General features: G+C 45.8%; 1 long non-coding RNA gene across 4 annotated transcripts; it reads left to right on the top strand.

Moving 5' to 3' along the window:
* The first annotated feature begins 18558 nt into the window (after nt 1-18558).
* LOC117186375 lies at nt 18559-30686 on the top strand. Of its 4 annotated transcripts, none has more exons than XR_004471474.1 (6): nt 18559-20735; nt 20804-21087; nt 21401-21584; nt 22676-22783; nt 30401-30538; nt 30597-30686. It is a non-coding gene; the product is annotated as an uncharacterized LOC117186375 (long non-coding RNA). The 4 variants fall into 4 exon arrangements; XR_004471477.1 differs by lacking the exon at nt 30597-30686 and having other exon boundaries at nt 18559-20575; nt 20636-20735; nt 30401-30485; XR_004471475.1 differs by lacking the exons at nt 30401-30538; nt 30597-30686 and adding exons at nt 22854-22877; nt 22941-24088.
* The last annotated feature ends 33115 nt before the right edge of the window (nt 30687-63801 follow it).

The following is a 63801-nucleotide window of genomic DNA, read 5'->3' as shown; positions in this document are numbered from 1 at the left end:
AGGCAGAGGGCGATGTAACTGGCTGTTAACTGAGCCCGGTACCCAGCAGCGATAACAGGCTGTTAGCCTGGGGTGCTAACAGCGCGGTTGCCCTGTTACAGCTGCTGCTCTGAACATATGTGATTTAATGCTCTTTTCGTTTTCTTTGTGATTTCTGTTTTATGTTATTACTCCAGCATATTTGAATGTATGGGTGCACATGCATTCTCACGTACTTTGCGTGTGTATTATTGTATTGCTGGCCGCTAGAACCAAAATTTGAGTTTGGTTTTTGAGCTGTCTCGCTCGGGCGTGGGATATAAAATAAAAGCTGCTATTTAAATACTAGGTGACATGGCAAACGTTGTTTTGCCATGTATATTAACAGCGCAATGGCATATCACAAGTGAAAATATTCTTCTTCTTCTTGATTATATCGCAAGAATCGTAGTCGTTCACTCTCTAACTTCACATACATGTCCACTATAAATTGTTGGCAAAGCTCACGACATCGTAAAATGATGTTGACTCCGCCGCGACTAATCATCAAACTATACGAATAAAAATCCTTCGAACTAACGTTCCTATTTGTTTCGGCTCCTATAATAGGAGCGGTGGGTCCAACGGCCGGTTTCAGCATTATCCCATCTGAGTTGCCAGCTCTCGAGACATTCAGCCCTCGCCCTGGTCTTAACCGTTCTAGCGTCTGCCTGTGTGTTGGCGGCCTTTCTTCCCTTGTGGATTTCGCTGGCTTCCCTCGCTGCGAGCTCTACTGGTGGTATGCCGCTTATTACCATTATTGCCTCTGTGGAGACAGTACGGAACGCCGAGGTCACCCGCAGGGCTCCGAGTCTGAAGTCCGACTCAATGCCCCTAGTGTAGCTCCTGGTCCTCGTGGCCTGGGCCCATATTGGCGCTGCGTATAGTATGGATGACTTAGCCACGTTAAATAACAGTCTCCTACTCGTTGACTTTGGGCCTCTGTGGTTCAGCATCATGCGTGAAACCGCCATGACTACGCCAGGTATCTAATCGCTCGTTTTGAGGTAATTGAGGCTCCTCCGACGGTTATCCTCGCCGTCTCCACCTGTTTCCTGCTGCTGATGAGAACCGCTTCCGTCTTGTGCTCGGCTAGCTTGAGCCCTGCCAGGTCTAGCCAGTCGCTTATGGTTCCGATTGCCTCGTTCATACAGCTCTCGGTCTCCGCCAGGGTTTTCTTCGTGACCGTCACCGCGACATCGTCTGCGAATCCCACGATTTCGACTCCTTGTTGGAAGTTGAGGCGAAGAATTCCATCATACATGGTATTCCACAGTAGAGGTCCCAGTACGGATCCTTGTGGGACCCCTCCCGTGATGGAGTATGACCGAGGGCCATCTTCCGTGTCGTAAATCAGCCATCTGTTATCCAGGTAGTCACTGACCATCGCCTGTAGATATCCGGGGATTTCGAGTGTGCGCAGGGAGGACATTATCCTGCTCCAGGATGCCGAGTTAAATGCGTTTTTCACGTCCAGTGTTGCCACCAGACAGTATTTTTTGGCCCCGCCGAGCCATCGTGTGCCTTCCAAGGCCTTTCTGGCAGTGCCGCACACCTTGTCTAGCGCATCCAAGGTTGAGCGAGCCTTCCTAAAGCCGTACTGGCTGTCGGAGAGTCCACCAGCGGCCTCGATTGCCTCCGTTAACCTTGCGCTGATTACGCTTTCCAGCATCTTACCTGCGCCGTCCAGGAGGCAGATAGGCCTGTATGCCGATGGGTCCTCCGTGTCTTTCCCAGGTTTTGGTATCAGCACCAGCTTTTGCTTCTTCCATCTTCCAGGAAAGCACCCATCGGTGAGGCATTTGGTATAGGTCTGCGCAAAGATCGTCGGGTGCAGGCTAATAGCCAGCTTGAGGGCCCGATTTGGGATGCCGTCTGGTCCTGGTGCCTTGCAGTTTGGCACTCTCTTTACTAGTTCTGCCAACTCATGCGGGGTCACTGGGGGTACTTGGTGTCCCGTACTCGTGATCCTGTCTACCTGCGTGTCCTGCGCTGGGAATAGGTGCTTGACGATTGCCTCTATTTTTTCCGCTCCCGTTGGTGCCGCGTGCTTGAATGCGCCGGTCTTCTTCATGACCACCTTGTAGGCCTTACCCCAGAGATCGTTTTCGGCTTCGTCACAGAGATCTAGGAAACTTCGTTTTTTACTGTTTTTGATTTCCTTCTTCAGTGCCTTCCTTCTTCGGGTGTAGATTTCCTTGAGAGCCTGAAAGTCTGCTGTTCCGCGGGATCTGTGGTATGCTCTTCTGGCGCCTATGCATGTGTGGCGGGCCTCCTCAATTGCCTGGTTCCACCAGTATACCGGCCTATGGCCTTTAAATGGTTTGCTGCGCTCCATGCTAGCTTTGCACGCCCTTTCGAGTTTTCCCATGACTTGTGCCACTAGATCGTCTTCGCCTTCCACCTCGGCTAGTCCTGCTAGGGCTGCCCTGAAGGCTGGTGTGTTCAGCGTGTTTTCTTTGTAGTGCCCCCTCGTAGCGATACTCTGGGTGGCTCTTCTGGTCTGGATACTGCAGAGGATAGCGTTGTACTGTTCGCTGATCTGCCATAACGTGCTCGCTGCAAGTCGAGTACTTATGTAGGTGAGGTCTATGATGGATGTGGTACCTGCTCTGCTAAATGTTGGGTTGGAACCAGCGTTTTTTAGGACTATGTCCAGGGAGGCAAAAGCCTCCACTAGGACACGGCCCCTAGCATTCGTTGTTGCTGACTCCCATTCCGTTGCCCAGGCGTTGAAGTCCCCAGCTTCTAGCGACGGCGAGTGTGCTCTGATGTCATCTGCCCAGTTATCGATTGTGTCGCTGAACTCTTCGAGTGACCAGCTGGGTGGTAGGTAACAGCTGTATACCCATAGGTCTTTCAGCCTCCCTCGTACGTATCCTTTGGATCTTTTAACTTCGTCTAGATGCTGTTTTGCTGTGCTGCCGCACATCCAGATTGCCGCTTTCCCCGATTGATCCATAACCCACGTGTTGGATCTCACGGTCTTGTAGGGCTCGCTCAGCAGTGCCAGGTCCGTGTTGAGCTCTGTAACGGATTGGGTGAGAAGGTCTTGGGCCACCCTGCAATGGTTAAGGTTCAGTTGGATGATCCTTAACATTTGAGGTTTCTAACTGCCTCGCGGTACGCTGGACACTTAAAACTTCCTGAGGCATGGTCCGTGCGGCTACCCGTTTTTTGAGCGCAGAGTATGCAGTGTGGGTCCTTGCTGCAATTTCTGGCCTCATGGTCTCTGCCTCCACATCTAAAGCACGCTCCTCTGTGGTCCTTTTCTCCGGTGCAGCTTACCGAGATGTGCCCGAACTCCAAACACTTGTAGCATCGTTTTGGCGACACCATTTGTTTGATACGGCAGTTTACCCAGCCGACCCTTATCTTCCCCATTGCAGCGAGTTTGTTGGCGGCGACTGCATGGAGGGATAGGGTGGCTATCTGCATCCCGCTTCTGGTGGCTCTTAAGGACCTTACCGCTTCCTCGGGGATTTCGGTTTCCCCTGTGGCACGCTTCAATGCTTCCAATATCTCTGCCTTCGTTGTTATCTCGTCTAGATCCATTAACTCGAGCCTTGTTTGTTCGGTCAGAGCCCGTACCACTGCCTTGGCCCCCAGTGCATTTCCGACCGCCGATTTGACCTCCTCCGCGCTGTGACTCGGGGCTTTTTTGAGGCGCAGCAGCAGATCTCCCTTAGCTGTCTTCCTGATGCTTTCCACATCACCGCTCACATGGCTCAGCGTTGCATCTCCTTTCACTGATTTTAATAATTCCGCGTAAGTGATGTTTCCTACGCTCGCTATCACTACAGCGTCTGGTCGCGTTTTTTTCGTGGTCTGTTTTTTTCTAGTTCCTACCGAACTGCTGCCAATTGGGGACCGTTGGGTTTCAAGTTCGCGGTCCGTTCGCTCCCGTGGCCTAAACTTCTTCGGCGGTGTCTGCCTCTGTCCTGCTGTTGGTTCCCTTGCACGTTTTGGTGTCGCTTGACTCCTCTCCAGGGTGCCGAGCCCTCTGCCGTTCCTACTTGCCGCTATTGGCGACGTCTGCGTGTCTGCCTCTTTGCGCTCGGGGACCTTACCATTATCTTGGCTGGTGAGGTCGGCTGCCATCTCCTGCAGGTGCCACAAGCTGTGTTAGGCTGTCTCTCATCCGCTGGTTGATGTGCCTCTGGCCGGTGAACAGGGTCGAGAGGTGCTTCAAGATCAACCCTATTTGGCGTACCGCGTCCGCCAGGGACTTTGGTGCCGTGGTAGGGCTGCTAAGCGATTAGGCCAGCTGCTGTGCCAATGGCGTGGCTTTTGGCTGAGGGGGCGATCTTGCCATCGCTGCGCTTTTTCCAAAGGGGTTTCCTACCTCCATGCCGCTTGCTTTAACAGGCCAGGCGATAGGGGATCCCGCGCTGGCCACAGGTTTCCCTTGGCTTCTGGTCGATGGTGGATATACCGCCCCTTTTTCGGTCCCCAGAGCCCCTTTTTCCGGGGCGCCGCCTAGGCGGAGGGGTTGGAAAATAGTCGGATCCGCGACCTTCAGCCCTTTCCCCTACCTAGACTTGTGCTAGCTAATTTTGGCCTAGATGTAGGCAGGTATCGCTTACTCCTTACCAGAACAAATAATTTCCGCCTGGAAGTATGCACCTTTCCGACTTTTTTGTTTTTTCCCTCTTCTTCTTTGTTTTTGGTTTTATGCTTGTCGGCGGCTGGTTGCTACAAGATTTGTGTAGCCGATAGTACAGCTGATAGTTTGCGCACTATCTAACACTGCTACTATATCGATCAGCTGCTCGAGTCGCCGAGAATGGAAGAACGATGTGGAGTGAAGTTCGCGCGAAAAAACTTTGTTTTTGTGGTCCCAGTGGGGAGAGAGCGAGAGATAGCGGGACTGGATTTCCCCTCAGCCCCTCAGCCCTGGCTGGAGCACCCGATTTCACCTGGTTTCTGCGCTGTGGGATTGCCCTTCACGCTTGGGCCAGGCTCGGTACGTACCCCTTCCTAATGTAATCCACGCGCTTACTTGTTTACCTTTTTCAGGAGGGTCTAAGGCTTGTTTTTTCCTGATGATCACTGGAGGTACACTAGAAACACGTCTGTTCACTTTCCGTTCACATACACCTATATTTTCGTGTATACGTGTGTGTGTGTGTGTGTGTGTGTAGGGTTTCAGGGTTTTTTCGTGATGCACGAGATCAAACGTGTGGCACGCACTGGAAGGCGCTGCAACGAACGTGCAATTTGGTTACGATCACACTGGCACCAACGTCGTCCTCTTTCTCGCCCCCTTCTCACGTCACGCGCTTTTCGGCTCACACACACGACACTTGGAACGAACTCACTCAGGTTCCTCCGGAGGCTTCTTCTCTGCAGCCGACTCTCGACCTCCCGTGTTCCTATCCAGGAAACCTTCTGGCCCGGTTCTGGTGGCTATATTCCGTGACGGCTATGTGTAAAATTTCCTGCATTAACATCTATTTGCTCACCCGCCTTTTTTCTTTACTCACTTCAAACTTTATATTTAACGCAAAAAATTTCAACGGTGCTGATTCGACGTTTCTCTTCCGTCCACGCTCTACGAATTCCATAATCCACTCCACGTTTTCTAATTCTTTTCACTCCTATTTATTTCTTTTTATCTTTACTAATACATATAACTAATCCTATTTTCTTTCTTACATCCACAGTACCGGCTCCAGCTTCCCCCGATGCCGCTATACACCATCGAGCCTCCCTGGACTTCTGCTAGATGGCGCGTCGCCCTCGGCCCTGGCCGCCTATCGTTCAGGTGGGACTGGAACAAATAGTGGTGCAATTCTGTTTAGGTAGTTATCCACCAAGCTACAGCGACCCGTTGAAAAATGTTCTGTGCTTTCCGAATAGGATTAGCACCACTAGTACCTACGTATTGAAACGCTGGTCTAGAAGTTACGGATTGGGTATTCCCGGAGACCTGTATTAGTCACGTGCGCGTACTAACGTACCCCCGGTTGAACCCCACCGTTCGACGCGGGGCTGAGGCGGTAGCCGAGGGTATGGAATTGCTCCTCCAATAAACCAGATCGGTGTGATCTGTACACTTCACCTGGACAAGTTTGGCCCATGGCGATGAGCTGAGTGACTCTTCAAATCCACCAGTCGCCCCACGATCGATCCCTGCGTACCAGGGTACATAACCTCACGCAGTAGATGGACCGTGGTCATTGACCACTGGCAGCTGATGTTAGCTGACAGCTGATGTTACCTGCGCCCGGTATAATCTTGTGCCACATACAGACCTCGAGTTGGAACCCCGCCTCGGATTTAGTCTTATGTTAAATCACACACATCATCATCCTCATCCACCCATCAAATCACCTCATCCAACACACAACGAAAGATCTTTCTGCGTGGGAGGCAAAGTCTCGTAAGTGATTATCATGAAACAAGTAAGCCATCTGAAAAAGAAATGAATGTGCGTTAACTATTCCTTGGCCTTCAACCATGATCATGGTTTTTATAGACGTATTACTCATGCCTTTGAGCGACTTTCCATATACCGTGGTTTTGAACTGACCAAGTTAAAGTAATGAAGTTTAAAGTTTTCTTGTTCCTATGATGAATACGTAACCTAACTCTTGCACCTATATATGCATTCTCATAATCATTTTTATAGAATTGAGATCATTATACCCTTCCTCGCCCATATGATACTCTTTTCCCCCCGCATATAGGCAATTAAAAAATAATTATGGATTGCTTAAATAAACTTAGTTTCGAAATTAAACAAGGCTAAATAGATTATTTCGGAACCATGCGGCCCCGTTTGACCCACCGAAATCTTTGTTGGAGGGATCCTGACGATGATTAGGTGGCCCTAAAGGATCATGGTAGGGTGGGCGTTCTCGCCAATGGGCGATACCGCAGCCAACAAAGATCTGACTGGTGATCTTCTTCGTGTACGTATATATGCTGATCTGTCCCGTTTCGTAGTATCCTTTCCCTACTCGTACGCGATTTTGTTTATAAATTCTTATCTCGACAATTTGCCAGAGCTCTAAATTGGTAGTAAAATGGCCTCCATGCCCACACCGCGCCGACCAGATACAAAAGTTTACATCGTTTAGTTTACATCGGCTCCTAGAACCTGTACGTTGTATGCTACTGTTTTTCCAATAAATATGTTCCATGAATTTTCGGTTTTATGTATAATTTTATACGAATATGTGTGAAACGCAGCAGCTTGTAGCGGGGGTGGAATCGCAACTGGTTCTAGACTAAGACATGCTAAGACTACGGTGAGCGACGTGCGGATCGTAAGAGAACACAGCACCGGCAGAGCGAGAGCGAGGCAGAGGGCGATGTAACTGGCTGTTAACTGAGCCCGGTACCCAGCAGCGATAACAGGCTGTTAGCCTGGGGTGCTAACAGCGCGGTTGCCCTGTTACAGCTGCTGCTCTGAACATATGTGATTTAATGCTCTTTTCGTTTTCTTTGTGATTTCTGTTTTATGTTATTACTCCAGCATATTTGAATGTATGGGTGCACATGCATTCTCACGTACTTTGCGTGTGCATTATTGTATTGCTGGCCGCTAGAACCAAAATTTGAGTTTGGTTTTTGAGCTGTCTCGCTCGGGCGTGGGATATAAAATAAAAGCTGTTATTTAAATACTAGGTGACATGGCAAACGTTGTTTTGCCATGTATATTAACAGCGCAATGGCATATCACAAGTGAAAATATTCTTCTTCTTCTTGATTATATCGCAAGAATCGTAGTCGTTCACTCTCTAACTTCACATACATGTCCACTATAAATTGTTGGCAAAGCTCACGACATCGTAAAATGATGTTGACTCCGCCGCGACTAATCATCAAACTATACGAATAAAAATCCTTCGAACTAACGTTCCTATTTGTTTCGGCTCCTATAATAATAATTGAAGATTTATTCTTTAATAACAAATTAACTATGTTCTTAATAATGAATAAATTACCTGTTACGGGCTTTCGTTGTTTAATGTTTACACAATATCCGTCTTGTCCCTTCCAGAAAATTAGTGGTTATTGGAGAGCGTCATATGAACGATATGGGTATCACTAATAATCTGAAGATCATTATTTCTTCTTCGAATCACGATTTGTCGCGTAGCTGTAGGGTCGCCAACCATGATTCCAGCAACGTCGTCAACAACAGGTGCATTGAATCTACATACGTATATGCTCTCCAGCTGGTTTTCTATCAGGATTGATGACAATAGCATGATTGTCACTGTGCAGTTGCAGTAGGTTGCTATTTATATTTCGGGAATAGGAAATAGGAACAAACATTTTTAAACGAAAATGGTTTTATTGTTTTTCAATTTGACCACGTTGACCACGCAGTTTTTTTTTTTGATGTGAGAAATAACGAGGGGGAACGTTGTGAGTTGCTGCGGACACCGCAACTCTACAGTTATACCCGAAACTAAGTCAGTATGGCTCTCCTCCGGCAGACGCCGCTAATATTAAACGACAAAAATGATCTGATCTGATCCAGATTCAGCAATCTGATAGATATGGTCATAATCTATGATTCTGCGTTTTTAGTGTTCTCGTTTCCTCAGTATTGTGGATGCAACAGATTTTCGTCCTTTGCGGGGGCGGAAGGGGGTGTGGCGAAATTTTGACACAAAACGGTCAAGGTCCGATATCACAGGAGTGTGGATACCAAATTTGGTTGCTCTAGCTCTTATGGGTTCTGAGATCCTTGAACTCATATTTTGCAATTGGCAAAACCGACCATGAAACCTGTGTGTTAGAGAGAGAGAGAGAGCGAGAAAGAATGAAATTGTTTTCTTGATTCTGGCTATAATAATTATACGATCTGGTTCAGATTTTGCACTCTAGAAGATATAGTCGTCTTCTACGATTCTGCGTTTTTAATTTTCTCGTATCGTCGAAATTGTGGATGCCACAGATTTTCGCCCTTTTGGGGGCGGAAGTGAGCGGGGCAAAGTTTTGAAATATTCTTGTAGCAGTAACATATCACAGAGGCCGTCAGCCATCGGGTGCTACAGGGGGACAAACGGATGACGGGTCGGCTCGCACAACTGTGAACTCGGAACTGAGGCGCAGCCGCTCCGGTTAGTAATACCCGGCGCGGTCTGCGTCTCACACCCCCCCTAGGACACAGAGGGTTGCGAGCGAACCGTCACCCGCCGTAACTGTGCACACCGGTGGAAGTGCGACTATACTCTCCCCGTGAGGGCGGCTGGAAACAGGTCCTAGCACGGTCATGTCTCTGCTAGGATGCTGGCGAATGATAGTCGGGCGGAGAGAAGAAAACTCTCAGTGAAATTACCCCAATCCAAGGTGACACTGTTATATGCCGAGGGATGCATGGCCGGGGGGTGCCCGGTCGCTAATATGCGGACTCTGGATACCTGCCGACCTCCAGTTTAAATCAGGCTTCCCGGGGCAAGCGGGCTATGCCTCGGGTGACCAGCCCCTTCCCGCCTACTCGTGGGAACAAAAATGCCAAACACATCAAAAATACCAAATAAAAACACCGCAAAGGAGCTCGGTACTCCTCTTAAAGTACCGGAGGGACAAGCCAATCCCTCTGCACCAGCGCCTGGGAAACCGGGTCCAAAGAAGACGGGGAAGGAGACTGAGTCGGTCCACCGTCTTCAGGCAGCAGCCGCAGCGAGGGGGGGCCCGAAAAGCCAATCGGGTCCTTCCAAGTCGGGTAGCTCCAAGGGCGAAGCGGATACCGGGGCGGCTGCCAAGCAGAGCGTAATCGCGGCTGGTAGGCGCACCGGGACCGAAGAACCCATGGGAGCCCCGGCGGGCAGCGTCTCTGCACCACGGGGTGGAAAGCCGTCGTACCAGGACAGGAGACGAGCGGCTTTCATCCTGTCCAACGAAGACCCGAACTTCAAGGCGTCAGCCGAAGGAAAGGAGCAGAGGCTGTGGGCCTGCTCAATCCTTCCACTGTTCCAGCCAGCCAAAGCCGGAAAGGGCGCAGCCAAGGCCGCCAACAAGCGGCAACGCTCAGCGGAGGACCCCGCAAATCAGCCAGGCCAAGCCCAGCAAGCCAAGCGGGTGAAGACCCACCCCACGAACCGGTCGTTCGCTGAGGTGGCGAGGGGCAAGACCCTGATCGGTGTCCTGGACAGGGGCGCCGAGGACGGCCATGTCCCTCGCGATAAGTGGCACCTGGTGGAGAACGAGCTCCAGGACCGGTTCCTACTGGAACTGGAGGAGAACGGCGGACCACCGCCAAAGTGTGAGGACGCAGGGTGGCATCAAGGCAAGGTGAAAGCCATCGCCTGCCAAGACGCTCGCTCTGCGGCTCTTTACATGAAGGCGGTGGCGGCCCTAAAAGAGGTCTATCCAGGGGCGAAACTGGAGGCCGTGAAGTGGGAAGATGTCCCTAGTCGCCCGAGAGCCAGAGCGTGGGTCTCGGCTAAGCCTGCAGAGCCTGAGAAGATCCTCAGGTTACTGCAGGTCTGCAACCCCCACCTTCCTACAGCCGATTGGAAGGTGGCAAAGGTGGAGGATATCCAAGGGCAGAGGCGCCAGATTATCCTCGTCCTAAATGAGGAATCCATTGATCTCCTCGCAAAGTCGGACGGTGTAGTGGATTATGGCTACAAGAAGGTCACCATATCCACTTACAAGTCCGATCGCAAGGGCAGGCAAGCGGAGGTCGAGCCAGACCCGGAGCTGCCGGAGATCCCAAAAGAGGGGGCCTCGTGCGAGGAAGACAACCCGGCGTCGGATGCGGCGTCCATGATGTCGGACGATATCTTGGACGACTACGCGTTCGACGAGAGCGACCTAGCCAGAGGTCTCAGCCACATCGTTGTCGGGGAGGAGCCGGAGTCCCCTGACAGCGATCTAGAAGTAACAATGGTGGAGGCGAGCCTCAGGAATGTCGTTGACGCTCCTGCAGATAAACCTCCACCATTGTAAGGCAGCATGCGCTGCTCTACTGCTCCACCTGGCCAAGGGTGGAGCCGACATAGTCCTCATTCAGGAGCCCTGGATCCTCGGAAACAGGGTCTCCGGTCTGAGGACTTCTGACTACAAGCTATATGTAGCTGAAACCGCAGGTAAAATTCGTACCTGCATTCTTGCAAAAAGAGAGTTGCACCTATTTTTGCTCCCAAATTTCAGCAATGAAGACCACACCGCAGTGAGCCTCGAAGGCCAGGAGCGCTCACTGAGGATCTGCTCCGCATACATGGGGCATGAACAACCAGACCCCCCTCCACACGCGCCTCTCCGGGCTCTAATCGCAGACTGCTCGGCCAAGGACATCGGCCTAATTGTGGGGTGCGATGCCAATGCACATCACTGTCAGTGGGGAAGCACTGACACAAACGAAAGGGGTGAGTACCTTTTCAGTTACTTACTGACCACTCAGATGGTCTTACTAAACCGGGGTAGTGATCCCACCTTTATCATTAAAAACCGCAAGGAGGTCCTGGACCTCACGCTTGCCTCTCATGAGATACAGCGTAACATTGTATCCTGGAGGGTCCTGGAAGAGCACTCCTTCTCGGACCACAGGTACGTGGAAACTGTCTTCTCCTTCTCAGTACCGAAGCCAGTCCGATTCCGAAACATCAGGCGGACAAACTGGACTCGGTACTCTGATTACCTCTGTCGTGTTCTCCCTGAGCCCCCATCTGAGGAGGAGTTCTCCACGGAGGCCACGACTCGTCTTCTTAAGATCTTTACCGACGCCTGCAATAAGGCGCTCGACAAAGCATGCCCCTCTGGCAAGAACAGAGGCCGGAAGAAACCTGAATGGTGGAATCCGAAACTGGGTGAACTCCGGAAAGCCTCCCGGAGACTCTTCAATAAAGCTAAGGCTGAAAACGTTGAGCAAAACTGGGCCGAATACAAGGCCAGTCTGTCAACCTACAACAAAGAACTTAGAAAAGCCAAACGCGCCTCCTGGCGTAAGTTCTGCAGCGAAATCGAGAGTAACTCAGAAGCCTCACGCTTGCGCAGAGTTCTCTCGAAGACAACACCCACCCTGGGCTACTTGAAGAACACCGACCAGTCGTGGACTACGTCCAGCGAGGAGTCGCTAAATCTTCTCCTAAATACCCACTTCCCTGGCTGCGATGAAAACAGACCCAACTACCTCGCGCCTCCTTCTGTCGCCTCAAATGCCATCTTGGGACTGCTAAGCCAGGAGAACATTTCCTGGGCGATCAGAAGCTTTAAACCCTACAAGTCCGCGGGGCCAGACGGCATTTTCCCTGCCCAACTGATTCACGCGGGACATAAAGCCATTAACTGGCTCAAAATAATTTACGAGGGAATCTTCTCCCACGGGTGCATTCCTGACACCTGGCTTCAGACCAAAGTCGTATTCATACCCAAGGCAGGCAAGCCCTCGCACACTGCCCCAAAGGATTTCAGACCCATAAGTCTATCGTCTTTTCTTCTAAAGGCGATGGAGCGGCTCCTGGGGCTGCATCTAACGGCGTGCATTCCGTCCAGTCTGATCTCAGACTCCCAGCATGCCTATCGGAAGGGAAGATCCACCGAAACGGCCCTACACTCGATCACATCGATCATCGAAGCATCCCTTAATTTTAAGGAGTACACCCTAGTAGCCTTCCTCGACATAGAAGGCGCCTTTAACAACATCCTTCCGACCGCCATCACGGGCGCACTGACGGATCTGGGCATTGACTCCAGGACGGTGAGCCTGATCGATCAGATGCTACAATGCAGGACGGTTGAGGCATCACTGGGGACGTCAACGTGTACCAGATTTGTCAGCAGAGGCACACCGCAGGGCGGAGTCCTCTCGCCCCTCCTATGGAACGTGGCAGTGAACACACTGCTGCGGGAGATAGAGGGGGGTGGCTGCCGTGTGGTGGCGTACGCGGACGATGTTGCCATAGCATTCTCCGGAAAATTTCCGCAGACATTGTGTGAGTGCATGACAAGTACTCTCACGAAAATGTCGAAATGGGCAGACAAATGCGGGTTAGGCGTCAACCCGTCTAAAACGGAACTGGTGCTTTTCACTAGGAAGTACAAAGTTCCGGTACTGATTCCCCAAGACTATGTGGGGAAGCGCTAGTCTTCAGCAACAACGCCAAGTATCTTGGCCTAATCCTCGATAGAAAGCTCGATTGGAAATTGAGCATAGAGGATAGAGTAAAGAAGGCCACAGTGGCCCTCTATACTTGCAGGAAAGCCATCGGACTAAAATGGGGAATGACCCCCTATATAGTTCGGTGGCTCTACACCGCCATCATACGACCAATCATGCTCTATGGAGTGGTGGTATGGTGGCCAGCCTTGGACAGAAGGACATGCCTCAATAAACTCAGCAGAGTTCAACGCATGGCAGAGCTATGCATAACTGGCGGGCTACGCACTACTCCAGGGGAAGCCCTGGATACTGTGCTGGACCTCCTCCCTGTGGATCTCATGGGAAAGAAGGTGGCAACACTTTCCGCCCTCAGAATGAGAGAAGCCAGACTGTGGAAAGCATCCGCGGCTGGGCACTCGGGAATCCTGATGAGACTCCCGCAATTACCAGAGAGGACAGATTACTGTATCCCCAGTGATCACCTCTCGACGCCCTTCCAGGTATCAATCCCATCTAGGGAGGACTGGGAGAAGGGCGAACCAGGACCTGCAAATGCGGTCCACTTCTACACTGATGGCTCAAAGCTAGACGGCCGCGTGGGAGGCGGAGTCTACTGCAGCGAGCTGAACATCAGTCATTGCTTCAGGCTCCCGGATCACTGTAGTGTGTTCCAAGCGGAGGTTGAAGCCATCAAGGAGGCCATTTCCATCGTCTCCAAACTACTTCTAGACACGCACTTAGTGTGCGTCTTCTCGGACAGCCAAGCAGCTATCAAAGCTCTAGGCTCAATATCGTCGAACTCAGCGACTGTAAATGACTGCCGCAGGTCTCTGCACGAGATCGCAGATCAGTTAGATCTCTTCCTTATATGGGTCCCCGGCCACAGGGACATCGAGGGGAATGACGCCGCCGACGAGCTAGCCAGGCAGGGTACTACGATTCCCCTCCTACCGGAGAGGGAGCAAGTAGCGATGCCCTTGGCTACGTGCAGGCTCCTAACGCACGAATTGTTCGAGCAAAATGCCAATAGGAGATGGCAGCAAACCGTTTCCTGTAAAGTCACAAGATTGATATGGCCATATCGATCGAAGAAGCGCTCAGCAGAGCTGTATAAACTCAGCAGAGCACAGTGCTCTGCAGTTACTAGAGCCATTACGGGACACTGGCAGATCGGCACTCACGCCTCTAGACTGTCAATCCCTCATAACGACTTCTGCAGGAGTTGTCGCGACGAGGAGGAGGAGGAATCGGTCCCCCACTTCTTCTGCCACTGCCCAGCCCTTGGAAATCGTCGTCTTCGAATTCTCGGGGCCGCTTTCCTCACGGACATTTCGGACCTGTCCGTAATCAAACCAGGGACCTTGTCCAAATACATCCAAGCCACCGGATGGGACTGCCCTTAACCTGCAGTAGTATGCTCTCACGGTTCGGGCAACGCGAAGGGGCACATGCCCATGCGGCAACACAACGGACCTTTTATAGGTCCAAGTGAGCTTGGGGGCGGGAGGCTCTTATCCCCCCCTCCCGGCTGCCGCCTTAACCTAACCTAACCTAACATATCACAGAAGTCTGGATCCAAAACATCGTTGCACTAGCTCTTATAGTCTTTGAGCACTAGGCGCTGAAGGGGACGGACAGACGGACGGACGGACGGACAGACGGACAGACAGACATGGCTCAATCGACTCGGCTATTGATGCTGATCAAGAATATATATACTTTATGGGGTCGGAAACGATTCCTTCTGGACGTTACACACATCCACTTTTACCACAAATCTGATATACCCCAATACTCATTTTGAGTATCGGGTATAAAAAGAAGTCATTGGGTTCCAAGTCAGGACTGAAGGGCGGATGAGTTATCATTTCGATGTTTTGACTGTTTAAAAATTTACCTGATTGTCGAGTTGTGTGAGAGCTCGCCTTGTCTTGATGGAGAATGATTCGTGTTCGGCAGTTGGTTTTGCGAATTTCTCCGAAGACCTCCGGCAAAAAAATGGTCGTGTACCACTCAGAATTGACAGTCCTACGTTGCTCTAGCAAAACAATCGCCACATGACCCATTCTCCCGAAGAAACAGGCGACCATTTGCTTCAAAGTGCTTCGTGCTCGAACAACTTCTTTTGGATTTGGCTCATCTTGGAACACCCACACGGTTGATTGCTGTTTAGTTTCCGGCTCATACGCCGGAATTCATATCCATGATTCATCATATCACGACTTTAAAAACTACTTTTGAAGCTCCACGGTCGAACTTTTTAAGGATTTCCTTACTCCAATCGACGCGAGCCTTTTTTTGAGCGATTGATAAGTTATAGGGTATCCAACGAGAACAAAGCTTTTGTACATCTAAGTGTTCATGGAAAATGGAATGTATTGCAGTGGAATCAATGTGCAAGGATGCCTCTATCTCATGATATGTCAAATGTCACATGCACTATCAGTTCACGCACACCATCGACACAAGGGCCGACTAACCAGGCAGTGCTCGTTCTCATTAACGAGTCGCTGGCCCCGATAAAGGCAGAAAAGGGCGAGCTTAGCTTCGGCTTCAGCTCGGTCATCATCAAGGTGTATAAAGCGGACGCGGCGGCCGCGGCGCTTCCTGTCGTCAACCCAGACGTGCAGGATGTCGCTGCGGAGCTCGAAGCGCCTAACGACGAGCTATAGCCAAACCAGGAAGGCTTCTCTTCGGAGACGGAGCTGATGCTCGAGTTTAAGTCAATGTGCCGAGAGAGAGTCTCAGACGACTCCGACACAGAGATCACGGTGGTGGAGAATCTTGAAGATGGTCCTAAGGATCCGTCAAATAAATCTCCACCACTGTAAAGCAGCATCGGCTGCTCTTATACTCCGCTTAGACGCAAGCGGAGCCGACGTAGTCCTGATCCAGGAGCCTTGGGTGGTAGGAAGCAAGGTCTGTGGATTGGGGACGATGGAATACAAGATCATTGTATACCAAAATGAAGGTAAAATCCGTACTTGCGAGCACACCTGCGAAAAAGCATTTAAATATCTTTCTGCTCCATAATTATAGCGATGGCGATAACACGGCGGCAAGCCTAGAGCTAAACGGGAATCATCTCAGGCAGGTGGCGTCCTATAAGGCCCACGAGGAAGATGATCCTCCCAACGACCTTGTTCGCAAAATAGCCAGCGACAGCGAAAGGACGGACAAAGACCTACTTATAGGTTGCGATGCCAACGCCCACCACACCCAATGGGGGAGCACGGACACGAATGTAAGGGGTGAGTCACTGTTCAGCTTCATCCTGAAATCAAATTTATTCATTTGCAATCGGGGCAACGACCCCACTTTTATAATTAAAAATCGGCAGGAGGTCATTGACCTCACGCTAGTATCAAACAAACTGCTAGACACAATCAAGAGCTGGAAAGTCCTAGGAGACCTAGGGATATAAAATAAAAGCTGTTATTTAAATACTAGGTGACATGGAAAACGTTGTTTTGCCATGTATATTAACAGCGCAATGGCATATCACAAGTGAAAATATTCTTCCACACGCAGCTTCTGTTGATTATATCGCAAGAATCGTAGTCGTTCACTCTCTAACTTCACATACATGTCCACTATAAATTGTTGCAGCCGAGTTAGGATTACATGGACCCACAGAAAGTCTGACATTGCAATGGTTTGGAGAAAAGACATCAACGGAATTGGTCAGCCGATTTAATATTGGAATATCTGATGAACGTGGAGGCAAGGTCTATGCACTAAACGGAGTAAGGACTATTAAGGATTTACGGCTGCCGAAGCAATCCGTAAACATGTCTGAGCTAAGTTCGCAATACCCACACATAAAGAGTATTCCTGTGAAAGGCTATAGAAATGGTAGACCTGAAATACTAATCGGACTAGATAACCTACATTTGATAGCTCCAAAGCAAATGAGATCTATGAGATACGTTGGGCCAGCCATTGCATTAACCAATCTGGGATGGGTTGCGTATGGAAAATGTCGCGGAGAATCAGGACCCATGAGTAATGTAAAGGCCGTACATCTGGTTAAACACGATGACGAGCACATTGAACAGTTGGTGCGAGACTACATCACGAATTCGGAAATGGATGTGCGGATTGTGAAGAACCACGTAGAAGGTCGAGAAACTGAGAGATTGAACCGATTGCTATCAACCACGACAAAACGTATTGGTGACCGTTTTGAAACGGGATTACTATGGAAAGTGGATGACGTCGTCTTGCCTGACAGCAAGAAAATGGCAATAAAGAGACAATTGTCTTTGGAAAGAAAATTTATACATGATCCAGAGTATTACAAAAAATACTGCGACCTGATGGAAGCATACGAAGAAAAGTCATACATTCGGCATCTCACAAGCAATGAACTGGAAGTGGACAAGAAAAAAGAATGGTTCCTGCCTCATTTTGGGGTCTTAAATCCTAACAAGCCCGGCAAGTTGAGAATTGTTTTCGACGCGGCTGCAGAAGTCGATGGAGTGTCGTTAAACTCCATGCTCATGACTGGCCCCGACGGGTATCAATCCTTAACGGACATTCTTATGAGGTTCAGACAGAAACCGATTGGAGTCTGTGCTGACATAGCAGAAATGTTCCACCAAGTCATAATACGAAAGGAGGATCGATGTGCCCAACGCATACTATGGAGGAAGAATCCAGGCGACGAGATGAAGGAGTATGAAATGCAGGTCATGACCTTTGGAGCCAAATGTTCACCGGCCTCTGCTCAATACGTGAAAAATAGAAACGCACTTGAATTTAAGGAATCGTATCCAGATGCGGTGAATGCCATTATTAAAAACCATTATGTGGACGATTTGGTGCATTGTTTTTCATCCGAAGAATCGGCTGTGAGAGTCGTGAAGGAGATAGTTGACATTCACAAAAAGGGAGAATTCGAACTGAGAAAGTTTGTGTCCAATTCGAAATTCTTCAACAAGGTTTTTGGTAACGAACAAGTAGCTGAACCCATAACTCTTGATAGGGATGAATCTTCGCATTATCAAAAGGTCCTGGGAATGTACTGGTGTACACGCAGCGACGAATTTGGGTTCTCACTTTCGTTTAACAAAATTGACGCATCAATCTTTTCAGAATCAAGAATACCGTCTAAGCGAGAAGTATTGCAAGTGGTTATGTCTGTGTTTGACCCATTTGGAATTCTAGCTGAATATTCCCTGATCGCTAAACTGCTTCTGCAGTCAATATGGCAAAAGCGAACAGAGTGGGACCAGCCAATTGAGGGCGACGATATAAAGCAATGGAATTGTTGGTTGCGCAGCCTAAGCCAAGCATGCAAGATAAGGATACACCGATGTTACGCTGAAGAGTTCTTTGGGGAACCAATTGAACTACACATATTTTGCGATGCGAGTGAGTCATCTTATGCAGCAGTTGGATACTGGCGCATACGTACGAAATCTGTATGGAAGTCCGCATTTATAATGGGAAAGACCAAGTGCGCCCCAATGAAACTATCGACCATACCCAGGCTCGAGCTACAGGCGGCAGTGCTAGGAACTCGTCTCAGGAAATGTATTCTTGAGGGTCACGACGTCAACCCAAAATGTGTCCACATGTGGTCCGACTCCAAGACTGTCTTAGCATGGATTAAATCAGATCACAGAAAATATAAGCCATATGTAGGACACAGAATTGACGAGATACTTGAAGCCACAAGGTTGGAAGATTGGCATTGGGTGCCTACTGAGGATAACCCGGCAGACTTTGGCACCAAACTCAGATCTGGAGCTCGAGAAACCTCCTGGTTGAGAGGCCCTCAATTCCTTCAAGAGGACGCAAGTCAATGGAATCTAGGAACTTCAGACGTTGGTGACACGGAACTGGAACTAAGAAGCAAGTTTACGTTATCAATCAATGAGATGGCTTCAGATGGATCTGTCAATATCGTATTCAGGGAGTTGCTGGAAAGGTTCTCCTCATTTACAAGGCTGATGCGAGTTGTCGCTTGCGTCTACAGGATGTGTGATCGTAAGAACAAACGAAAAGTTTACCTTGATGTAGCTGAAATTGAAGAAGCTGTACTCATAGTGATCCGCAATGTACAGGATGTTGCATTTCATGATGAGCGGGTGGCGCTATTGACTGGACAGTCCATCGAAAGGAACAGCAAGCTGTGGAAGTTGTCTCCGATCATACACGGAAGAGGAGTGATTCGCATGAATGGGCGTATTAATAACGCATGTTCGGTTGGAGAAGAAACCAGGCGTCCAATATAAATGCCCCAAGGGCATCACGTTACAAAGTTGATCGTGCGACATTATCACGAGCTATGGAAACACCAGAATGAAAACACAATTATAGCAGCTTCACCAAAAACGCCATTAACGGGAGAACTTCCTAAGGACAGACTCTCTCTGTACGTACGCCCATTCTCATATGTTGGAATCGACTATATGGGACCGTTTCTGGTTGTAAGAGGAAGGAGTACCGAGAAACGCTGGATATGCATATTTACATGCCTTACAATAAGAGCAATTCATTTGGAAATGGCCAGGGGCCTGACAACAGATACGTGTCTTCGAGTATTGCATAACTTCGTGGCGCGGCGCGGAAGACCAGTAAGAATCCGATCTGACAATGGTACTAATTTGGTGGGAGCTGAGCGTGAATTGAAAAGAGAATTACAGGACCTCGATCACATTAGAATAGCGAACGAGTTGTCAACCAAGCAGATCGAATGGCTGTTTAATTACCGGCTAAACCCCCATGCAGGTGGGTGCTGGGAAAGATTGGTACGAAGTGTGAAGAGGGCCATAGGACACGCACAGCATGACAAAAACCTGAAAGAAGACATACTGTATAGCCTTATGTGTAACGCTGAAAACATAGTAATTTCCAGACCGCTTACACACATTGCTCTGGATAACCCCACAGACGATCCGATAACCCCTAATCACTTTCTTTTAGGTTCTCCCAATTCTAGTCAGACACCACATCCACAAGAGGAGAAGTACCAGCCAACTCGAAAGGAACTCACACTCATTTTGGAATAAGTGGCTCAATGAGTACCTACCAGACCTATGCAGACGGACAAAGTGGCATCACCCAGTGCCACCACTCGCTGAAATGGACATTGTTCTTATCTGTGATAAGAATCTTCATCGATCTCAATGGAAAAAGGGAGTTATTCTAGCAGTCACGCCTGGACGCGACGGACAGGTTCGCTCAGCCACTGTAAAGACGACGGCTGGAGTTCTACACCGCCCAACCTGTATGCTGGCAAAGCTAGACATATTGTGAATCACGTGCTTGATTCACGGTGGTGGGGATGTTGTTGAGAAAAATTAGCTTATATATACTTAGTTTTAAGCAAGGGCACAGATACCCTACATAAAGAAAAAAGAGAGAAGAAAAATGGCCACACTATGAAAAGACAAGAAGAAAAATGGTCACAATATGAAAAGACAAGAAGGTCACATTAGTTTGAGCAGTCGAAAAAAGAGCGGGGAGAAAAGACGAAGTGTGCGTAGATATATTACCTACATATAAGAATAAAATGTATTAACCTCCTTTTGCAAATAGGAAATAAAACGCAACCAACGCCCAAGTACCTATGAAGATTAGCGATTGTGTTTTATCCGCAATTCTCACGTTCCTGGACTCAACAAGGAGTATTTCCTATGTATACATTCTCGAGTTTTTTTGTATCAATCAGTTATTTGGCAATAACAATACATTTTGATTTTTTAGGTTTTAGATTTTCCTCTTTTGCCCATTTCTCGATTAGGGAAAGCATTTTGTTAGACATATTGCCACAAAGATTTATTTCATTAACAGGACTAAATTTGGACGTCATCAGCATATAAATGTACTTCACAGTCAAGCAAGAAACAATAAGGGGCCTAGAACTGTTCCCTGAGGGACTCCCCGTATAAGAACCCTAAAAGTGGAAGGATATGTGCCGGATACTACTGCCTGCAATCTATTTGTTAGGTACGATTTCACAGAATTGACTGCAGTCCCTGAGAAGTTGGGTAAGTTGGTCAGTTTTGCACAAAGAATATTATGAATAACTGAGTCGAACGCCTTACTGTGGTCGAGTGTTAAAAGTGTTAAATACGTAAACGAGTTCTTATCAAGTTGCTGTCGAATATCTTCGACAATATCCGTTACAGCGCTTATAAAACTTAATTTTTTTTGAAAACCTGACTGCTTATGATTTAATAGCGAGTAGTTAGTCAGGTAGTTTTCAAGAGATTGTCTAGAACTTTTGAGAGGAACGGAAGTATTGAAATGGGCTTAAAGTTATTGTTAAGTTTTCGGATCGGTAAAATTTTTTCTATACAGTTGGAAACGAGGACGTGAAAGATATAAGTGAAAAAATCTTAGGAAGTACAATGTTCACAAATTTCGGGCTGATGTTATCGAGACTTTCAGCATTGGACGTCACATTAAGTATACATGCAAGGACATCACATTGATGGACACAAACAAAGCTAAAACTATTATCACCAAGTGGAATGCTATTCAGGTACGTGTTACTTGTCGCTTCAGGTACATCAATTATTGAGAACTTTTTTTTAAGTTCTTCTACATTTATAATCAGCTCAGTCGTCTGTTTGCATTTGCCTAATCCTATACTATTAATTTCATTCCATCTTTTCTTAATGGTAGAGAAATTTTCGAACTTAGATTTATAGTTACTACGCTTAGCAGATCTTATACTTTTTTTACATTTGCTCTTAAGTCTTTTTACCTTAAACGGAAGTAGTCCGTTTCATATCGCTTCCATTTCCTGTAGGCAACATCTCGCTGATACGCTATTATACCCGATACTCAAAATGAGTATTGGGGTATATTAGATTTGTGGTAAAAGTGGATGTGTGTAACGTCCAGAAGGAATCGTTTCCGACCCCATAAAGTATATATATTCTTGATCAGCATCAATAGCCGAGTCCATTGAGCCCTGTCTGTCTGTCCGTCCGTCCGTCTGTCCGTCCCTATCAGCGCCTAGTGCTCAAAGACTAGAGCAACGACATTCTATATCCGGACCTCTGTGATATGTCACTGCAACAAGTATATTTCAAAACTATGCCCCGCCCACTTCCACCCCCACAAAGAGCGAAAATCTGTGGCATCCACAATTTCAAAGATACGAGAAAACAGAAAACGCAGAGGATGACTACATCTTCTAGAGTGCAAAATCTGAACCAGTTCGTACAATTATTATAGCCAGAATCAAGAAAACAATTTCATTCTTTCTCGCTCTGTCTCTCTCTAACACACAGGTTTCATGGTCAGTTTTGCCTATTGCAAAATATGAGTTCCTACATTTTAGAGACTATAAAAGCTAGAGCAACCAAATTTTTTATCCACACTCGTGTGATATCCTCCCAATCTTGATTGAAAATCGTTCCGGGCGCTTCTCCTACCTGGTTCACTTTTTCGTTTACGCGTGATCGCGTATGATACGGTCGACTACCCCCTTGTGGCATCTGTGCCGAGCAACACTAATATACAAAACAAAAAAATCTCTCTTAAACTAATATAAATATATAGACATATATATATATATGATTTACTCGTGTCATCCATCATACCGACCTGCCATGACGACAACAGATGCATCGCGGGTTGTCTTTACGACTCCCGGGCCACCTATTCCTCACCACATGTCGGCAGACCGACCACAGGTCCAAAACACGAAAGCGGCTTTTTTTCAACAAACAGGTGAGAAACTACAATGAACATTTACCAACATGACTTACTCTAACTTACGTTCACTTGCGACATCGAATAGTGACAAAATGCTCAACTGTTATTCGTAAGTCCCTATCACATATTTCATCTTCTATTACGTTAACTGCCACCGTCTATCATTCCCTAGCATCAATCACTCCGCGCCATTAAGGACCAGCTTTACGGTCACCTTAAGCCTGCAGCAGCGACTTCTGCCGGGACAGCTGAACTGCACTTTGCAAGCTGTCGTCTTCTCTTTTTTTTTTCTTTCTACTCATCTGCCTTTACTATTCCGAGTGACATTTGTTAAAATACCACCCGAACCTGCGTCAGTCCAGATGCATGTGAATTCGGAAAATGATTGTGCGCCATTTGTTACATTTTGCTTGTTTCCCAGAGGGCAACGCCGGCTAGCTGTCGAACCCCAGGGCTGGGTGGTGCCCCTTGCCCGCCAAATGTAGACAAAGATGGAGACTTATTACCTCTCAGGACATCGAACCTAACAACAAATTCAAAGTCAAAGAAAACAATAAACAGACGGCTGTCAAGTGGGTGAAGTTTGGGTGTTATCACTTCGCGCGCCCGCCCTACCTGTGCCCAAACACAACGTTTATTTGGGCCACCCTCTTCAGGAACGGCTTCGGCTGGCCTAATCCATAGCTTACGCCACGCGTCCTCCCTCTATTTTAATTTACTGCATCATTTTTCAATGTATAGCTTCAATAATAATCGATTGACAACTTCATCTTTCTCATAAATAACTATATATACGCAAAATTATCACTAACAACAAAAACACCACAACGTTCGACACCAAGGTAAATAGAGAAATATCTGCTGAAATTTTGTTCAACCGCCAGGGATTCCCTCACCCATAGGTAGTGGATCATGTGTAGATGAGTGGATCCACCTTTTCTTGATTTAATTTAGGCCGCTATGGAGACTAACCTACCAAGAGCTCTTGTTAAGGGTCCCCGGGACATAAGCAATAGACAATAATTAGATTACCACAAATCGCCCGACCAAATACGGTGGACTAACGGAACCCCGTGTCACCCACTAAGGGTTAATCTTCTGCAACTGCAACAGCTGATTGCAGTTTTCGGTTCGTGAATGGTAGAGGGCCAAGATGTTACATTAAACTGCATAAGCTAAGAATAAATACTAAATACCATGTAAAGGACAACACAAGGAACAAAATAACATTTAATGTGGAAGGTGTTGGCGTGTGGATTATGTTATTTTTGTGTGCGTTCAAGCGACGGGGGCGATCGCTGTCCGTGGCCGGTCAGCCCTAAATTTATAGATGTTCGTGTATTTTTTTTATTTGTTTTTTTTTTTTTTTTTTTTTATTCATAGTAAAAATATGATATATATATATAAAAAGTAAAGAATATAAATGTTAAAAATAACACGACACGGACATATAGTTAAATATCCGCAACTCGATTTTAAGTTTTTTAAAAAAGACTTATTTTACAACTTAAATATCTTTATGTCACAAGATTTAAATGAATTCCCCGACTTGACTTTGGGTCTGCTTGTCTCAAACGGAACTGATCTCTCTGCTGCTGGCTAGTTTCCATGAGCCCTTCTCTTGGAACTCCCGACTCTGGCTTCGGGCGTTGCTTTCCTCGGCTGCATCTTCGTGTCGGTGGCGTACGTGCCTGGATCGATATTTGGGGATGCGTCGGCTTTGATGAAAGGCATCCACTGCTGGCGATCGGTGTTGCATTACATGACGGAGCTAGGAAAGTGATACTCCTTGGTTTTATGTCTAGCTTTGATTGGTCCTCATGAGTGGCGTGATTCTAAAGAATCGATTTGTCGAGAGTGGCGTGATTCTGAAACAATGTGATGAAACAATGTGGTCCATTGTTTATATTATGGGGGCCCTAGCTTGGAGTATGGGAAGAAACAGTTATTGATTCTTGAGTGGGGTCTTGTTACTTGTGTGGATGGGGTGGATGAATGGTACATAAACATAATGTGTATGGGATGTGGGGAATTATGGATATGTCACTATATATATGGACCAGACTTGCGGGACTGCCGTGAAGCATTGCTTCGCAAGGCTGGCTAGCCTATTACGGCCGCTCGTTTCGTGTGCGTTCAAGCCGCCACAATTCCGAAGCGATTTCTGATGCAAGACTGCATATCGCCGTCCAATTTGCTTGGTTTTCCAGCATCCTAGGTACCAAACTTTCCACTGTAATGGGCACCCCTAGGGTGCCTTCTGCTCGCCTGCGGGCCTCTGAGAATCTGGCGCATGCGGTCAGGACATGCTCAGCGTTTTCTATTTTTCCGCAGCAGCTGCACAGCCCGTCTTCCTCGTGGCCAAAGCGGTGGAGGTACTCTTTAAAGCACCCGTGGCCGCTGAGACCTTGTGTCAGCGAGAACGTAAGTTCTCCATGCCGCCGATTCATCCATGCTGCAATGTTGGGGATTAGTCGGTGGGTCCAACGGCCGGTTTCAGCATTATCCCATCTGAGTTGCCAGCTCTCGAGACATTCAGCCCTCGCCCTGGTCTTAACCGTTCTAGCGTCTGCCTGTGTGTTGGCGGCCTTTCTTCCCTTGTGGATTTCGCTGGCTTCCCTCGCTGCGAGCTCTACTGGTGGTATGCCGCTTATTACCATTATTGCCTCTGTGGAGACAGTACGGAACGCCGAGGTCACCCGCAGGGCTCCGAGTCTGAAGTCCGACTCAATGCCCCTAGTGTAGCTCCTGGTCCTCGTGGCCTGGGCCCATATTGGCGCTGCGTATAGTATGGATGACTTGGCCACGTTAAATAACAGTCTCCTACTCGTTGACTTTGGGCCTCTGTGGTTCAGCATCATGCGTGAAACCGCCATGACTACGCCGCGTGCCTTCTGGTGTGTCTGCTGCAGGTGCTCTCTAAACGACAGCCTGGTGTCCAGCATAACTCCCAGGTATCTAATCGCTCGTTTTGAGGTAATTGAGGCTCCTCCGACGGTTATCCTCGCCGTCTCCACCTGTTTCCTGCTGCTGATGAGAACCGCTTCCGTCTTGTGCTCGGCTAGCTTGAGCCCTGCCAGGTCTAGCCAGTCGCTTATGGTTCCGATTGCCTCGTTCATACAGCTCTCGGTCTCCGCCAGGGTTTTCTTCGTGACCGTCACCGCGAAATCGTCTGCGAATCCCACGATTTCGACTCCTTGTTGGAAGTTGAGGCGAAGAATTCCATCATACATGGTATTCCACAGTAGAGGTCCCAGTACGGATCCTTGTGGGACCCCTCCCGTGATGGAGTATGACCGAGGGCCATCTTCCGTGTCGTAAATCAGCCATCTGTTATCCAGGTAGTCACTGACCATCGCCTGTAGATATCCGGGGATTTCGAGTGTGCGCAGGGAGGACATTATCCTGCTCCAGGATGCCGAGTTAAATGCGTTTTTCACGTCCAGTGTTGCCACCAGACAGTATTTTTTGGCCCCGCCGAGCCATCGTGTGCCTTCCAAGGCCTTTCTGGCAGTGCCGCACACCTTGTCTAGCGCATCCAAGGTTGAGCGAGCCTTCCTAAAGCCGTACTGGCTGTCGGAGAGTCCACCAGCGGCCTCGATTGCCTCCGTTAACCTTGCGCTGATTACGCTTTCCAGCATCTTACCTGCGCCGTCCAGGAGGCAGATAGGCCTGTATGCCGATGGGTCCTCCGTGTCTTTCCCAGGTTTTGGTATCAGCACCAGCTTTTGCTTCTTCCATCTTCCAGGAAAGCACCCACCGGTGAGGCATTTGGTATAGGTCTGCGCAAAGATCGTCGGGTGCAGGCTAATAGCCAGCTTGAGGGCCCGATTTGGGATGCCGTCTGGTCCTGGTGCCTTGCAGTTTGGCACTCTCTTTACTAGTTCTGCCAACTCATGCGGGGTGACTGGGGGTACTTGGTGTCCCGTACTCGTGATCCTGTCTACCTGCGTGTCCTGCGCTGGGAATAGGTGCTTGACGATTGCCTCCATTTTTTCCGCTCCCGATGGTGCCGCGTGCTTGAATGCGCCGGTCTTTTTCATGACCACCTTGTAGGCCTTACCCCAGAGATCGTTTTCGGCTTCGTCACAGAGATCTAGGAAACTTCGTTTTTTACTGTTTTTGATTTCCTTCTTCAGTGCCTTCCTTCTTCGGGTGTAGATTTCCTTGAGAGCCTGAAAGTCTGCTGTTCCGCGGGATCTGTGGTATGCTCTTCTGGCGCCTATGCATGTGTGGCGGGCCTCCTCAATTGCCTGGTTCCACCAGTATACCGGCCTATGGCCTTTAAATGGTTTGCTGCGCTCCATGCTAGCTTTGCACGCCCTTTCGAGTTTTCCCATGACTTGTGCCACTAGATCGTCTTCGCCTTCCACCTCGGCTAGTCCTGCTAGGGCTGCCCTGAAGGCTGGTGTGTTCAGCGTGTTTTCTTTGTAGTGCCCCCTCGTAGCGATACTCTGGGTGGCTCTTCTGGTCTGGATACTGCAGAGGATAGCGTTGTACTGTTCGCTGATCTGCCATAACGTGCTCGCTGCAAGTCGAGTACTTATGTAGGTGAGGTCTATGATGGATGTGGTACCTACTCTGCTGAATGTTGGGTTGGAACCAGCGTTTTTTAGGACTATGTCCAGGGAGGCAAAAGCCTCCACTAGGACACGGCCCCTAGCATTCGTTGTTGCTGACTCCCATTCCGTTGCCCAGGCGTTGAAGTCCCCAGCTTCTAGCGACGGCGAGTGTGCTCTGATGTTATCTGCCAAGTTATCGATTGTGTCGCTGAACTCTTCGAGTGACCAGCTGGGTGGTAGGTAACAGCTGTATACCCATAGGTCTTTCAGCCTCCCTCGTACGTATCCTTTGGATCTTTTAACTTCGTCTAGATGCTGTTTTGCCGGTTTGCCGCACATCCAGATTGCCGCTTTCCCCGATTGATCCATGACCCACGTGTTGGATCTCACGGTCTTGTAGGGCTCGCTCAGCAGTGCCAGGTCCGTGTTGAGCTCTGTAACGGATTGGGTGAGAAGGTCTTGGGCCACCCTGCAATGGTTAAGGTTCAGTTGGATGATCCTTAACATTTGAGTTTTCTAACTGCCTCGCGGTACGCTGGACACTTAAAACTTCCTGAGGCATGGTCCGTGCGGCTACCCGTTTTTTGAGCGCAGAGTATGCAGTGTGGGTCCTTGCTGCAATTTCTGGCCTCATGGTCTCTGCCTCCACATCTAAAGCACGCTCCTCTGTGGTCCTTTTCTCCGGTGCAGTTTACCGAGATGTGCCCGAACTCCAAACACTTGTAGCATCGTTTTGGCGACACCATTTGTTTGATACGGCAGTTTACCCAGCCGACCCTTATCTTCCCCATTGCAGCGAGTTTGTTGGCGGCGACTGCATGGAGGGATAGGGTGGCTATCTGCATCCCGCTTCTGGTGGCTCTTAAGGACCTTACCGCTTCCTCGGGGATTTCGGTTTCCCCTGTGGCACGCTTCAATGCTTCCAATATCTCTGCCTTCGTTGTTATCTCGTCTAGATCCATTAACTCGAGCCTTGTTTTTTCGGTCAGAGCCCGTACCACTGCCTTGGCCCCCAGTGCATTTCCGACCGCCGATTTGACCTCCTCCGCGCTGTGACTCGGGGCTTTTTTGAGGCGCAGCAGCAGATCTCCCTTAGCTGTCTTCCTGATGCTTTCCACATCACCGCTCACATGGCTCAGCGTTGCATCTCCTTTCACCGATTTTAATAATTCCGCGTAAGTGATGTTTCCTACGCTCGCTATCACTACAGCGTCTGGTCGCGTTTTTTTCGTGGTCTGTTTTTTTCTAGTTCCTACCGAACTGCTGCCAATTGGGGACCGTTGGGTTTCAAGTTCGCGGTCCGTTCGCTCCCGTGGCCTGAACTTCTTCGGCGGTGTCTGCCTCTGTCCTGCTGTTGGTTCCCTTGCACGTTTTGGTGTCGCTTGACTCCTCTCCAGGGTGCCGAGCCCTCTGCCGTTCCTACTTGCCGCTATTGGCGACGTCTGCGTGTCTGCCTCTTTGCGCTCGGGGACCTTACCATTATCTTGGCTGGTGAGGTCGGCTGCCATCTCCTGCAGGTGCCACAAGCTGTGTTAGGCTGTCTCTCATCCGCTGGTTGATGTGCCTCTGGCCGGTGAACAGGGTCGAGAGGTCCTTCAAGATCAACCCTATTTGGCGTACCGCGTCCGCCAGGGACTTTGGTGCCGTGGTAGGGCTGCTAAGCGATTAGGCCAGCTGCTGTGCCAATGGCGTGGCTTTTGGCTGAGGGGGCGATCTTGCCATCGCTGCGCTTTTTCCAAAGGGGTTTCCTACCTCCATGCCGCTTGCTTTAACAGGCCAGGCGATAGGGGATCCCGCGCTGGCCACAGGTTTCCCTTGGCTTCTGGTCGATGGGGGATATACCGCCCCTTTTTCGGTCCCCAGAGCCCCTTTTTCCGGGGCGCCGCCTAGGCGGAGGGGTTGGAAAATAGTCGGATCCGCGACCTTCAGCCCTTTCCCCTACCTAGACTTGTGCTAGCTAATTTTGGCCTAGATGTAGGCAGGTATCGCTTACTCCTTACCAGAACAAATAATTTCCGCCTGGAAGTATGCACCTTTCCGACTTTTTTGTTTTTTCCCTCTTCTTCTTTGTTTTTGGTTTTATGCTTGTCGGCGGCTGGTTGCTACAAGATTTGTGTAGCCGATAGTACAGCTGATAGTTTGCGCACTATCTAACACTGCTACTATATCGATCAGCTGCTCGAGTCGCCGAGAATGGAAGAACGATGTGGAGTGAAGTTCGCGCGAAAAAACTTTGTTTTTGTGGTCCCAGTGGGGAGAGAGCGAGAGATAGCGGGACTGGATTTCCCCTCCGCCCCTCAGCCCTGGCTGGAGCACCCGATTTCACCTGGTTTCTGCGCTGTGGGATTGCCCTTCACGCTTGGGCCAGGCTCGGTACGTACCCCTTCCTAATGGAATCCACGCGCTTACTTGTTTACCTTTTTCAGGAGGGTCTAAGGCTTGTTTTTTCCTGATGATCACTGGAGGTACACTAGAAACACGTCTGTTCACTTTCCGTTCACATACACCTATATGTTCGTATATACGTGTGTGTGTGTGTGTGTGTGTAGGGTTTCGGGGTTTTTTCGTGATGCACGAGATCAAACGTGTGGCACGCACTGGAAGGCGCTGCAACGAACGTGCAATTTGGTTACGATCGCACTGGCACCAACGTCGTCCTCTTTCTCGCCCCCTTCTCACGTCCCGCGCTTTTCGGCTCACACACACGACACTTGGAACGAACTCACTCAGGTTCCTCCGGAGGCTTCTTCTCTGCAGCCGACTCTCGACCTCCCGTGTTCCTATCCAGGAAACCTTCTGGCCCGGTTCTGGTGGCTATATTCCGTGACGGCTATGAGTAAAATTTCCTGCATTAACATCTATTTGCTCACCCGCCTTTTTTCTTTACTCACTTCAAACTTTATATTTAACGCAAAAAATTTCAACGGTGCTATTTCGACGTCTCCTTCCGTCCACGCTCTACGAATTCCATAATCCACTCCACGTTTTCTAATTCTTTTCACTCCTATTTATTTCTTTTTATCTTTACTAATACATATAACTAATCCTATTTTCTTTCTTACATCCACAGTACCGGCTCCAGCTTCCCCCGATGCCGCTATACACCATCGAGCCTCCCTGGACTTCCGCTAGATGGCGCGTCGCCCTCGGCCCTGGCCGCCTATCGTTCAGGTGGGACTGGAACAAATAGTGGTGCAATTCTGTTTAGGTAGTTATCCACCAAGCTACAGCGACCCGTTGAAAAATGTTCTGTGCTTTCCGAATAGGATTAGCACCACTAGTACCTACGTATTGAAACGCTGGTCTAGAAGTTACGGATTGGGTATTCCCGGAGACCTGTATTAGTCACGTGCGCGTACTAACGTACCCCCGGTTGAACCCCACCGTTCGACGCGGGGCTGAGGCGGTAGCCGAGGGTATGGAATTGCTCCTCCAATAAACCAGATCGGTGTGATCTGTACACTTCACCTGGACAAGTTTGGCCCATGGCGATGAGCTGAGTGACTCTTCAAATCCACCAGTCGCCCCACGATCGATCCCTGCGTACCAGGGTACATAACCTCACGCAGTAGATGGACCGTGGTCATTGACCACTGGCAGCTGATGTTAGCTGACAGCTGATGTTACCTGCGCCCGGTATAATCTTGTGCCACACACAGACCTCGAGTTGGAACCCCGCCTCGGATTTAGTCTTATGTTAAATCACACACATCATCATCCTCATCCACCCATCAAATCACCTCATCCAACACACAACGAAAGATCTTTCTGCGTGGGAGGCAAAGTCTCGTAAGTGATTATCATGAAACAAGTAAGCCATCTGAAAAAGAAATGAATGTGCGTTAACTATTCCTTGGCCTTCAACCATGATCATGGTTTTTATAGACGTATTACTCATGCCTTTGAGCGACTTTCCATATACCGTGGTTTTGAACTGACCAAGTTAAAGTAATGAAGTTTAAAGTTTTCTTGTTCCTATGATGAATACGTAACCTAACTCTTGCACCTATATATGCATTCTCATAATCATTTTTATAGAATTGAGATCATTATACCCTTCCTCGCCCATATGATACTCTTTTCCCCCCGCATATAGGCAATTAAAAAATAATTATGGATTGCTTAAATAAACTTAGTTTCGAAATTAAACAAGGCTAAATAGATTATTTCGGAACCATGCGGCCCCGTTTGACCCACCGAAATCTTTGTTGGAGGGATCCTGACGATGATTAGGTGGCCCTGAAGGATCATGGTAGGGTGGGCGTTCTCGCCAATGGGCGATACCGCAGCCAACAAAGATCTGACTGGTGATCTTCTTCGTGTACGTATATATGCTGATCTGTCCCGTTTCGTAGTATCCTTTCCCTACTCGTACGCGATTTTGTTTATAAATTCTTATCTCGACAATTTGCCAGAGCTCTAAATTGGTAGTAAAATGGCCTCCATGCCCACACCGCGCCGACCAGATACAAAAGTTTACATCGTTTAGTTTACATCGGCTCCTAGAACCTGTACGTTGTATGCTACTGTTTTTCCAATAAATATGTTCCATGAATTTTCGGTTTTATGTATAATTTTATACGAATATGTGTGCAACGCAGCAGCTTGTAGCGGGGGTGGAATCGTAACTGGTTCTAGACTAAGACATGCTAAGACTACGGTGAGCGACGTGCGGATCGTAAGAGAACACAGCACCGGCAGAGCGAGAGCGAGGCAGAGGGCGATGTAACTGGCTGTTAACTGAGCGCGGTACCCAGCAGCGATAACAGGCTGTTAGCCTGGGGTGCTAACAGCGCGGTTGCCCTGTTACAGCTGCTGCTCTGAACATATGTGATTTAATGCTCTTTTCGTTTTCTTTGTGATTTCTGTTTTATGTTATTACTCCAGCATATTTGAATGTATGGGTGCACATGCATTCTCACGTACTTTGCGTGTGTATTATTGTATTGCTGGCCGCTAGAACCAAAATTTGAGTTTGGTTTTTGAGCTGTCTCGCTTGGGCGTGGGATATAAAATAAAAGCTGTTATTTAAATACTAGGTGACATGGCAAACGTTGTTTTGCCATGTATATTAACAGCGCAATGGCATATCACAAGTGAAAATATTCTTCTTCTTCTTGATTATATCGCAAGAATCGTAGTCGTTCACTCTCTAACTTCACATACATGTCCACTATAAATTGTTGGCAAAGCTCACGACATCGTAAAATGATGTTGTCTCCGCCGCGACTAATCATCAAACTATACGAATAAAAATCCTTCGAACTAACGTTCCTATTTGTTTCGGCTCCTATAATAATAATTGAAGATTTATTCTTTAATAACAAATTAACTATGTTCTTAATAATGAATAAATTACCTGTTACGGGCTTTCGTTGTTTAATGTTTACACAATATCCGTCTTGTCCCTTCCAGAAAATTAGTGGTTATTGGAGAGCGTCATATGAACGATATGGGTATCACTAATAATCTGAAGATCATTATTTCTTCTTCGAATCACGATTTGTCGCGTAGCTGTAGGGTCGCCAACCACGATTCCAGCAACGTCGTCAACAACAGGTGCATTGAATCTACATACGTATATGCTCTCCAGCTGGTTTTCTATCAGGATTGATGACAATAGCATGATTGTCACTGTGCAGTTGCAGTAGGTTGCTATTTATATTTCGGGAATAGGAAATAGGAACAACAATTTTTAAACGAAAATGGTTTTATTGTTTTTCAATTTGACCACGTTGACCACGCAGTTTTTTTTTTTTTGATGTGAGAAATAACGAGGGGGAACGTTGTGAGTTGCTGCGGACACCGCAACTCTACAGTTATACCCGAAACTAAGTCAGTCAGTCTCAGAGAGAGACAGAAAATCAGTCTAAGCGTGACGTCGGGCGCTGCGTAGCCACTGTAAATTGATTTGTTCCTTTTGGCTACAAAAATGATCTGATCTGATCCAGATTCAGCAATCTGATAGATATGGTCATAATCTATGATTCTGCGTTTTTAGTGTTCTCGTATCCTCAATATTGTGGATGCAACAGATTTTCGTCCTTTGTCGGCGGAAGGGGGTGGGGCGAAATTTTGAGATATACGTTTTATAGTGAGATCTAACAGGAGTGCGGATATTAAATTTGGTTACTCTAGCTTTAATAGTCTCTGAGATTTTTGGATGCCCCAAATTTTCGTCCTTTGCGGGGGCGGAAGGGGGTGTGGCGAAATTTTGACACAAAACGGTCAAGGTCCGATATCACAGGAGTGTGGATACCAAATTTGGTTGCTCTAGCTCTTATGGGTTCTGAGATCCTTGAACTCATATTTTGCAATTGGCAAAACCGACCATGAAACCTGTGTGTTAGAGAGAGAGAGAGCGAGAAAGAATGAAATTGTTTTCTTGATTCTGGCTATAATAATTATACGATCTGGTTCAGATTTTGCACTCTAGAAGATATAGTCGTCTTCTACGATTCTGCGTTTTTAATTTTCTCGTATCGTCGAAATTGTGGATGCCACAGATTTTCGCCCTTTTGGGGGCGGAAGTGAGCGGGGCAAAGTTTTGAAATATTCTTGTAGCAGTAACATATCACAGAAGTCTGGATCCAAAACATCGTTGCACTAGCTCTTATAGTCTTTGAGCACTAGGCGCTGAAGGGGACGGACAGACGGACGGACGGTCGGACAGACGGACAGACAGACATGGCTCAATCGACTCGGCTATTGATGCTGATCAAGAATATATATACTTTATGGGGTCGGAAACGATTCCTTCTGGACGTTACACACATCCACTTTTACCACAAATCTGATATACCCCAATACTCATTTTGAGTATCGGGTATAAAATGAAGTCATTGGGTTCCAAGTCAGGACTGAAGGGCGGATGAGTTATCATTTCGATTTTTTGACTGTTTAAAAATTTACCTGATTGTCGAGTTGTGTGAGAGCTCGCCTTGTCTTGATGGAGAATGATTCGTGTTCGGCAGTTGGTTTTGCGAATTTCTCCGAAGACCTCCGGCAAAAAAATGGTCGTGTACCACTCAGAATTGACAGTCCTACGTTGCTCTAGCAAAACAATCGCCACATGACCCATTCTCCCGAAGAAACAGGCGACCATTTGCTTCAAAGTGCTTCGTGCTCGAATAACTTCTTTTGGATTTGGCTCATCTTGGAACACCCACACGGTTGATTGCTGTTTAGTTTCCGGCTCATACGCATATATCCATGATTCATCATATCACGACTTTAAAAACTACCTTTGAAGCTCCACGGTCGAACTTTTTAAGGATTTCCTTACTCCAATCGACGCGAGCCTTTTTTTGAGCGATTGATAAGTTATAGGGTATCCAACGAGAACAAAGCTTTTGTACATCTAAGTGTTCATGGAAAATGGAATGTATTGCAGTGGAATCAATGTGCAAGGATGCCTCTATCTCATGATATGTCAAATGTCACATGCACTATCAGTTCACGCACACCATCGACACAAGGGCCGACTAACCAGGCAGTGCTCGTTCTCATTAACGAGTCGCTGGCCCCGATAAAGGCAGAAAAGGGCGAGCTTAGCTTCGGCTTCAGCTCGGTCATCATCAAGGTGTATAAAGCGGACGCGGCGGCCGCGGCGCTTCCTGTCGTCAACCCAGACGTGCAGGATGTCGCTGCGGAGCTCGAAGCGCCTAACGACGAGCTATAGCCAAACCAGGAAGGCTTCTCTTCGGAGACGGAGCTGATGCTCGAGTTTAAGTCAATGTGCCGAGAGAGAGTCTCAGACGACTCCGACACAGAGATCACGGTGGTGGAGAATCTTGAAGATGGTCCTAAGGATCCGTCAAATAAATCTCCACCACTGTAAAGCAGCATCGGCTGCTCTTATACTCCGCTTAGACGCAAGCGGAGCCGACGTAGTCCTGATCCAGGAGCCTTGGGTGGTAGGAAGCAAGGTCTGTGGATTGGGGACGATGGAATACAAGATCATTGTATACCAAAATGAAGGTAAAATCCGTACTTGCGAGCACACCTGCGAAAAAGCATTTAAATATCTTTCTGCTCCATAATTATAGCGATGGCGATAACACGGCGGCAAGCCTAGAGCTAAACGGGAATCATCTCAGGCAGGTGGCGTCCTATAAGGCCCACGAGGAAGATGATCCTCCCAACGACCTTGTTCGCAAAATAGCCAGCGACAGCGAAAGGACGGACAAAGACCTACTTATAGGTTGCGATGCCAACGCCCACCACACCCAATGGGGGAGCACGGACACGAATGTAAGGGGTGAGTCACTGTTCAGCTTCATCCTGAAATCAAATTTATTCATTTGCAATCGGGGCAACGACCCCACTTTTATAATTAAAAATCGGCAGGAGGTCATTGACCTCACGCTAGTATCAAACAAACTGCTAGACACAATCAAGAGCTGGAAAGTCCTAGGAGACACTCCTTCTCGGACCACAGGTATATCGAGACGATATTATCCTTCGAGATCCCCAAACCCACCGACTATATCAACCCCAGAAAAGCCAACTGGGAAAATTATAGCACAACCCTGGAAAAACTACTCCCTCCTAACGCCCCTAATTGCCCGAACACGGAAGACAGCCTAAGCCGTCTTGTGAACAGGTTTACGGATGCGTGCAAAAAAACCTTCAAGGCAGCATGCCCTTCTACCAGACCAAGGGGGAAAAAGAGATCTAAGCAACTAGACAACCTTCCTAGAACTTGTAGGACTCTATTCAATAGAGCCACAAGAGCTAAGGAGGATACTCACTGGGCAGACTATAAAACCAGTCTAGCACTATACAAAAAGGAAACGAGGAAGGCTAAAAGAGCCTCCTGGCAAAAATTTTGCTCCGAAATCAAGGAAACCGGAGGCCGCAAGACTCCGGAAAGCTCTCTCAAAAACTACCCCTTCGGTAGGTTACCTCAAAAAGAATGATGGTACGTGGACCAACTCCAGTGACGAGTCCCTACACATTCTGCTCGACACGCATTTCCCCGGATGCACAACCACCGAGCCGACATACCTCCCAGGAGAGGGATCGGTAGAATCGATGGACCATATCCTTACAAAACGGAACATAAGTTGGGCAGTAAACAGCTTCAACCCGTTTAAATCGCCAGGTCCGGACCAGTTAATCCCGGCCCACCTTCAGAAGGCCGGGGATACGGCCATAAACTGGCTACATAGTATCTTCAGGAAGATACTGGCGGTATGCACAATACCGCAAGCATGGCTTAAGGCTAGGATAGTTTTCATCCCTAAAGCAGGCAAAGCCTCACACTCAACCCCGAAAGACTTTAGATCAATCAGTTTATCGTCTTTCCTACTCAAAACCTTTAAGAGACTTATCGGGTTACAATTACGGACAACCATAAGTCCCCAGCTGTACTCAAGTGCGCAGCATGCCTACCGGAAAGGAATATCCACGGAAACGGCACTTCATGAAGTGATCTCGAGTGTAGAAAAATCGCTGCATCTCAAAGAATACTCATTAATAGCTTTTCTCGATATCGAGGGAGCCTTCAACAACGTCACACCGGGCGCCATTACAGAAGCCCTGACTGACCTGGGGGTGAACCGTCACTTGGTGCTGCTCATTGATCAATTGCTCATACGCAGGACGGTGACATCATCGATGGGATCGTCCGCACAGTCAAGGTATGTCAACAGAGGAATGCCGCAAGGGGGAGTTCTGTCTCCTCTTCTGTGGAACATGGCAGTCAATAAGATTCTATGCAACATGGAAGAGGGGGGCTGTAAGGTAGTGGCATACGCGGACGACGTTGCAATTATCTTCGCGGGGAAATACCCCCAAACACTATGCGACCTAATGACCGCAAAGCTTGCTCGATTGTCCGGATGGACAGAATCGCGCGGATTGGGACTAAATCCCTCGAAAACGGAACTCGTGTTACTCACAAAAAAATACAAGGTCCCGCCCCTCCACCACCCAATACTAAATGGATACAGGCTCTCCTTCAGCGACAGTGCCAGTTACTTAGGGTTGGTAATTGACAAAAAGCTTAACTGGAACCTGAATGTCAAGGATAGGGTGAAGAAGGCAACGACAGCACTCTACACTTGCAAAAAAGCTATCGGCCTAAAGTGGGGCATGAACCCAAGCATAGTCCTATGGATATATCTGTCTGGTGGCCTGCCCTAACAAAAAGGACGATCACCAATCAGCTGGGAAAGGTTCAGCGAACGGCCGCCCTCTGCATCAGTGGAGCTCTTCGAACTACACCAAATGATGCGCTAAACGCCATGCTATGCCTCCAGAGCCTTGACCTTGCAGGAAAGGAGCGGGCAGAAATGGCAGCAATACGTCTTAGGAACTCTAAACAATGGGTACCTCAACACATAGGTCACTCATTTATACTAAATAAAAACAACATGGTCCCAGCAAGAACGGACTATCAAGCTCCAATGGAGCACACGGAGACTCCATTCAGCACAATCATCACTCATAGAGACGAATGGCTCGAGGGACTCCCCGGCCCAGAAGGGGCCATAAGCATCTTCACGGATGGCTCGAAGCTGGACGGCAGGGTTGGAGGAGGAATCTACTCTGAACAACTTAACATAAGGCAATCTTTCAGGCTTCCGGATCACTGTAGCGTCTTCCAAGCGGAAGTTACAGCAATCAGGGAGGCTCTGTACTGCCTTCACACGGTTACCACCACGGCAACCAATCTAAACATCTACAGCGATAGCCAAGCTGCGATCAGATCACTTAACGCGATCTCCTCGAACTCGGCTACTGTGGCGAAGTGCCGCAGATCTCTTCACGAGATGGCTCAGCAATTTGCTATCAGCCTTATATGGGTCCCGGGCCACCGGGATATCGAGGGCAACTGCATAGCGGACGAGCTGGCCAGATCTGGCACTACAACCCCCCTTCTCCAAGATAAGGAGGATATTTGTATGCCTATGGCCACCTGCAAGCTCATCATAAAGGAGCAGTACACGCGACTGATAGACAACAAGTGGCAAATAGGCCACGTTGTCGCACAGCTCGGCAAACATGGCCGACCATAGATAAGAAGCGCACCTCAGAGCTCTGCAAACTAGGCAGGGAAAGGTGCAGCGCAGTCATACGTTCCCTCACAGGACACTGGCTAGTAGGCACCCACGCAAACAGGCTGGATGCCCCATACAATGATTTCTGCCGCAGCTGCAGAGACGAGGACGAGGAGGAAACAGTGGAACACCTGTTCTGTTCCTGTCCAGCTCTCAGCAGAAGGAGGCTACAACACTTAGGCTCTGGCTTTCTGAACGACATCTCGGAGATGTCTACGTTATGTCCCAGAAAGATCGCAAACTTTATAAGAGCATCTGGATGTGACAACTGTTGACATGAAATCTCACTGCAGGGAGGGAATGATCCCAAGCGGTATCACAACGGGCCGAAACCGGCCTAAGTCTGCCGGGCTCCGAGCGAGCTTGGCAGCCGCCTCTACCTAACCTAACCTAATCTAACAATAAGTTCTGGCTGGCAAAAATCCTCTAGCTGAACCCTCCGCGAGGGTGCCGGCTGGGCAATGGACACTGCATTATCCTGGGCGAGGGTAATGTACTGTCGCTTGACCTGTCCGGGATAATGCAGTGTCTAGCTAAGACAATGGTCCATCGTCTTCCCGATCTAAAGTCGGGGGAACTGAACCAGGGCCATGGCTAAAAGTGCCTGGCGGCCAGGCATAAGACGCTAGGGGGTGGTCCCCCCGAAAAATATTAACCAGTAGGGACCTTCGGGCCAAACATGGAGGCTGGAAAGGAGCAAACACGAGTTGGGATGTCAACCCAAACGTCGGTGGAAAGCGTGACTGCTACCACCGACGGGCACGGGGAGGAGCAATCCTCTCTGCGTGTCGCCAGCGGTCACACCTCGGGCTTGGCGGGAGCAGGCCATGTCAGTTGTAATACTACTGCCACAAAAACGACGCGTTGCAGGGTGAGCCGCGCGGGTGCCGCTGTCGACACAGACTCGGACCCGGAGAGCGTGCTATCCATTAGCAAAACAGAAGAAGAAAGCCTTCTCCGCTCGCCGGAACCGGGTACCAGCTCCCTGCGTAGGGAAGGGCCGAAGCGTTCCAGGGAGGGGATGAAGGCAAAAGCTCTGTATAAGGCGGCCCTCAAGTTACTGAGCCGGCTCCATGGCAAGGCGGATATCTCCCAAGAGGAGAAGTCTAAGCTAGCCTGGGCTGAGCAACGGGTACAGGAGGGTCGCGAACACTACGCGCAGCTACCCCAGATGAAGGCAACAAACGGTGGATTTGCCAACAAGGGGGAGGAGATGTTGGCCACCAAGAGGCAACGCTCGATCGAGAGTGCTGCTAAAGACACTCCGGCGAGCAAGGGGCAACGCGGGCCCAAGGTGGCCATCCCCCAGCCGAGGGCAAGGAAGCCAAGACAGAAGGCCATGAGCGAAGTGTCCAAGAGACATCTCTATGTGGCCTTGATCGACCGCATCGACGAGAATGGGAAGATGACGGCGGCGCAGTGGAAGTTAATCCACGCGCAGCTCGTTGAATCACTGTTCACGCGAATGGAGGAGGACCCCAGCGCTCCCATGCCCACGTTCGATGGAGCGGGATGGCTGAACGGGGTCAAGATCCTCAAATGTAACGGCGACCCAACGTGGCAGTGGCTGGTGCAGAAGGTGCCCCTACTGGAAGCTCTGTGGGAGGGGGCCAAGCTGGAGGTGGTAGACAGGGAGCTGATCCCGTCCATACCAAAGGCGAAGGTGCTCTTCCCCATTGCTGTCCAGGGGGAGCGAGCACTGAAGCTGCTGCAAAGGCAAAATCCGGACGTGTCAACGGCTGACTGGAAGGTGCTGTATGCGAGTAGCCCACTACCCAACGAGGGGGGCCAGCATGTTATCCTCCAGATCAGCAAGGAGGCAGAGGATATCTTGTATCCCAAATTCGCGAAGATGGCGTGGGGCGTAGGTAGCGTATACCTACGATTGAAAAAGCGCCACCCCGAGGACAAAGATGAGCACACCCTCCAGGCAGGCGAGGTCGAAAAAGACCTAGGTCTCGAGACCATAGTGGAGGCCGCCCAGGGTCTTGCGCTGGACGACTCGGAGGAAGAGGAGGACGGTGACCTGACGATCACAGTCAACCCGTCGTGTGAGGTTGAGTTAGCCACCCATGACGCTAAGGGTGCTGCAGCTCAACCTCCATAAGAGCAAAATAGCGTCGGTGGAGCTCCTCATTGCCATGGAGCAAGGGCCCGCCGACATAGCTTTAGTCCAGGAGCCGTGGATTGCGTCAGGCAACTCCGTGGCCGGGCTAAAGTCCTCAAATTACAACCTTCTCTACTCAACATCGGTAAGCAGGCACAGAACCGCCGTACTCGTACGGAAGGGAATCCATGCTCATCTTATGTCTCATTACAGCACGGACGACCTGACGGTAGTGATGCTGGAGAGCGAGGAAAAGCGCCTTATGACAGCTTCCTGCTACATGGCACACGACAGGCCCACTCCACCGGAAGAACTTAGGAGTCTGGTGAAGGAAGCCGGCTCCAGAAATCTCCAACTCCTCATTGGCGCAGACGCCAACGCCCATCACAATGAGTGGGGAAGCCCCGACATCAACGATAGAGGTGAGTCACTCCTAGACTTTATCTTATCCACTAACTTAGACGTAGCAAACGTGGGGGAGGAACACACCTTCGTAGGTCCCACCTCGTCAAACGTGCTAGACCTAACTCTCGTCACGGGAAAGAGAACTTTGGTATCTGACTGGAGAGTCCTCGAAAGACCATCCTTCTCAGACCATAAGTACATTCAGTTCAACTGCGAATTCGAACACTCTTCGAAGATAACAGTCTATAGAAACCCCCGGAACACAAGCTGGGTAAAGTTTAAAAAGACAGTTACTTCGAAGCTCGCGAGTCCGGGCTCAGTGAAATCCGCGGAGGATATATAAAAGTCCTTAAAGATCCTATCCAACGAGTTGCTGAACGCCTACCACGCATTGTGCAAACCCTCGAGAACGAAGAAGAGGTCCAAGCCACTCTGGTGGATCCGAGATCTCTCTCTCCAAAGGAACAACCTCAAGGAATTCTTTAAGATCGCCAAACAAGCGAACGAAGAGATTGTCAATGATGAATATAAAATCCTACTTAGGAGCTACAAGAAGGAAATACGTAAGGCACAAAGGAACTCGTGGAGAAACTTCTGCTCCAACATCGAGAAAGTGCCCGAAACCGCTAGGCTCCGGAAGCTGCTTTCAAAGCAGCCCACAGTACAGAGCCAACTAAAACTAGACAACGGACAGTGGACAGAGGGCAGTAAAGAAGCCCTGACAGCACTAATGGCGGTGCATTTCCCTGGATGCACCAAGGTCACTGACGTCCAGGAGCATCAGGACCTGGCAACCGAGAAACAGCCCCCCCCAACAGGTCTGTTAACCACTAAGAGAATCCACTGGGCCATAGACTCCTTCGCGGCCATAGAAGCACCAGGACTGGACAGGATATTCCCAGCCATAATGCAATATACTCAGCATGCCTAAGTACGGGCTATATCCCTGTCCAATGGAGAACCTCGAGAGTTGTCTTCCTCCCAAAGCAGGAAAGTGCAGCCACGTGAGTCCCAAGGATTACAGACCGATAAGCCTTACCTCCTTTATACTTCAAACACTAGAAAAGCTGTTGGATTTACATATCAGGAATGAGGTAGGGGGACTGATGTCAACAAACCAACACGCGTACACCGAAAGGAAATCAGTGGAGACGGCACTACACTCGCTAGTAGCCACCATCGAGAGCGCCCTTCAAAATAAAAAGTATGCACTGGGAGCATTTGTTGACATCTCCGGAGCATTCAACAACGTGGCCACAACCGCAATAACAAGTCACCTAGAAGCGAATAACATACACCCAGCAATCAACGTTTGGATCAAAAACCTCCTATGTTGTAGACGGGTGCAATCGGAGTGGGGCACCGCTTCCATGGTTAAGACGGCACACAGAGGCACACCTCAGGGTGGAGTCCTGTCGCCACTACTGTGGAAAATGGTGGTCGACGACCTCATCAAGAGATTTGAAAGGAAGGCCCCAAAAATAACAGCTTATGAAGATGACATAAGCATTCTTATTACGGGTGTATGTCCATCGACCCTCAGCTCCATAATGGAACGTACACTCAGGGAGATACGTGAGTGGGCGGAAGAGGTACCAAGAGGTACAAGGTACCAATATGGACCCTCCAAAAATTGACCAAACTAGGCTGATTCCAAAGTCACAGGTAAAATACCTAGGCACAGTACTGGACAGCAAGCTGGCATGGAGACCCAATGTAGTGGAAAGGGTGAAGAAGGCCACCATTGCGCTTTATGCATCCAAGAAGATGCTCAGCAGCACATGGGGCCTGTCACCTGCTCTAATGCACTGGATCTACATCTCGGTGGTGCGACCAACTCTGCTGTATGGAGCCTTAGTGTGGTGGCAAGCTTCTGAAAAGAAGACATACCATAAGCTTTTGGAAAAGACTCAGCGACAGGCTCTGCTCTGTATTACAGGGGCGCTGAGGTCAACCCCAACAAAAGCACTCGAAACTGTACTCGGAATCGATCCCCTGGACATTCACGCTCGCCTAATTGCGGGAAAGGCAGCACAGCGCCTCATCGCATCAGGAAATATGTCGTCACAAGGATACGGGCACAGTTTAATTGGCAGGGACATGACCGAATCCACTGATTACATGATCCCCCAAACTTGCTTCGACATCAAAACTATCTCATCTTTGGAAAAAGGGAAGGGACCAAGTTAAGCACCTCAACATATATACGGACGGCTCCAAGATGGAAGGAGGAGTAGGAGCGGGCTTATTCTGCACAGACCCTGAGATAAGACTGTCGTATGAGCTACCGGACCGATGCAGCATATTTCAGGAGGAAGTTTTCGCCATCCGGAAAGCAGCAGAGGTCGCTCAGCTTATAGAGCGAGCAAACGATGCGGTCAATCTATTCGTCGACAGCCAAGCGGCAATCAAATCCATGCAGGCGTCCGTGGTCAGTTCCAGAAGTGTCTTGGCGAGCAGGGGCACTAGATACCCTAAGCACGACAAAGTCAGTGCGGATCTATTGGGTTCCCAGTCACCAAGGCATCGAAGGAAACGAGGCGGCGGACGTACTAGCTAAGGGGTCGGGCTGGAGAATAGGAGAACCGAGAACGCGCCTGTCTCCCTTAGAACGCTGCAAAGCGATCTAGAGAAGCAGGCTAGATCACAAACCGAAAGCAGGTGGAGGAGTACCACCACCTGCAGAACCTCGAAACTTAGCCACTACCTATTGCACATACCAAGAAAAGACTGTAGATTGTTAGTGGGAATACTAACAGGTCATTGCCTGGCAGCTGCACATGCAGCAAAGCTAGGCATCACCAACAGATACAGTTGTATGAAATGCGATGAACCTGAACCTATCGAAACCCTGGAACATCTCATCTGCAACTGTCCGGCTCTCTCAAGGTCAAGGAGGAGATACCTTGGCGCCCCAGTGCTGGCATCACTGGAAGATGCCTCCAAGAGGACGCCACAGGAACTGCTGGCCTATGCTAAAAACACCTCGATTCTCGGGGACGTTAAAACCACCTAAACACTCCCCCGCCCTGTTCTGTAACAGTGAGAGCTCTACAGTCAGGTCTAATAGGCTCTGAGATTTGTGGATGCCCCAGATTTTCGTCCTTTGCGGGGGCGGAAGACGGTGTGCCTAAATTTTAAAACAACCTCGTCAAGGTCCGATATCACAGGAGTGTAGATCAAATTTTGGTTGCGCTAGCTCTTATAGTCTCTGAGATCTAGGCGCTAATCCATTTAAGATCCTGCAGTCTAGAAGATATAGTAATTTTCTACGATTCGGTTTTTTCTGTTTTCTCGTATCTTTGAAATTGTGGATGCCACAGATTTTCGTCCTTTGTGGGGGCGGAAGTGGGCGGGGCGAACTTTTGAAATATTCTTGTAGCAGTGACTTATCATAGAAGTCTGGATCCAAAACATCGTTGCTCTAGCTTTTATAGTCTTTGAGCACTGGGCGCTAATAGGGACGGACAGACAGACAGGGCTCAATCGACTACTTTATGGGGTCGGATACGATTCCTTCTGGACGTTACACACATCCATTTTCACCACAAATCTAATATACCCCAATACTCATTTTGAGTATCGGGTATAAAAATCTGTTCTTTCACGCGAGTGCATGCCTAATGTTTTCATAAAAACTTAATTTTTGATATAAATTTTGTGCGTTGTTTAATCGTTTGTTTGTGTGTTGCTTTCTGTAAGTACGCTCACGCTGAGTTTAGCCCGCTCTTATCCCGTAGCCATTGCTTTAGCTATCACTCTCTCCCTATTATCCAAAATCAAACAACTGTTCTTTCTCTCTCGCTCTTTAAACTTTCTGAGCAATAGCGCTCTTTGTTTAGTAGCTCTCGCTATAACCGCTTTCCACCTTGCTCTCTATTTTACTAATTCCGCTTTGAGCGTTGTCTGGCACATTGGTCTGATACCAATTTGCTTTGAAATTTTTGCTGCAAATTTTTAAATAATTAAATAATAACGAGGGGGAACGTTGTGAGTTGCTGCGGCGACCGCAAATCTCCATTTATACTCAATACATAGTCAGTATGGCTCTCCTCCGGCAGACGCCGCTAATATTAAACGACACGACAAAGTGCGTGCGAGAGAGACAGAAAATCAGTCTGAGCGTGACGCCGGGCGCTGCGTAGCCACTGCAAATTGATTTGTTCCTTTTGGCTATAAAAATGATCCGCTCTGATCCAGATTCAGCATACTGATATATATGGTCATTCTTTATGATTGTGCGTTTTTAGTTTTCTCGAATCTTCAATATTGTGGATGCCACAGATTTTCGTCCTTTGTGGGGGCGGAAGTGATTGTGGCAAAGTTTTGAAATATACTTGTAACAGTGACATATCACAGAAGTCCGGATATAAAATGTCGTTGCTCTAGCTCTTATTGTCTTTGAGCACTAGGCGCTTATAGGAACGGACAGACAGACAGGGCTCAATGGACTCGGCTATTGATGCTGATCAAGAATATATATACTTTATGGTCGGAAACGATTCCTTCTGGACGTTACACACATCCGTTTTCACCACAAATCTAATATACCCCAATACTTATTTTGAGTGTCGGGTATAAAAATGGAATACGCTGTGGTCTGCGCCAAAAAAACTTGTAAGATCAGACTTGTAAGCAGATCACCCACGATCAGCCGAATGTCCCCTGCTGGCTCTGCGACAGCGTAGTGCACGCAAAATGCGCTGGATTTTCTGGCGTCGTGAGTGATGCTATAGCCAAACGTAATGGCTTGCATTACAGTTGCGAGGCATGCCGTGCGGTGGAGAAAGACATGGTGGCTTTTATGAGGCAGACGCGGAGTGGCTTTAAGGAGCTGACCGTTGGTTTTAAAAATCAATACGATCGGCTCCTAGCCATGGAGGCTCAGTTTAGCGGTTTAAAACTGCTGAATGAGTCTCCGAGGCGCAAAAAGGTCACTCCGCGGGATCTGCAAGTGCCAACCGTCACTCAGCCGTGCGCCGCCGAAAAACTGACTCCGACCACTCCAAGTGTGCAGCAGTTGATCTCGTTTGCCACTCCAAGGGCAACGACAGCTGCTGGCGATGCAGATTCGGTAGCCGAATTCATCGCCTCGGAGAATGTGCAGCCAAGTACGTCTGCAGCGTCCGTGTCCGTGGTGTCCGCAAGTTCGCTAGTTGTCCCGTCTATCCCGATCCCACCAGTAAATAGACGTTCCGGACCTCCGGATATTGCCACCACAGGTACTAGGCCTGTGGTGACTAAACCACTGGTGGGAGTCCCACCAAAACGACAAGTTTTTGTTTCACGGCTGGCCCCTGACCTCACATCTAATGATGTAATTGCTTTTAACTTTTTTTTAACTTCTCTTATGCCAGGGAGATAGCCTCGTTTAAGATAAGCATCTCCCCAACTCAATTTGACACCATTTTCTCTGCCAAATTTTGGCCGGAGCATTTGGTGGTGAAGGAGTTTAAGGCTAAGAAGAAGAATAGGACCCCCATAACTCTTACAAATCATTCCAGTGGGCCACCCTCAACTTCATCTTCCTCATCTTCCCATCCTGCTTCCACCCTTCCAAAACACGAACTTCTGTTTTAATAACTTATCAGAAACCTGGTTAAAGCCGGACATTCTTAGTTCCGAGGTTTTGGCAGGTCGGTACACAACTTTCAGAAAGGACCGTTCGTCTCGACGTGCAGGAGGGGTTCTGATTGCAGTGGACTCTAACTTCATGTCGGAACACTTCACAGTCCAAGTTTAACAGGAACTGGAATTCCTGTGTGTAAAACTGATTCTTTCCGCATCTGCTGTATTCATTACTTGCTAGTTTATTCCACCTTCCTCGGAAATCTTTATTTATGAGCAGAATTTGTCCGCTTTAACCGCTGTTTCTTCCCCGCGATCAGATAAAGATCATATGATGGTTCTTGGTGAGTTCATCTTGCCAGGAACTGTTTGGTCTTCGGTAAACGAGTGTTCAAACATAAACATATTATTGTACACATTCACTCATGTATCCAAAAACGGATCTCTAAAGAAATCACATAAGTAATGACAGTTCGGCTGTAAACAAAGATCTGTAGCCCATCAAAAGATACTACAACAAAACACAAGTGGAGAAAACACTTAACCTTTGCGTAGGTCTAACGATAATTATAGAATACAAAATTGTACCTCCTACCTCATTGTCAAATCACATATAAGGCTCTGATTTTAAGAATAAAATTTAGTTTGAATTTACAACTCAACTCGCAAATGTCTAGACTTTTCTTTTAAGGTCTTAACATTTTGGTCCTTCGAGACTCTCCGTTGTTTCCCCCCTGTGGTAAGAGCACGGTGTTAAACCAGCTGCTTTGAGACTGAACAAGTGTCTAGTTCACTGACAGCCAAAGGTAGCAAAATACAAAATTCTGATTTCCCTCCTGTAGGAAGGAACAGAGTATATAAAAAAGTTAATAAAACGGAAGTTTCAATTAATAATTTTGAAAAATACGAGCTGAACAGGCTGTATTTTTAGTAGATAACAACACATGTATATCTATTGTAAGTGAAAAAAGAAAAAAAATTTTTCGCGACGGTGGCAATTTCGAGGCCAAAACATCGAAAAGAAAAAAAATTAATAATCCGAAACATCCGAAAATTCTTATTGGCCAGCAATAGAAAAAAAAAAATACAAGTGGCAAAATAACTGTGACTGTGAAAAATAGATAAATAAATTGTTTTGTGTGTGCCCACTGTGCCAGCGACCTGCGACCTACGTATGTACATATGTGCCAAGAATTGAATGCGAAGTGCACTTGTTTCAGCACAAGAAAATAATTGCGAGTTTTTTAATCTTTGCGTCTTCACTCGAGCTTTCACTTTTTGCACAAATACCTCTTTATAAGATCGGAAATTCCAGGTGTTGTACTCTCCTCTTTTGGCGTTGGATGCTCCTACTTGGCTCTCCTTTAGTATACAAATGCATGTATGTATCTGCGGACAGTTATTGCTCGACCGACGCGGTGATTTTCACTTTGTTTGCTGTGTTCTTGGCACACACGTCGCGGTCAATTTGGCAATAAATGTTTAGTACATATTTATTTACATGTGTATGTTAAATATTAATATATTTGTATATATTTTTCACTCGTGTCACTATCACAATGCTTTCCACTTTTTAATACGTTCAATTTGCTAGTCCACCCGGGGGCGCCATGAAATATTAGAATAGTTTTTCTTAATATACATAAGTACGGAATAACTTGGGTGGCTGCAAATAATTATATTTTATCGACGAAAAGAGACAATAAGGTTGCGTGCGTTTGATTTCAATAGCTTTTTTCGACTCCAACATATACAAAGTATTCAAAAAATTTCTTCTTAGCCAAGCTGACCTACGGAGGCAAAGCGGGGCGAATTCGCCAAGAGCGACAGAGCGTGCTTTTATTGCGCTCACGCTTCGCCCTAGCCTAACTTACACTAGACTTCTGCTGGCTCTGCCTTTCTAACGGACATTGGGGAGATGTCTACACTATATTCCAGAAATATCGCAAGCTTTGTGAGACTATCTGGCTGGGACAAACCGGCCTAAGTGTGACGGACTCCAAGCGGGCCCGGCAGCTGCCTCAACTTAAAATAACATACTGCGGATTTCCAGTGCTCCCGAAATAATTCCGTTTGGCGTGGATTTTTTTGAGCAAGGGACAGTAGGAGATCGTCCACATGACCGTCATCAACGACCAAGACGTTCCAATGAACTTGTTGATGCAGTGAGTGAGAGCGTTGCCCAGAACTCAATCGTTTCGTATTGTCCCACAGTGGCGATTTCGACGAAAAGAGGTGGCAAAAGTCGGAGATTTTTTTTTAGCGCTTTGGATAGAATAAATACACGCATCTAATAGAGAATTTTTCAGAGCTTTTAAAAACCAAAGTTTCCAATTCGGACTTTTAGTTTAGAAGATATGAACACTCAAAGTTGAAAATTGTTTCAGTGCGCACAATTTTTTAAAACTTGTATTCAAATACTGCATCTTTCAGGTGGAAAAAAAAGTAAACTATGTAACGTATGATTCTGTTTTTGGTATCTTTTATTTGTTGCATTAATTCTTAGGAAAACTTTTTAAAAATATGGTCAGTTACATAGGCAGCGGTTTAGAAAAGCTTGTTTTGCAAACCATCTAAAATTTAGGCTATTTTTCAACTTTGACTGGACTTTTAAAAAATATATCCTTAAATTTTCCCGAGAATTAGTTATGTATATTAAAGTATGATTAACATTTTCTTTCTGTATAAAGTGCAATTGCTTGAAATACGCCTAACAGTCCAAACAGGACAACAAAAAAACGCTGTATTGACAGGCCACCCAAGCGCCCCGGGCTTCTTTTTGTGGGGCTAAAAAGTAAGGTTACGGTTAAGGTTACAAGCCTCAGAGTGTAGTCCAGCTTAAGGAAAACATTCGTTCCAAAATCAACGCTATAACATCAGAGGGGCTCGAAAAAGTAATAGAAAATGCAGAAAAAATAGCGCAATTTATAATTGCTTAAATAAGCGGCCACTTAATTGATGTCGTATTCACAACATAGTCTAAACATATTGTAAAGAACCAAACCAAACAAAAATACATATAATTTGGCTCGGAATAAATTGGTAAATTTTCGTTTTGGTGCAAACACCTGACGCAGTCCGATTTGGTTATCGGAACGTTGGAACGAAAAAAACTTTTGCGCATATCACAAATGTCCTTCGAGACTCTCCGTTGTTTCCCCCTGTGGTAAGAGCACGGAGTTAAACCAGCTCCTTGGAGACTGAACAAGTGTCTAGTTCACTGACAGCCAAAGGTAGCAAAATACAAAATTCTGATTTCCCTCCTGTAGGAAGGAACAGAGTATATAAAAAAGTTAATAAAACGGAAGTTTCAATTAATAATTTTGAAAAATACGAGCTGAACAGGCTGTGAAAAATAGATAAATAAATTGTTTTGTGTGTGCCCACTGTGCCAGCGACCTGCGACCTAATTAAGTTAAAAAATTAAAGTAAGATGTTATCGGAACAAATAATAAAGCTATTAGAGGCTCAAGCCGCGATAGCAAAAGAAATTAAGGAGATTGAAGCTGGTCATTTGACCAGCGATGTAATCCAAAGGTTAGGAGACCTTAAGAACAAAGTTACAGGCAATAATTCTGCACTGTTAGCATATGGAGTAGTCGATCATGACTACTATAAGAGACAGCAGTTCGAAAAAATGATTAAAAATATAGAGGATATACATAAAAAGTATGAAGAGTCAAAAATAATGAAACCCTAACGAAACGGAAGGTAGAAAAAGAAAAGTTACAATCAGTGCAGACTGGAACTTTGAAGGAAGACATAGAGTCCAAAATTGACAATAGCATAGAAAAAATATTTGAGGGAATCGACAGAATAGTGGAAAAGCTGAAGAAGTACTTAGAGCAAACCATGCAGAGGTTTGATCAGCCTAAACTAGGAGAGTCTGGAATCAGAAAGTAAAAATTGAGTTCCTCAGTAAAAAACTGAGCTCAAAAATTTCGGAGTTTAATAGCTATGGAACAAACTTCGACGACCAAATCGGCGGGTTGGAATTTTATATTCAAAGCATGTTAAGCAACCTAGAAGTTAGAATGCAAACCATAGCTGAGGAAAACAGCGTAAGTAGTAAAGGGGCAACGATAAAAAAGAAGATATCGATTTGCCTGATCTTCCGAAAGTAGTATTTTCGATTATTTCTTTTAAATTTTTTTAAACTATTAAATTTGTTTTAAATTATAAATTTTTATACAAAAATAAACACATAAAAATTCTGTTCAATTTTTATTATAAAAACTGGAAATAAAAGATATGATTTAATTTTTATTATAAAAATTTAAAATAAAAATTGAATTCAAATATCTTTTGAAACAAAGGAGCCAGATCATATATAGTCCTATATATATGACCTACGCATCAATACCTTTCAAATGATATATAATATGTATGTATGTACATATGTACATTTGTGTTTAAGTATATTTAATTATCCGCTTAGGCACTTGCCCACACCGCCTAATCAGCGGCTAATGTGTATTAATTAATGATATTAATTATTATTAACTTAATTACTATTAACTTATTATAACTAACTTCGGAGGTCGAGAACGAGCTGCCCCCATAAGCTGATACTGCAGGTTTTTTCTCATGAGCTGTCTTCAAGGCGCAAATCAGAGACATTGAACTTGCCTTTGTGACAATTGAGAGTTCTTCCAACACGACTCCAAATTCATCGTCAGTGGCTATATCTTCAATCTTCTCTTGAAGTTCGCGTGACGTGTCAATGCTACGCATCAGCGTTTCGAGTCTGCACTCGAGCTCCGTCAATACCAGCGGAATATTCCCCGCTTCTAAACGGTCCGCTAATAAACAAATGCCTTTGACACGGCAACTGCGCTTTTTCTTCAGCTCTTCAAGGACTATATTGTTGGCTTTTGAGATGATATTGATTCTCAATACAAGCAATTGAAGGCGAAAGGTCGTTTCTAATAATCTTATTCAATGCCGAGGCACTCAATGAAAGAATGGGTAATTGTACCCAAAAGAGGTAAAAAATCAATATACCCGACAAATGTAGTGTATTTCATCGCGTAGCTTAAGTGCCTGCGTACCTAGCTTGTGGTTATGTATCGAGGTTATGAAGTATGTATCTTGTATGTTTGTATACGTGTGCACCGACGACGATCGAAGCTAAATGTATTAGCTTAGCACGACTTTGTCTTAATTGATAGTGGATCCTACTAACATCAAACGAATATACCCGACGAAAACAGGGTAGCGCGTCACTTGGTTTTTGGTTAAGGGTCATCGCTGCAGCTGCGTATTGGTATGCGTGCTTGGCCAATGACCCAACTAAATATTTCACACAACGAAATCGAGAAAAGGGAAGGGGTGACAGTGATTGCAGTTACAAATGAGTTATATGTGTTGCGTCCAAGATGGTTAGACGTATGTACATAAATATATATGTATTAATATTAATTATTAATATTAATATGTATATACTCAACTCTAACTACAGCATGCACATCTAGCTTTACTATGTCATACGTATGTATGTACATATGTGCCAAGAATTGAAAGCGAAGTGCACTTGTTTGAGCACATGAAAATAATTGCGAGTTTTTTAGTCTTTGCGTCTTCACTCGAGCTTTCACTTTTTGCACAAATACCTCTTTATAAGATCGGAAATTCCAGGTGCTGTACTCTCCTCTTTTGGCGTTGGATGCTCCTACTTGGCTCTCCTTTAGTATACATATGCATGTATGTATCTGCGGACAGTTATTGCTCGACCGACGCGGTGATTTTCACTTTGTTTGCTGTGTTCTTGGCACACACGTCGCGGTCAATTTGGCAATAAATGTTTAGTACATATTTATTTACATGTGTATGTTAAATATTAATATATTTGTATATATTTTTCACTCGTGTCACTATCACAATGCTTTCCAATTTTTAATACGTTCAATTTGCTAGTCCACCCGGGGGCGCCATGAAATATTAGAATAGTTTTTCTTAATATACATAAGTACGGAATAACTTGGGTGGCTGCAAATAATTATATTTTATCGACGAAAAGAGACAATAAGGTTGCGTGCGTTTGATTTCAATAGCTTTTTTCGACTCCAACATATACAAAGTATTCAAAAAATTTCTTCTTAGCCAAGCTGACCTACGGAGGAAAGCGGGGCGAATTCGCCAAGAGCGACAGAGCGTGCTTTTATTGCGCTCACGCTTCGCCCTAGCCTAACTTACACTAGACTTCTGCTGGCTCTGCCTTTCTAACGGACATTGGGGAGATGTCTACACTATATTCCAGAAATATCGCAAGCTTTGTGAGACTATCTGGCTGGGACAACTGCTGACATGAAGTCTCACAACGGGAAAGATCCTAAGCGGTATCACAACGGGCCGAAACCGGCCTAAGTGTGACGGACTCCAAGCGGGCCCGGCAGCTGCCTCAAAATAGCGCAATTTATAATTGCTTAAATAAGCGGCCACTTAATTGATGTTGTATTCACAACATAGTCTAAACATATTGTAAAGAACCAAACCAAACAAAAATACATATAATTTGGCTCGGAATAAATTGGTAAGTTTTCGTTTTGGTGCAAACACCTGACGCAGTCCGATTTGGTTATCGGAACGTTGGAACGAAAAAAACTTTTGCGCATATCACAAATGTCCTTCGAGACTCTCCGTTGTTTCCCCCCTGTGGTAAGAGCACGGAGTTAAACCAGCTCCTTGGAGACTGAACAAGTGTCTAGTTCACTGACAGCCAAAGGTAGCAAAATACAAAATTCTGATTTCCCTCCTGTAGGAAGGAACAGAGTATATAAAAAAGTTAATAAAACGGAAGTTTCAATTAATAATTTTGAAAAATACGAGCTGAACAGGCTGTGAAAAATAGATAAATAAATTGTTTTGTGTGTGCCCACTGTGCCAGCGACCTGCGACCTAATTAAGTTAAAAAATTAAAGTAAGATGTTATCGGAACAAATAATAAAGCTATTAGAGGCTCAAGCCGCGATAGCAAAAGAAATTAAGGAGATTGAAGCTGGTCATTTGACCAGCGATGTAATCCAAAGGTTAGGAGACCTTAAGAACAAAGTTACAGGCAATAATTCTGCACTGTTAGCATATGGAGTAGTCGATCATGACTACTATAAGAGACAGCAGTTCGAAAAAATGATTAAAAATATAGAGGACATACATAAAAAGTATGAAGAGTCAAAAATAATGAAACCCTAACGAAACGGAAGGTAGAAAAAGAAAAGTTACAATCAGTGCAGACTGGAACTTTGAAGGAAGACATAGAGTCCAAAATTGACAATAGCATAGAAAAAATATTTGAGGGAATCGACAGAATAGTGGAAAAGCTGAAGAAGTACTTAGAGCAAACCATGCAGAGGTTTGATCAGCCTAAACTAGGAGAGTCTGGAATCAGAAAGTAAAAATTGAGTTCCTCAGTAAAAAACTGAGCTCAAAAATTTAGGAGTTTAAAAGCTATGGAACAAACTTCGACGACCAAATCGGCGGGTTGGAATTTTATATTCAAAGCATGTTAAGCAACCTAGAAGTTAGAATGCAAACCATAGCTGAGGAAAACAGCGTAAGTAGTAAAGGGGCAACGATAAAAAAGAAGATATCGATTTGCCTGATCTTCCGAAAGTAGTATTTTCGATTATTTCTTTTAAATTTTTTTAAACTATTAAATTTGTTTTAAATTATAAATTTTTATACAAAAATAAACACATAAAAATTCTGTTCAATTTTTATTATAAAAACTGGAAATAAAAGATATGATTTAATTTTTATTATAAAAATTTAAAATAAAAATTAAATTCAAATATCTTTTGAAACAAAGGAGCCAGATCATATATAGTCCTATATATATGACCTACGCATCAATACCTTTCAAATGATATATAATATGTATGTATGTACATATGTACATTTGTGTTTAAGTATATTTAATTATCCGCTTAGGCACTTGCCCACACCGCCTAATCAGCGGCTAATGTGTATTAATTAATGATATTAATTATTATTAACTTAATTACTATTAACTTATTATAACTAACTTCGGAGGTCGAGAACGACCCATAAGCTGATACTGCAGGTTTTTTCTCATGAGCTGTCTTCAAGGCGCAAATCAAAGACATTGAACTTGCCTTTGTGACAATTGAGAGTTCTTCCAACACGACTCCAAATTCATCGTCAGTGGCTATATCTTCAATCTTCTCTTGAAGTTCGCGTGCCGTGTCAATGCTACGCATCAGCGTTTCGAGTCTGCACTCGAGCTCCGTCAATACAAGCGGAATATCCCCCGCTTCTAAACGGTCCGCTAATAAACAAATGCCTTTGACACGGCAACTGCGCTTTTTCTTCAGCTCTTCAAGGACTATTGTTGGCTTTTGAGATCATATTGATTTTCAATACAAGCAATTGAAGGCGAAAGGTCGTTTCTAATAATCGTATTCAATGCCGAGGCACTCAATGAAAGAATGGGTAATTGTACCCAAAAGAGGTAAAAAATCAATATACCCGACAAATGTAGGGTATTTCATCGCGTAGCTTAAGTGACTGCGTACCTAGCTTGTGGTTATGTATCGAGGTTATGAAGTATGTAAGTTAACACCCTAAGATTTCAATACTCTTATTTCCAATTAAAACCGAAAAAAGTATACAAATTCTTGCCCAATAGTTTATTACCCAATTGTAATAACAATGCGCAAGAATTCTGTCATAATTTACACAAAAAGTAAAAACCATTTCCTGCCTAAAACAAGAACCGAAACATTGTATTTCTGGAAGTGCTTATGCGCTCCACTTCAAGTCAGCACTTCACGAGAAACCATCGCCCCCACCCCGTCTTCGACGTCGCGACTGCGATAATGTCGACAATGCATTTCTGATGACTTCGCTGTTCTTCACCCCCAACATCGACCAGCAACATTGACTTCCTATTGCCGGTCAATAACTGCAACTCCGCTGTCGCCACTGACGCCGCCGCCTACAATAATTCTGAAGACCCCAACAATTCGGCCTCTGCCGAAGTTCCTCTGCCGCGTTCATCGATAGGTTTCTTTAAGAATTATAATTCTAGATTTAAGCAGTCACATTCTGATATTCAATAAAAGCACTTCGCTAAAGTGAACAGAATCAAAATAATCTTTTATTTTGTCCTTCGAATAAGGATACAATTAACTGGCGCCCGAGCAGGGACCTGACTAGTGAACAACACAACAAAAAGTTTAGTACGTTCGCGAAAGCTGCAAAACCTTGCAGCCGTCGGTCTCAATAATAATTACCGGTGTGACTCACAATATTTCGTAATATTGTCCGGTATAACCCATCGGTGACTCCAATTCCTGAAAGTTCCGTACTCAGGAAAACCAACCAAAAAGGAGCGAAGTCCAGGAACCTCAGTAAGGTGATACCATCATAAAAGGGACCAATTCCGGATCGCCCGTTGGAGGAGCCACATCCAACATGTTAAGGTAAGTAAAACAAAAACAAAACGACGAAAACCAAAAAACATTTTTTTCAAGTGAAAATAAAATAAAGTGAAGGAAAAAATTCACAAAAGTGAAACGATTAAAAAAAAATAAATTTTCCGCGCGATACAAAAAATTATAAAACGGGAAACAAAAACCCCAAAAGGAAAAAGAAAATAAAAACCCAAACCTACGAAAGCTAAAACAAACAAAATACCTATTCACATATTTCAAAAACCATATTCATATCGTACAAATACTTAATACTTGCACATAATGGCAAATCCTAATAACCTAATCAGACCTGCCGTTCTGGTTCAAGACCCCAATGCTGGTAGAAATATGAGTAGGCAAGAAATTACATCCTTGGTAACCAATTTAGTGAACACTTTATTCGAACGAGCCTCACCTAACCCTAACACCGACTTCCTCAACGCAGTTGATCAAGAAGTAAACCCTGCACTTCCTCACCATGCGAGTGACTACGACAAAATCCCAGACTTAGTGAAAAGTATTCGGGAATTTTCGGGAAGCTTAAATGAATTTAGTTCCTGGAAAAAGGGAGTAGATAGGATTCTAGGGATTCTCTGAAATTTGTGGATGCCTCAGATTTTCGTCCTTTGCGGGGGCGGAAGGGGGTGTGGCGAAATTTGGACACGAAACGGTCAAGGTCCGATATCACAGGAGTGTGGATACCAAATTTGGTTGCTCTGGCTCTTATAGGTTCTGAGATCCTTGAACTCATATTTTGCAATTGGCAAAACCGACCATGAAACCTGTGTGTTAGAGAGAGACAGAGCGAGAAAGAATGAAATTGTTTTCTTGATTCTGGCTATAATAATTATACGATCTGGTTCAGATTTTGCACTCTAGAAGATATAGTCATCTTCTACGCTTCTGCGTTTTTAGTTTTCTCGTATCGTCGAAATTGTGGATGCCACAGATTTTCGCCCTTTGTGGGGGCGGAAGTGGGCGGGGCAAAGTTTTGAAATATTCTTGTAGCAGTGACATATCACAGAAGTCTGGATCCAAAACATCGTTACTCTCGCTCTTATAGTCTTTGAGCACTAGGCGCTGAAGGGGACGGACAGACGGACGGACGGACGGACGGACAGACGGACAGACGGACAGACGGACGGACGGACAGACGGACAGACAGACATGGCTCAATCGACTCGGCTATTGATGCTGATCAAGAATATATATACTTTATGGGGTCGGAAACGATTCCTTCTGGACGTTACACACATCCACTTTACCACAAATCTAATATACCCCAATACTCATTTTGAGTGTCGGGTATAAAAATGGAATACGCTGTGGTCTGCGCCAAAAAAACTTGTAAGATCAGACTTGTAAGCAGATCACCCACGATCAGCCGAATGTCCCCTGCTGGCTCTGCGACAGCGTAGTGCACGCAAAATGCGCTGGATTTTCTGGCGTCGTGAGTGATGCTATAGCCAAACGTAATGGCTTGCATTACAGTTGCGAGGCATGCCGTGCGGTGGAGAAAGACATGGTGGCTTTTATGAGGCAGACGCGGAGTGGCTTTAAGGAGCTGACCGTTGGTTTTAAAAATCAATACGATCGGCTCCTAGCCATGGAGGCTCAGTTTAGCGGTTTAAAACTGCTGAATGAGTCTCCGAGGCGCAAAAAGGTCACTCCGCGGGATCTGCAAGTGCCAACCGTCACTCAGCCGTGCGCCGCCGAAAAACTGACTCCGACCACTCCAAGTGTGCAGCAGTTGATCTCGTTTGCCACTCCAAGGGCAACGACAGCTGCTGGCGATGCAGATTCGGTAGCCGAATTCATCGCCTCGGAGAATGTGCAGCCAAGTACGTCTGCAGCGTCCGTGTCCGTGGTGTCCGCAAGTTCGCTAGTTGTCCCGTCTATCCCGATCCCACCAGTAAATAGACGTTCCGGACCTCCGGATATTGCCACCACAGGTACTAGGCCTGTGGTGACTAAACCACTGGTGGGAGTCCCACCAAAACGACAAGTTTTTGTTTCACGGCTGGCCCCTGACCTCACATCTAATGATGTAATTGCTTTTAACTTTTTTTTAACTTCTCTTATGCCAGGGAGATAGCCTCGTTTAAGATAAGCATCTCCCCAACTTAATTTTACACCATTTTCTCTGCCAAATTTTGGCCGGAGCATTTGGTGGTGAAGGAGTTTAAGGCTAAGAAGAAGAATAGGACCCCCATAACTCTTACAAATCATTCCAGTGGGCCACCCTCAACTTCATCTTCCTCATCTTCCCATCCTGCTTCCACCCTTCCAAAACACGAACTTCTGTTTTAATAACTTATCAGAAACCTGGTTAAAGCCGGACATTCTTAGTTCCGAGGTTTTGGCAGGTCGGTACACAACTTTCAGAAAGGACCGTTCGTCTCGACGTGCAGGAGGGGTTCTGATTGCAGTGGACTCTAACTTCATGTCGGAACACTTCACAGTCCAAGTTCAACAGGAACTGGAATTCCTGTGTGTAAAACTGATTCTTTCCGCATCTGCTGTATTCATTACTTTCTTATTTTTTCCACCTTCCTCGGAAATCTTTATTTATGAGCAGAATTTGTCCGCTTTAACAGCTGTTTCTTCCCCGCGATCAGATAAAGATCATATGATGGTTCTTGGTGAGTTCATCTTGCCAGGAACTGTTTGGTCTTCGGTAAACGAGTGTTCAAACATAAACATATTATTGTACACATTCACTCATGTATCCAAAAACGGATCTCTAAAGAAATCACATAAAGTAGATAAGTAATGACAGTTCGGCTGTAAACAAAGATCTGTAGCCCATCCAAAGATACTACAACAAAACACAAGTGGAGAAAACACTTAACCTTTGCGTAGGTCTAACGATAATTATAGAATACAAAATTGTACCTCCTACCTCATTGTCAAATCACATATAAGGCTCTGATTTTAAGAATAAAATTTAGTTTGAATTTACAACTCAACTCGCAAATGTCTAGACTTTTCTTTTAAGGTCTTAACATTTTGGTCCTTCGAGACTCTCCGTTGTTTCCCCCCTGTGGTAAGAGCACGGTGTTAAACCAGCTGCTTTGAGACTGAACAAGTGTCTAGTTCACTGACAGCCAAAGGTAGCAAAATACAAAATTCTGATTTCCCTCCTGTAGGAAGGAACAGAGTATATAAAAAAGTTAATAAAACGGAAGTTTCAATTAATAATTTTGAAAAATACGAGCTGAACAGGCTGTATTTTTAGTAGATAACAACACATGTATATCTATTGTAAGTGAAAAAAGAAAAAAAAATTTTTCGCGACGGTGGCAATTTCGAGGCCAAAACATCGAAAAGAAAAAAAATTAATAATCCGAAACATCCGAAAATTCTTATTGGCCAGCAATAGAAAAAAAAAAATACAAGTGGCAAAATAACTGTGACTGTGAAAAATAGATAAATAAATTGTTTTGTGTGTGCCCACTGTGCCAGCGACCTGCGACCTACGTATGTACATATGTGCCAAGAATTGAATGCGAAGTGCACTTGTTTCAGCACAAGAAAATAATTGCGAGTTTTTTAATCTTTGCGTCTTCACTCGAGCTTTCACTTTTTGCACAAATACCTCTTTATAAGATCGGAAATTCCAGGTGTTGTACTCTCCTCTTTTGGCGTTGGATGCTCCTACTTGGCTCTCCTTTAGTATACAAATGCATGTATGTATCTGCGGACAGTTATTGCTCGACCGACGCGGTGATTTTCACTTTGTTTGCTGTGTTCTTGGCACACACGTCGCGGTCAATTTGGCAATAAATGTTTAGTACATATTTATTTACATGTGTATGTTAAATATTAATATATTTGTATATATTTTTCACTCGTGTCACTATCACAATGCTTTCCACTTTTTAATACGTTCAATTTGCTAGTCCACCCGGGGCGCCATGAAATATTAGAATAGTTTTTCTTAATATACATAAGTACGGAATAACTTGGGTGGCTGCAAATAATTATATTTTATCGACGAAAAGAGACAATAAGGTTGCGTGCGTTTGATTTCAATAGCTTTTTTCGACTCCAACATATACAAAGTATTCAAAAAATTTCTTCTTAGCCAAGCTGACCTACGGAGGCAAAGCGGGGCGAATTCGCCAAGAGCGACAGAGCGTGCTTTTATTGCGCTCACGCTTCGCCCTAGCCTAACTTACACTAGACTTCTGCTGGCTCTGCCTTTCTAACGGACATTGGGGAGATGTCTACACTATATTCCAGAAATATCGCAAGCTTTGTGAGACTATCTGGCTGGGACAAACCGGCCTAAGTGTGACGGACTCCAAGCGGGCCCGGCAGCTGCCTCAACTTAAAATAACATACTGCGGATTTCCAGTGCTCCCGAAATAATTCCGTTTGGCGTGGATTTTTTTGAGCAAGGGACAGTAGGAGATCGTCCACATGACCGTCATCAACGACCAAGACGTTCCAATGAACTTGTTGAAGCAGTGAGTGAGAGCGTTGCCCAGAACTCAATCGTTTCGTATTGTCCCACAGTGGCGATTTCGACGAAAAGAGGTGGCAAAAGTCGGAGATTTTTTTTTAGCGCTTTGGATAGAATAAATACACGCATCTAATAGAGAATTTTTCAGAGCTTTTAAAAACCAATGTTTCCAATTCGGACTTTTAGTTTAGAAGATATGAGCACTCAAAGTTGAAAATTGTTTCAGTGCGCACAATTTTTTAAAACTTGTATTCAAATACTGCATCTTTCAGGTGGAAAAAAAAGTAAACTATGTAACGTATGATTCTGTTTTTGGTATCTTTTATTTGTTGCATTAATTCTTAGGAAAACTTTTTAAAAATATGGTCAGTTACATAGGCAGCGGTTTAGAAAAGCTTGTTTTGCAAACCATCTAAAATTTAGGCTATTTTTCAACTTTGACTGGACTTTTAAAAAATATATCCTTAAATTTTCCCGAGAATTTGTTATGTATATTAAAGTATGATTAACATTTTCTTTCTGTATAAAGTGCAATTGCTTGAAATACGCCTAACAGTCCAAACAGGACAACAAAAAAACGCTGTATTGACAGGCCACCCAAGCGCCCCGGGCTTCTTTTTGTGGGGCTAAAAAGTAAGGTTACGGTTAAGGTTACAAGCCTCAGAGTGTAGACCAGCTTAAGGAAAACATTCGTGCCAAAATCAACGCTATAACATCAGAGGGGCTCGAAAAAGTAATAGAAAATGCAGAAAAAATAGCGCAATTTATAATTGCTTAAATAAGCGGCCACTTAATTGATGTCCTATTCACAACATAGTCTAAACATATTGTAAAGAACCAAACCAAACAAAAATACATATAATTTGGCTCGGAATAAATTGGTAAATTTTCGTTTTGGTGCAAACACCTGACGCAGTCCGATTTCGTTATCGGAACGTTGGAACGAAAAAAACTTTTGCGCATATCACAAATGTCCTTCGAGACTCTCCGTTGTTTCCCCCCTGTGGTAAGAGCACGGAGTTAAACCAGCTCCTTGGAGACTGAACAAGTGTCTAGTTCACTGACAGCCAAAGGTAGCAAAATACAAAATTCTGATTTCCCTCCTGTAGGAAGGAACAGAGTATATAAAAAAGTTAATAAAACGGAAGTTTCAATTAATAATTTTGAAAAATACGAGCTGAACAGGCTGTGAAAAATAGATAAATAAATTGTTTTGTGTGTGCCCACTGTGCCAGCGACCTGCGACCTAATTAAGTTAAAAAATTAAAGTAAGATGTTATCGGAACAAATAATAAAGCTATTAGAGGCTCAAGCCGCGATAGCAAAAGAAATTAAGGAGATTGAAGCTGGTCATTTGACCAGCGATGTAATCCAAAGGTTAGGAGACCTTAAGAACAAAGTTACAGGCAATAATTCTGCACTGTTAGCATATGGAGTAGTCGATCATGACTACTATAAGAGACAGCAGTTCGAAAAAATGATTAAAAATATAGAGGACATACATAAAAAGTATGAAGAGTCAAAAATAATGAAACCCTAACGAAACGGAAGGTAGAAAAAGAAAAGTTACAATCAGTGCAGACTGGAACTTTGAAGGAAGACATAGAGTCCAAAATTGACAATAGCATAGAAAAAATATTTGAGGGAATCGACAGAATAGTGGAAAAGCTGAAGAAGTACTTAGAGCAAACCATGCAGAGGTTTGATCAGCCTAAACTAGGAGAGTCTGGAATCAGAAAGTAAAAATTGAGTTCCTCAGTAAAAAACTGAGCTCAAAAATTTCGGAGTTTAATAGCTATGGAACAAACTTCGACGACCAAATCGGCGGGTTGGAATTTTATATTCAAAGCATGTTAAGCAACCTAGAAGTTAGAATGCAAACCATAGCTGAGGAAAACAGCGTAAGTAGTAAAGGGGCAACGATAAAAAAGAAGATATCGATTTGCCTGATCTTCCGAAAGTAGTATTTTCGATTATTTCTTTTAAATTTTTTTAAACTATTAAATTTGTTTTAAATTATAAATTTTTATACAAAAATAAACACATAAAAATTCTGTTCAATTTTTATTATAAAAACTGGAAATAAAAGATATGATTTAATTTTTATTATAAAAATTTAAAATAAAAATTGAATTCAAATATCTTTTGAAACAAAGGAGCCAGATCATATATAGTCCTATATATATGACCTACGCATCAATACCTTTCAAATGATATATAATATGTATGTATGTACATATGTACATTTGTGTTTAAGTATATTTAATTATCCGCTTAGGCACTTGCCCACACCGCCTAATCAGCGGCTAATGTGTATTAATTAATGATATTAATTATTATTAACTTAATTACTATTAACTTATTATAACTAACTTCGGAGGTCGAGAACGAGCTGCCACCATAAGCTGATACTGCAGGTTTTTTCTCATGAGCTGTCTTCAAGGCGCAAATCAGAGACATTGAACTTGCCTTTGTGACAATTGAGAGTTCTTCCAACACGACTCCAAATTCATCGTCAGTGGCTATATCTTCAATCTTCTCTTGAAGTTCGCGTGCCGTGTCAATGCTACGCATCAGCGTTTCGAGTCTGCACTCGAGCTCCGTCAATATCAGCGGAATATTCCCCGCTTCTAAACGGTCCGCTAATAAGCAAATGCCTTTGACACGGCAACTGCGCTTTTTCTTCAGCTCTTCAAGAACTATATTGTTGGCTTTTGAGATCATATTGATTTTCAATACAAGCAATTGAAGGCGAAAGGTCGTTTCTAATAATCTTATTCAATGCCGAGGCACTCAATGAAAGAATGGGTAATTGTACCCAAAAGAGGTAAAAAATAAATATACCCGACAAATGTAGTGTATTTCATCGCGTAGCTTAAGTGCCTGCGTACCTAGCTTGTGGTTATGTATCGAGGTTATGAAGTATGTATCTTGTATGTTTGTATACGTGTGCACCGACGACGATCGAAGCTAAATGTATTAGCTTAGCACGACTTTGTCTTAATTGATAGTGGATCCTACTAACATCAAACGAATATACCCGACGAAAACAGGGTAGCGCGTCACTTGGTTTTTGGTTAAGGGTCATCGCTGCAGCTGCGTATTGGTATGCGTGCTTGGCCAATGACCCAACTAAATATTTCACACAACGAAATCGAGAAAAGGGAAGGGGTGACAGTGATTGCAGTTACAAATGAGTTATATGTGTTGCGTCCAAGATGGTTAGACGTATGTACATAAATATATATGTATTAATATTAATTATTAATATTAATATGTATATACTCAACTCTAACTACAGCATGCACATCTAGCTTTACTATGTCATACGTATGTATGTACATATGTGCCAAGAATTGAAAGCGAAGTGCACTTGTTTCAGCACATGAAAATAATTGCGAGTTTTTTAGTCTTTGCGTCTTC

This window comes from Drosophila miranda, chromosome XR (assembly GCF_003369915.1).
Source record: "Drosophila miranda strain MSH22 chromosome XR, D.miranda_PacBio2.1, whole genome shotgun sequence".
In the NCBI taxonomy this organism is placed as follows: Eukaryota; Metazoa; Arthropoda; class Insecta; order Diptera; family Drosophilidae; genus Drosophila; species Drosophila miranda.
Note: the sequence above shows the minus strand (reverse complement) of the source record. Positions and strands in the feature narration are given on the sequence as shown.